This window comes from Patella vulgata, chromosome 8 (assembly GCF_932274485.2).
Source record: "Patella vulgata chromosome 8, xgPatVulg1.2, whole genome shotgun sequence".
In the NCBI taxonomy this organism is placed as follows: Eukaryota; Metazoa; Mollusca; class Gastropoda; family Patellidae; genus Patella; species Patella vulgata.
In genome coordinates this window covers 6,647,255-6,719,343 of record NC_065886.2, presented here as the reverse complement: position 1 = coordinate 6,719,343, position 72,089 = coordinate 6,647,255, and the positions used below count along the sequence as shown (strand labels likewise).

The following is a 72,089-nucleotide window of genomic DNA, read 5'->3' as shown; positions in this document are numbered from 1 at the left end:
AAAAGACTTGGGCAAATAAACAGTTTTGTTACTCTTCCCAAACGTTGTTCAGATGATGATTATCCGGCTTTGTGGATAAATGAGTCCAGGGGAAGAACGATCTAAGTCACAGTTTTGTCTTTTCGCATAAAAGGCAAAACAGACTTTTGGACGGGAATGCTTGACAGAACAGAACAACGAGTGGGTTTAATTACAACTTCAAAATGATGTTTAATACGAATCATAATTACCAGTACAACAACTAACTTCCACTTTTCAGCCAAATTAAGGTCAAATAAAGGATACGATGGATGTATTTGTCCGGGAGGCCATTTCAGAAGGGCCTTGGTTCGATGTGACTCAGAACGTTTTTACCTGGAAATTGGTTGTTCCACAGAAAGCTTATACAATTTGCTACCAGATGACGCCATTAACTGGGGTTCGTTGAAAAAATGACTTTGATCGTTCTTCCCCGGGACTCTTCACCTGTTTTCCAGGCACCTGTAACTTAGCGCAGTAGATGCAGAACTGTAAGGCGTTACACCCTCTTTCATTTCATTTCTTATGCACATACTTGATAGACCCTAAAATCAGGCAAAATTACCACAGTAAACACTAATCAATCGTTTTAACAAGACGTGTCTATTTTATTGCCGTGACAAAGGATCTTTACTCTATGGCCAGGCTGTATGGCGGTATATTAGATTCAAAATTCTAACATGCTATCGTCTAATTTCTTACTTCTACTCATGTAATTTCTAACTTCCATTCATGTAATTTCTAATTTATAACTTCCATTCATGTAATTTCTAACTTCCATTCATGTAATTTCTAAATTAAGACAATGTATAATCCAACTTCTTTATTTGTTCAGTGTAAATTTTAATTCTGTTTCATCTTATTTCTATTATTAAGGCGAAAAATGTCCCTCATAGCGCACTGTATGGTGTATGCCCGTCGTCAATAGTCCAGTTCGGAGCAGAACAGTAGGACGTTAAACCTCATTTCATTTCATTTTCTATTTCAAATACAAGCTAAACAGCATTTTGTTCATTTTTTTTAAGACAAGTGCAGGATTTGGATAATTTTATTTGATTTTTGTTTACAGTTGAGCCAATTAATATTTATATACTGTTAGATTATATTAACACAGGGAACAATTTTATGGATACACAGTAACTGGGTTTAATACTAAGCGAGGTTTCGACGAGGATACTCTCGTCTTTATCAAGCCTCTCTCTCTCTCTCTCTCTCTCTCTCCAAATTTCAACACTCCTTCCAACATTCCCCCAGACGAAGAATGAGTCTTTTATATCAACATAATGGTCCCGACCAGGTGCGCAATCACCAAATGAGAACGCAGTGGCGACACCAAACGACTTCATAATGATGGTTGCTAGGCAGAAGTGTAAAAATTAAGAAGACATTTTCGTCAAAATAATAGAAATAAGATGGAATAGAATTAAAATTTACACTGAACAAATAAAGATGTTGGATTATACAATGTCTTAATTTAAAAATTACATGAATAGAAATAAGAAATTACATGAATAGAAGTTAAAAATTACATGAACAGAAGTTAGAAGTTAGACGAAAGCACGTTAGAATTTCGAATCTAATATACCGCCATAAGGCTGTAGTGTCACACAGTAGACTATTGTTTAGTCATACACGAAATTGATTTTTTTTGTACAACAGATCATGTCGATTGAACCTTAATTGAAAAAAATTAATAAAAATATATGCATGACGTTTGTCAAACTTTCAATGAAATAAAAAAATCCACCACACACACCTGTATAATAAAGGTCATTTTGACACTTTATTCAGGGTTTCAATAGATGACTATTGATTGTTGGATTTGATTACATGTATAGGTAACACGAGTATCTCGCTGTAAAAAAAACTAAATCAGTATATAAATGTAAATCAAAATGTGTTTTTTCACGGAATTTCTTTCCGTGAAAATCTGCCGCCGAAACGTTTTACTTTTTGTCAGAGGATTTTGTAAACGAACAAATTGTTTCTTCGTGTCCTTTTCTTCACAGGATTTCTGTAAATGAGACATGCTTTTTTTAGCAGTCTCGCCACATTTCCTGTTATTTACAACATGAAATTCAGTTAATTACTGGCAGTAAACCCTCTTTTCACCGACTTCAACAGCACTTTACAAACAACAATCTCAATTAATAACATTTATGTTTAAAAATACAATCAACTTAGCAAAATGAATATATTGCTACCTTGGATTTGGATAAACATCCATTGTGCAATACTATTTTAACTCAAAATTCTTTCTTCGTGTGCATTGAACCCCACTTTTCCCATTGCGCATGCCTGGAACGTATTGGGTTAATTAAATGAATTCTCAGGAATCGTTTCATATTTTTTACAGATTTCGACCTTTATTGTCTATCAATACACAGTCAGTCGATCAAAATTCTATTCCATCAATAAAATTCTCCCTGTGCGCATAAATATCACAGATAACGCGTAGAAATTTTCCCTTCAAATTACGAGAGTAATTTTGTCCTGACAACGCTCTGCGGCCTACTCTTATCCGTGTGACACAGTACTCTATAACTTTCATCAAATTGAACGATCATTTAGGTGCATAGAACTTATTGACCTTAGCTGCTTTTTATAATATATTATATTAACTTTTCAACTCTGTATATACTCCTGTTAAGGCACGAACTGGATATATGATCTAATTAAACATGTCATTAATCCCATGTCATTTACAAACTACATATGATCTGTGTACGAATGAATGAAAAAATTAGTCCTTGATGTCAGTGAGAAGGAACAAGTAAACAATAGATCTGAAATGTGAAAATGACCTAGTATTGATCTCTAAGGAACCCGGATTCAACTGGGTTGTAAATAGTTTACATAGTGTCGTGTATGAGCCAGAGTATTTTTATATGCATATAAAGACTGAAATGTTACTTAGCAGCAATAATTGTCGCACCAGACAACATCATAAATAATACAGTGTTCATTCTTCTGGCTTAAAGAAATATACTTTAATATGCAATATAAACAGCAGACTTGAACAAGGAAAGCAGGCTAACCGTGCAATCCCGGTGTTGGACAAGAAAATTCATGTAGATTTTCCTTCGTGGTTCCTCCTTGCAAGTGATGCAGAACAGAGGAAGAAATGTGTAGCACTTTTTTGGATAGGGTGAACACAGAGGTCACGTGTACACACTGGGGGACACGTAAAAGAACCTTGGCAGTTTAAATTCGATATAAAAAAAAGGACAACGCCACTGTCCCGTATAGCATACTGTATGACACAAAGGGGGGGGGGGGTGATGGTCGAATGGTTAGAGCGCGCGCTGTATCATAAGGTCTGTCATTGAGTCAGCTGGCGTGGTTTCGATTCCCCGGCTGTACGTGACAACGAGTAGGGTCGTATGTCCAACCTCGTGGGGTTTCTCCGGGTCCTCCCACTGCTAAATACCCTTACACGCAAGCAGATTATTTATTGAAATAGAATTGAATCATATGTTAGTCCCGAAATGACCTATTTTGTGTCGAGTGGACTTTAAACCCCATCCTCATTAGAGTAGAACAGTAAGACGTGAAACCCCATTTACACTCTTTTGAGGGGGGTTGGATGGCTAAATGGTTAGCACGCACGCGCTGTATCATAAAGTCTGTCATTGAGTCAACTGGCGTGGTTTCGAATCCCCGGTTGTACGTGACAAGGAGTAGGGTCGCCTGTCCAACCTCGTGGGTTTTCTCCGGGTCCTCCGGTTTCCTCCCACTGTTTAACCATTAGAAAATCCATTTGTTTTTTTGTGTCTGCGATATCACTTATGTGGAAGCAGACGTTAATTAAAACTTACCCTAGCGATTTGACAGGAAGCGTCTGGAATTAAAGGAGCTAAGTCGCTACTCTTTGGCACCTAGGAATGAACACAAAAGGTTCGCAAATTACTGTTATTTCTAATCAGTTGTGTTCACCGAAATACGCCAAGAGTCAAAATTGAATGGCAGTCTTTATTATCTGTTTATTCCAGTCTACATCGATAGTATTCTCACGTGGGGTATGTTTAGCCTCGTTCATCGGGTCGCTACACTGATAATGACGCTCATGTGCCAATTTTGAAATTTTCATTTTGTCTTAAATATTGGATGCCAGAAGCACATCTTTTCACGGTAAGATAACATCAATGTTGACTTAAATTGACCAATCAGTCGTGTTAGCAATGTCGAAGAGAGAGAGAGGGGGCGAGAGAGAGACTAGATCATGTCGGGACTAACATATGGTTCAATTTTATTTCAATAATTCACTTGTGCGTAAGTACCCGGAGATACCCTCGGGATTGGACAGGTGACCCTACTCCTTGTCACGTACAATCTGGGAATCGAAACCACGCCAGCTGACCCAATGACATACCTCATGATACAGCGCGTATACCAATAATGTCGAAGGCTGTAGGTGATATTGAGCGACTTGCTTCGTTTAACAAAGTTTATCGAGAAGCCCTCAGGAAATATGCTTAGTCACATATCCACGAGGTATTCTAAGTTGTTTTTCAGACAAGTGTGTTAGTCATCAATTTATTTACGACCGCTGGCCGTTATTGAAGTTTCTAAAGTCGATATCTTAGATAAGGTAGTTTAGGGCGGCAAATCACAGTTACGGAAACTGTGGTCGACCCTTACATCAGCCAAAACGCGGTTTATGTAACAACACTTCCAGATCCTAGTGTAGTAAAACGAAATTTTGAACTATAAAAAACGAAACGAAATAGGATCTGTGATTTTATCATTGAAACGTTTCAGTTAATAAACCTAGTGAATGTTATCCATAAAGCTGTCTGTTTATTATAACGAATATTTTCAAGTGAAACAAACGAAATTGAAACATGGTTTGCAAAATTACAATGCAGTACAAAAACAAATACAATTGCTGTCTAATTTTAATTATATTAGAACATCTCAAGAGCAAATCGAACATGGGGTGCAATTTATCGTCAAATAAATCCTCACAAAACCTGGGTCTTGATAGTTTTGCAGGTTCTACTTCTGTTAAATTGCCAGGTATTAAGGTTAAAAAGAGTGTATTGAGTTTTTAATCCCTTGAGGATAATTGTCCAGGCATTTTAACTCAATTTCGCACCATTTCGGGCAGTTGCTGCAATAGAAATGCCGACCATGTTTTATGGTCGGTCTAGACGTATATTATTACCAAAAAAAAGTCCCAGTCCGAAATCTGTGCCCAAATGGGTCAAATTGGCAAAAATCCAAAATGGCCGCCGGTTTTGACTGGAAAATGCCAGTTTTTATCCACTTACCATAATATGATTGAGTCTGGTATCAAAATATATCCTTTCGAGGTAGCTGGATCCATTCCCATATACATTTTGGTGATTAGTCATACCGCGGAGTCAATATTGGGAAATAATTCCAGATGGCGGCCAGTTTTGGCGGGAAAATTCGAATTTGACAAAATTACCACATTTGGTGCCAAAATATATGTTTTGGAGGCAGCTGGTCTCATTTTCGACACATTTTTTCCATCTTGGTAATTAACTGGTTCACCTGTGTCAAAATAATGGGAAATCCCATTGGAGATCTGGGGATTACGAGTGGTCGAGTCCGCCTCAGATCTAATACGATGGCATTCATCAAACATCAACTAAATTTCATTTAGACGCTCTGGTCGACCACTGTTCACTACGGAAGCAGCGTAGCAGGCATGACGAAAGGGGTCACTCTCAGCCCACTGTGGACGCAGTGTCGTGGGCGTGTCCGATTTCGATCACCTACCTCGAAAATTGAGCCAAGATACACGTGGCGAATGTATTTCAGAAAATGATTCAAATGTTGAGACACAGATGGATACAATATCGCCTGTTTGTCAGATATGCAGTGAACTGCCCATCGTCATTCCCAAAATGACGGAAAGATAACGGGTATTGGAAGCCGACAATAATGAGCCGATTAAGATTCTTGGCTTACGTTCAAAAATGAGCGGAGATACCAATTTCAATGGCAGAGAATTTAGGACAGAATAAAAATTGGTGTAAAGTCATGACTAAGTTCAACAATAAGCCAAGGGCGTGCTAGGGCCTCCGAGGCTAGGCAGACCAAAGTTAGGGCAATTTAGGGGGGGGGGGGTAGGATCGGGGAAAATTTGAGTTCTGTGGCACATGGTAGGAGCGATTTGACGTATATGCCATGACATACCATACATTGACACTTGGTTAAAGGAACAATAACACTCTTGCTGGCTTGATAGCTCCAGAAAATAAAAAATAGCCTGTACTAGATGTTTTATAAATAAGTTAGATGTGCAAGTAATTAAGAAGTGTCATCTATTTCGGGACACCAGCCTCAATGCCGATTTATTAAATACAACTAGATTAATGTCAAGTCGTCATTTGAACTGTCTTGGCTTGTCCAAAAAATACAACTAGATTAATGTCAAGTCGTCATTTGAACTGTCTTGGCTTGTCCAAAAAATAGGCATTGCTAGTTCTACTGTTTACTGTTGTAACAGCGGTCACCGATTATATATGTTGTAATGGACCGTCTGCTAGTCTTTCCTACAGACCACGTAAAAGACAACGGTCCGCAAAAATTAATTTTGGCACCGCGGACCCTCTAGGCCTTGATACAGACTCCTCCACTTCATTAACCTTAAAACATTGACCAATAACTATGGGTTGTTCATTATTAAATGGTTCACTCCATATCTGACAAACCGGCGATACAGTATCCATCTGTGTCTCAATATCTGAATCATTTTGTGCCACGTGCTTCAAAAGGCACGACCAGCTTCCGCAGTGACCCGAGAGTGGCCCCAGTCGACATACCCCTATACCGCTACCGCAGTGAACTGGGAGACAATCCAAATGAAATTTAGTTGATACGGGATGAAAGTCATTGTATTAGGTCTAAGGTAGGAATATCAGAAATCTAAATCCCTAATTGGAATTTCTCCTATAATGACACAGGGAATCACTTAATCACTAAAATATGTACAAAAATAGATTCAGCTACCTCGAAAACATATATTTTGACACCAAACTTGATCCTTATGTAAAATTTGAATTTTCCCGCCAAACCTGACCACCATCTTGAATAACCCCTAATATTGACTCGGTGGTAACACTTATCCCAAAAATATGTATGGAAATGGATTCAGTTACCCCAAAAACGTATATTTTGATACCAAACTCGATCATATTGTGATAATTGGGTGGAAATTGGAATTTACAAGCCAAAAGTGGTGGCCATTTTGGATTTTGGCCAATTTGACCCATTTGGGCAGGGATTTCGGACTGGGACCTTTTTTGGTCATAATAAACGTCTAAACCAACCATAAAACGTGATCGGCATTTCTATTGCAGCAACTGCCCGCACTTTTGCTATTTTGCCTGGACTATAAGCAAATCTGTCACGACATCGATAACTTAGTTAATATTAAACCCGCCGGTAGTTATAAATTATTGTATACAATCTAATATAATTTTCTATATATTTATTTCATGCTGCAATCTTTGTCGTTAATCTTTTTATTGAGTACCCAGGGCTTTCTATTCATATAATTACGGTTCGATATCATTAAGGAGTGTTGTTTGTTTAACACTACATATAACAGATCAGCATATAATAATAAGAACTTTATTAAGAACATGAAATAGACAGTCGGTAAACATCTGGTAATATAACGCCCAAAAATAGGGAAATGGGAACAAACTTCTAATAAGGAATGAGTGTCACAACACGAATTCATCATCATATATTATATAGTTGTTTATTTACCAGGTCATGGTATGGGGGAGGGGGCGGTGAAGGTTAACACATGTGTGCTGTAACATAAGGTCTGTGATTGAGTCAAATGGCATACGATTATACGTGACAAGGAGTAGGATCGCCTGTCCAACCTCAGGGGTTTACTCCGGGTCCTCCCAATGCTGAAGACTCCTACACGCAAGCGAATTAAGCCTGTTTTCCACTAGGCGAATTTTTTCGAGTACAGGCATGCGCAGTATAATTTCAGGCGGCGCCACACTTTTCGCTGGCTCTTTTCTCTGCGAAAAAGTGAGTTCGACCAGTTTCTACTTTCCAGCCGCGAAAAAAGGAGCAAGCCAATCAGAATTCCGTAAACTCACGAGGCCAAGGCCACCCCATTCTCGTTTCTCCCCGCAAACAAAATGGCTGAACTGAACATTTTTCTCTTAAACCAAATGATGAAGAATGGAAATTTGAATCTTTCTGATCTGGCTAGCATAGCAACCTTTAATGATGAACAGGAAATGAGAATGGTTGATGATTCTACTGCAATCACTGCTGGCTCAAACAGTACCGATAAAAACCTAAAAATAGAAATGTCTGAAAGCCCCCAACATATTGAGAGTCTTATCAAATACCGACTGGGGAGAAGACCGTAAGGTTTTGCTCCAATTATATCGAGCATTAATAAGATCAAAACTCGATTATGGGTTTATTGTGTATGGGTCTGCTCTTATCTTAAAGAGCTCGGCACCATACACAAACAGGGACTTAGAATCAGTTTAGGAACATTTCGCACATCTCCAGTGGAGAGTTTATACGTCGAGGCGTACAAGTCCTCACTGAACTGGCCCTGCAGTATGCTACGAAAATCGCATCTCTTCCAAATCATATTTCATTTAATACCATATTTAGACCATATCATAAGCATTTATATCTGCTCAAGACTAAAGTTATTCCACCATTCGGTATTCGCCTACAACCCCTTTTGTCTGAGGCTGGTATCAGCCTCGACAGTATTGCGAATCCCCCAAATATTCATTTCGATCTAACACAACATAAAAATAGAGATACTAGCTCCACGGTTTTTCAGTATCTCTTTCGAGGGCTAAGCTCTAAATATGGTGATTATGCCCCAATATATACAGATGGTTCGAAAGATGATGATCGGGTAGCTTCGGCTACCGTGACACCATCTGAGACCATTTCTGTCTGCCTTCCACCTGCTGCTTCCATCGGTACAGCTTAACTCCAGGCTTTGGAGTTCATTCAATCATCATCTGATTTAATTATATAATTTTTACAGATTCTTTGTCCTCACTGCAAGCAATAAATAATAAACAGCTTGAACACCCATTAGTAGCAGACATTTATCGCCTGCTACTATCATACGTGTTCATCAGTCTCCTTGGAGACTGGCCAAGCTCCTACAGGTCTAACAGGAGCGATGAAGTTGTTTTGTGTCGCTCTCGCATTGGTCATTCTTTTTTAACGCACATTTCCATCTTAAAGAGAGAGCCTCAACAAGAATGTGAACACTGTCATGTTTTTTTGACAGTTAAGCATATTTTGATTGCGTGCAAGCATATCAAGGATATTAGATCGCATTTTTACCGTTGTCAGTCATTACATCACATGTTTGCCCAACCGGGTTTATATGATAAAGTGTTAGACTTTTTAAAAGAGGCAGGTTTTTATCATAAATTTTAATTTGTATTTATATATTATTTCATTTTTGTATTTATATATTATTTCATTTTTGTATTTTAGACATTTATATGCATAAAAGATGTATTTTATTTTTAATGTTACTTACTGTGATATTGTTTTTATTTATGCATGTAATGTGTTCTGTGATATAATTTATCCTGTCATTTCTAATAGTTCCAATGCTAGTGTTCTAGCCTCTGTCTTGAATCCGCTCGACATCGCTTTATATAGAATCTGGCGTAATGATCAGCTCGGGAAATAGTCCCCGTCCTCAGGTCGGGCATCAGACCAGTCATTACCCACAACAATCCTCTCGGTTTTCTTTCGGAAGGCTAGCCGCTCCTCCCTGGGCTACAGAAAAACTGAAAACAATTTTAAATTACTCACACACACCATATATACGGGTAACGGTATCTTATATACACCGTATCACCCCCCCCCCCCAAACACGCCCTTGCATACAAGCTAAATATATACATTTATATACAAAATATCCCCTCCCAACTTAGGACAAAGTTATTTCTTCAATCCCCCCCCCCCATCCCTAATCGAAAACAAATCACTTCGACCTACAGGCGCGGCCCTTAAAAATCCCACAAAATCTCCCTGCTGGGAAGGTGTCAAGAAATTAAGCATCGTACACAAACATCTCCAATACGTTAAGCAAGCTGGGGCGAATTAATAAGGAGAAGGGTAAACCTATTTTTCTCGGGGATTCTCCATCCAGTTCGCTCACACAAGAGCCCTCAGTGTCGGTTTGTTAAATACCCACATGGGGTTTCTGACAAAATTAGACATAAAGCCGACAGCGCCTCGATCCTTTTATCTAAAACTTCCGGTGCGCAGTCCCACTCCCCAATGAAATACAGAGTTAAATGCCACCTTAACACATGAAATTTTATTTTCCGGTCTCGGACCGGACATCCATTTATCGGGCATTTTTGTTCCCGTTCCTGTCGAGTCCTCGTCCACGGGGATTCATGGTATAACCGGGTAGACAGGCACCCATGAAAGCGGAAGATGAGGATGATTTAATATTATGATACGACGCGTTATCTAAAATAATCAAAGCCGGTTCTGGAAGTGAAGGCAATAATGCGTTACCAAACCAGTCAATGAAATATCTGAAATTCAAATGAAATCAACATAATACAAATTCATAAAAAAAAGGTGCAGTTTTACGAAACATTTGTGTTTAAGAAATGTAATGTTATGATTGAAAATACAAAATTATAGGACTACTTTTCGAATGTCTGATTAAATGCACATAACAATTGAAAATCTGCTTACTTCCAATTCATCTCTTCATGATAGTCGGGCGATTTTGCCTTCGACCAAAACACCCCACCTACTTCTGGGATAAATCCCCAGGTCGCAGATCCTGTGTCCAAAATTATTAGGCGACTGTCCTTTCCTGCAGGAATGCACCGTCCACACTCAGAACAATCTGGACGTAATACGCCAATGGGACCAGGAAAAATACGATTAAAAAAACCCACACATATCAAATAATGTTCGAATAATAAACTCAGAATATATTTTGCATTTAAAATAAAACTTTGTCTTACCTTTACGACTTTCCGTCCAAACACCATGTTTACAATGATTTGCATTAATCCAGGTCTCGTCTAAATATACAATTCAATATCCTTCATCTCTACAATAATAAAAAAACAAATTAAATAAATGAAACACGACAAATAAAATCTAATTTTAGATTCTTATCATAATACTTTCTTTTTAACATATTTTATTTTACTTATGCATATAAAATCTTGTGATACGATTTAGCCTGTCTCGAAAGAACCACCATATGTTTGGCGCCATATAGCCCGGTTGGAGCTGACGTGCCATAAAACCATATGTCATTCATTTTAACACATTTGCATTTTCAAACATGACCTAGATATGTAATGATTAATGTTAAAATATGTGCATTTTCAGAATCCTGTGCTTATAAATAAAACTATTTCTACACAAAACGACTTTCAGGTTGGATCGTTTATCTGTTTAAGCAACTATACTGAGCGTCATGGAAAACGCATCACTTTTTTTCCCAAATATTTTATTAATAGGTGGTTTTGTATGTATAATATTATGCAATACTATGAACTATTGTTTCACACAATGCTCCCAAGCGCAAAAAATATCGGCCCGTGTGCACAAAAGAAAAATTGCACGAGATGCACAATCATGAAAAATCCAATATTCACGTGCAGCATTGTGTGTGAGCCCTTTAAACGCATGTTTTCAACTTAATGTGCAGTACATGAACTGTGAAACGTCAATCTGTCGTAATTTGTTGTTGGACGTGTGAAGGAATCGACCTAGAGATGCCGAGACTTACTGAAAATCAACGGAATGAAGCGATGTGAATGTCCCGGGCTGGCATGTCTAGACTTCAATTGTCATCAGTCCACTATTGTAAGGTTGGTGGAACGTGTTCGAGTTACTGGATCAACACGTGACCGTCAACGTCCTGGTCCACAACGCGTTACAACCCCGGCTCAAGACCGCTACATCCGGGTCACTCATCTGCGTGACAGATTCCGCCCAGCGACTCGAACAGGTGCAGCAGTCGTCGGAAGACAAGGACCAGTAAGTGCCAACACCGTAAGACGTCGTCTAAGAGAAGTAGGACTCCGTGCACGACGACCTTATGTTGGAGCTATCCTCAGGGATCATCACCGTCAGCGGCGTTTGATATGGGCTCAAGGACACCAGACATGGAGAAGAGTAGACTGGCAAAGTGTGCTCTTCAGTGATGAGAGTCACTTTCATCTTTATCACACTGATGGCCGTCAACGTGTGTGGAGACGTCTTGGGAACGTTTTGCAGACTGATACGTCTTCGAAACGAATCGATGGGGTGGGGGAAGTGTAATGGTGTGGGGAGGCTACACATTTCATCACCGGACCGCCCTACACATTTGCAGGGTCGCGTTAATGCTGTAGCCTACCGTGATGATATCTTGCAACCAATTGTTGTTCCGATGTTTCGAGCGCACCCACAACTTCAGCACTTCCAACAGGATAATGCAAAATAAATAAGATATGTTTACAGGATCATTTTGTTACACGAAAAACTAAGTGATGCGTTTTCCATGGCGCTCAGTATCTGGAATTGTACTTAAATATTGACCCTTTCTATACAGACTGCAGATAGTTTCCCTGATTACTCTACGATCAAAACTGTCTAATTTTGAAGTAAAGGTACGCTTCTTATGAGGTCTCTTAGGTTTTTGGCATTATAAACCCACCTAATGGGCACTTTTAGGGTTGCCACATCACGCTTGTGTATGTTGCGAAAACGGTTATCATTGCATTAAAGAATGATATCAAATTAACGATACACTCGGAAACTTCGGACGTGAACTTAATGTCGCTTGTTACAATAGCAGGGGTTCAAAGTGAGTTAGCTATGTTAATTCCTTGAATAAGAAATGGTGTCGGGAGGTATCGAACAAGTTAGCATACATAATTGCCTCGCGTGCGACACCCACCAGTACTTATAGATGACTGAAGCGATAGTTTGAGAAGGGATTTCAGAAGATTTCACATTTGTTTTATTACAGGGTGGGAAAGGGATTGTAGAAAGAATCAAATCGGGCCACATTCTTTAAAATCACCGCATCATAGTTGCAGGAGAGTTATTTTATGATTAGCAGAAAACGATTCGCAGCTGATTGACCTTATCGCATATTCATCTGTTTGGCATCACTAGTGGGATCGAGGCCTAGATGACTAAAAATAGGTCCAGTATTGCCTTCAACTATGAACACACTCTCAAAGTCCACCCCCTCCCCCACGTCTCTTATTTTGTTTTACAAATCATTTCAAAATCAATAAAATATGGTATCAATGATGTTTGATACGACTGGAAAATAACATGTCTAAATTTGATTAAACAACATAGGGTAGTAATGAGAAATATTACATTTTGAATCCGTATCAATGATAACGTACATTTACTCAATATGTTACTTCCAACGGGTCATCATTTAACTTGAAAACAAAGGAAGAAAAAGATTTTAAAAAAATACATTTCAATATAACAGTGGTGGTTCGGTCATGCATTTACATCTGAGAGTTTCATTCTTTCTTTGAAAGTAATGATTGTGCCAAATTTGAACAACGTCCATCTAGATTCGCGGTCTGTAGGTAGAGTGTTGACAGATAAAACGTAAAAAAAACCACAATAAAAAACCCACACCTATAAAAATATATTTTCTAAAACTCTCAATTGTATTGTTTTCACGTGTGTTAAGTGGTTTAGCGAATAGTTATAGAAAGGGTCTTGTAGATTAAGACTATAGCGCATGTTCAGTTTTAAACTTCCTAGACGACAAGAGAGAGAGAGAGAGAGAAGAGAGAGAGAGAGAGAGAAATGGGGTTTAACGTCCACTCGACACAAACTAGATCATTTCGGGACTAACATATGGTTTAATTTTATTTCAATAATTCGCTTGCGCGTAGTGGTCTTTAGCAGTGGGAGGAAACCGGAGGACCCGGAGAAAACCCACGAGGTTTGACAGGCGACCCTACTCCTTGTCACGTACAACCGGGGATTCGAAACCACGCCAGTCGACTCAATGACAGACTTTATGATACAGCGCGCGCACGCTAACCATTCAGCCACCCCCCCCCCCCCCTAGACGACAAGCTTGAATTACTGTTATCGTGCGGTGAATATCCTTATAGTGTGCCAGGTTTCCGTATATGTTAATAAGTTACGTAATATCCTACATTTGCATATGAAAGTTGATCCTGTGTGAAGGACAAGTGGGGTGTGGCAGAGCGCAAATGTAAAATTTAACGAGAAATGTAAAATGTAGACTTGTCAAAAAAAGCATTTTCTCACAAAAAATTTGTCATTTGACACTTAACATTTTACATTTAACTCTTGCCGTAGAGGTATTTTGACTTTATCGTTACCGGTATTAGGACTTTTTGTACATTGTACTTTTTACATATAATCATTGTAGCAGAGCATTTAATATATACAGTCATTCAAGTCAGTGGTGAGAATAATTCAACCTTTTATTTGCATGATTTAAACAAGGGTCTACAAGCGATATAATCCTATTTATATTTAAAATATAGATCGAGTAGAAAAACTACCTCCTTGTAGACCAAGTAGAAATACTACTTCTATAGCATTTTACATCTTATAGTTATTAAAACGTTACTGGGGGTCGCCGTGGCTCAGACACTGTCTCGCTTACCGTGAGGTTTCTCTCCTCGGGATTGTCCGGTGTGGTTTCCCCGTGTTAGTGGTGCAGAATAGTGAGTCTGACAAGGAAATGTTTCCAGGTGTTCGGTTGGGACGATCAACCGAGGTCTCGTGTACACGTTGGCGTGCACGTAAAAGCACCTTTGACAGTTTGAATTCGAAATAAGAGTAGACCGTGGGGCTTCTGTCCAGGAAAAATTACCCGCATGGCGCATGCCAATCTTTATTATCCTAGTCAGTGTAGAAAAGTAGGATGTTAAACCCCATTTCATAGAAACGCTATTGTGTAGAGGAAACGTTTCTGTTTTGACGTTTCCAATTGTAAAATATCTTACAAACAATGTATATACAATATAAGATAAGCGACTTACTCCATTTTGTATGGAGTGTAGCCTACTGGTAAAGTATAAATCAATGAAGCGACAGTTTGTATTAAGGTTTTAGGTAGATGAAAACGTCTGAGTGAAATAGCTCGTTCATACGAACGGGTTGAACTGCATGAAAATCCCATTCGATCTTTCAAACTTGATCGTCTGAACGCAAAAGTGGGGCAAATCAACCAGTTTAAAAAGTCCAGCTCGCGACATGTCTTCGAGAAGGCCTTTTATTCTAAAGTGGGTTAACACCTTCCGTCTAAACAGGTCGGCTTAAAATCCGTGGCGATGGCTGGCTTTGGACATGCTCGGTAACTAATACTCCTGCAGTGTCAGTGTTATCGAAGCGACAATTAAAATGGGAAAGTGACTTAGGGAGATGGGGATACGCTTTTCCATATATCTGTATGGGAAAAGGACGTCATCCGAAAGTACTCTTGAAAGGTATACTTAAAACAATTTTCGCGAAATATTTGTCCGGATATTTACACTTAAAACATTCCGGTGTAAAACATTGGTCATTATTGATAGCCAATGGTAAAACATTCTCATGCAAATCATTGGTCATTACTGATAGCCAAAGGTGTAACAGTTTAAACCTGACTGTCTTGTTATTCGTTGGACTTTTTATGCCATAAACGTGAGAAGAGGGTTGGTTACTGGCGAGGTATCCTGTTCGTAAATCAAATAGGAGCCACAGTGGCTCAGTGAGTGAGACGGTGATTGCTAACCAGGATGTCACGGGTTCGATCATAACCCCTTGTCTGTGGTGTAGCTGTGGGGTCTGACAAGGGGACAAGGTATAGTCGTTCGGAAGGGACTAAAAACCAAGGTCCCGTGTACACATTGACTTTCGCGTAAGAGCACCTTGACAGTTGGAATTCGAAATAAACCGTAGCGCCACTGCCCGGGTAAAATGCTCTCAGAGCACACTGTATGGAGTATGTCCGTCTTTAATAGCCCAGTCGGTGCAAAATTGTAGTGCGTTACAGTCCATTTCATTTGCTTGCATTAAACTAAGAAGACGGTTAAGATGATATGAAATTTATAAGAAAAAGCAATAATTTTGTTTCAATCGCGAATAACAAAACACGTTCTGTCTCATTATTATGAAAATCGCCAGGAAACCGGATAGGAGTTTTCTTTGCATAAAATCCAATTATATACATTGGCATAGCACCGCCAATATATTAAAACAATCGTACATTGTTATCGTGGGGATATACAGAGGTACAGAAAAACGGTTCTGGCAAGAAAAAGCATCTAGTTGTTCAGTTGGGACGACAAAATGTGACGTGCACCTAAAATAGCCCGTGACAGTTGAGAGAGAAATGATAGTACTATTTTATTTCAATAATCTATTTGGAAGATAACCAGAGGACCCGAAGATTGTTTAGTTTAACTTGATCGCCCGAACGCAAAGGTGGTATCTGGGCCAGGAACTGACCAAAAATTGTGCCGCCATATAAAAATCGATGCGCAATGGGGTCCGCCGTCATATTTTTGCTCGCTAGGCGGCGCGCGTGTATTAGGGGGGATAAGTCACAGAGTAAGTGTTACGGCGACTGTTACTGTGTTAGTGTTAAATAAGGTACCGGTAGCAATATAAAAGGTTGAATTTTCAAGCACCTAAGGAATGTAAAATTTATTCAATTTCAGCACTGTTTGAAAAGTAGGCTAAGTAGTAAAGTAGGCCTAAAATTTAACCTAAGCCAAAAAATTTGAAAAAATGTTGAGATTAGTCAATATTAATATGAAGCTTAGTTATATATTTCTATGACAATTTCGATTATAAATAAAAAGCTTTTAATGTATAAATAGGTAATTTGGTTAACTTTTTCATTATTATGAGATACGCTTACCGGTGCTGTAATATTATTTTATTTCCTCAATTAAATTTATCAACAATTGTTCAATTTTACTTTGTTTTATAAATTGTGGTATATTTCTTTCTGTTCTTGTTGCTTTGTGGTTTCTTTTAATTTCTGTTCAAGGTATCAACACATAAAGGATGCGATGACAGTAAAGTTATATTCAAGAAGAGTGTCACTGCTGTAAAGTTTAATTTATATAATCCACAGCAAACATGGGTTTAAATACTGCAACTTAAAGTGATTTTGATACAATGCTTTTATGAGCAAGCATTGTGTTCACTTGAATAACCTAATAATAACATTTCTCCTGATTATTTGGTAAAAATTTACAATTCAGTTATTTTGAAATCCCCCCCCCCCCTTTAAATTGTGCACATTTTCCTATGTGACATTTATGGATGTGCGCTTACCACTGTTTTTTAAAATTAATTTCCATATAAATAAATTGAAATTTGGTCATTTATACTAGTACTACTAAAACTTTAATGAATTGTATGCTATAATTCTTAAAACACTAACTCTGCTCTGTAACTAAAAAAATATAATTTTATATTTCAGGTGAACGGGGAAGATTAAAAGAAGATGTAGTTCCTTCTATCTTCGACTTCAACAGGCCTACTAGACCTGCACGTCCCACCAGTCGCCCACATATTGATAGAGAGTCATCTATTCTTGGCTGTTACATGCTTGATGTGCAGCAAGAAGTCACTGTATCATCAAGTACCGGTATGGAAAATGATCTTCAGGATGATGAACCAACAGCAACAGTTAACAATTCAATGATTCAATCAACTCAATGTACTATTTTAGGAAAATATTCGATTGAGAACTATATAAATAATGATAAAGCTGTTTTGTATTATACTGGTTTTTCTAATTATATACATTTTATGTTCTTTTTTAATTGTTTAGGCCCTGCTGCTTATGAACTTAACAATCAATGTATTCTTCTTTCACCACCTGATCAACTTTTTTTGACATTAATGAAATTACGGCAGTGTAAAGAAGATTATGAACTTAGTCTCATGTTTGAAATTAGTGAGACAAGTGTTTCCAAAATAATTATAATGTGGATTAACTTTTTATATTTTCAGTTAAAAGAACTTCAAATTTGGCCTTCTAGGGAAACTATTGACATGCATATGCCACATGATTTTAAGTCAAAGTTTGGGAAAACTAGAGTTATATTAGATGCTACTGAAATACCTGTACAAAAACCATCTGATGTTAATGCTCAAAGTATGACTTGGTCCAGTTATAAACACAAAAACACATTAAAAACTATGATTGGTTGTTCACCAAGAGGCGCAGTTTCCTTTATAAGCAATTCTTTTGGGGGTTCTGCCAGTGATCGTCAGATCATCGAGTCTTCTTCCCTTCTTAAACCCAATATGAATATGTTTGACTCGCATGATAGCATCATGGCCGACAAAGGTATAATGGTTCAAGATTTGTTCGCATCACAAAATGTCTTTGTGAATACCCCAACAATGTTAAAAGGGAAATCCCAACTTGAACCACAGGATGTTATCAAAGACCGCCGAATTGCTTCTAAAAGAATCCACGTAGAACGCATTATTGGATTGAGCAAAACATATAAGATTTTGAACACCCCACTACCTCCAAGTAAACTTAAACTTGGATCAAGGATTGTATTTATATGTTTTTCTATTTCTAATTTCAGACCATCAATTGTGGATAAATTTGCATGAAACAAAAACTAAAACAATCTTGTGTTGTATATATTATTATATAACATTAACAGACATTTCATACATCAAATTTGTTGATTTCAATAGGCCTATATAGGTTAAAAACACATTATGTAAGAATCAGATCAAATGCTGACCATTATTGCTATAATAGTTCAAAAATAGATAATTCAAAATTAATTATTGAAAATTTCATTCAGATTACTTTATTCTGAGCCAAGTTATCACTGTTTTGACAACATGTGGCAAATATTGTTTATTACAGTAGCAACATTACTTGTTAATAGAGAGTCCATTTTTAAATTAAATCATTAAATTGCAAATGCATTTCAAGCGGTTTAAATCTCTGCCATCCGGCGATTTACATAGTTCATTATAGGCTTGTCAGGTCGATAAATGTCTAAATAATTATTTATAACATTTTAAGCCAAAAAAAAAAGACTTGTAATAGGTAGATTTAGTTCTTACATAATGCATGTTTCAATCCAATGCCGAATGAATATTAGAAGTTAACGATGCCTTCCCCGTAAAAACTGTGTGATTCGATGATGTATTTGGAGTAAAATCATATTCAAACTAATTTATCTATTAAATGTTTGCTTCAGATCTCCCTCTGAACATTTTAATTTGAAGAAAACTTCACAATCTTGTGAGAATCTATTTTTATCATCCTTGTTATCATGTGACTTGATTGAGTGAGCATCCATTTTTAGCTTGTATTTGTCGTTAATATTGAAACCATAGTAAATTCAAATTCATGGATTACCCTCTGCCAACATTTTTTTCTGCTGTTTAATCGCAAAGTCTACTGGATGTTTAATTCTATCAGTCTACTCATAACCATTAGCCATTAGATTAACATATAAGCGCTCGTAACATTAAACGATATGTTCACATTTTTGTCTTGTGTGCGTCCATCAAGGCTTTTTTTTAGCAATCCAATATTTTCCATACACTGGTCAACCGAAATTCCATCCTTTGATTGGAAATAACAACACGATACATAGTTTCTTGGGAATTTATCTTAAGTGTACTAAATCAGTTAATAAGCTGCATTGAAAAATGTACATGTATTTTTATACACAAGTTATAACCTATCATTATTTTAAATTACTTAAATATGTGAGGTGTTTAAACTTGCTGTCGTGTTAGGTCTTAAAAGAGTCCTCATTGAAAAATCACATTCAAGCAGTTTTATCTTCATTACGTGATTTGAACAAAAACACTGGCATACACTGCGATGGTGTACAGCTATTATAACATCCTATATAATTTAGTTTTTGTATTATGTATCTTTTAATGTATAGATTAAATTTCAGAGGCAAATGGATTAACATTTACCATAAAACAACCAATTATGTCTCTTTGCAGTTGAAAGTCAAATTTCAAATGCTACCATAAACTAACAAAATCTGAATATTGTCAATATCCTGGAAAACCTTATAACTCACATGTTTTACCATTAATAAGCGAGGAGTAAAATAGAAGGCTTTTGTTTATCGTAATTGTCATTAGAATTTGTTTTCTATTATCTGACCCAAGTAAAGAGTTGAGTTTAATTTCACAGTATACAAGTACATTATTCAATTTTAAGTTTTAATACATGACTTTAAGCTTGTATTTAGTTTCAATTTTTTCCAGAGCAGTGAACCATCAGCATATCTAAATTTGAGATGCAACAAATGGCCTATAGTTTTTTGTAAAAAATAGTTGCAACTTGGGTAACATTGAAAAATCACAATAATTATTATCAATGTGAATTTTTTGGATAAAAGTATCACAATGTGTATAAACCATAAAATAACACAGTTTTCTTTTTGTTATTAATAACTGGCCCTGAACCTGATCATAATATTTGCTGTTGCAATTTAACACAATTTCATTCATAGAATTATAACATAAAAATGGGAAAGATGTTCCAGGTTTGATCTGATCATTTCTACCTTTGAAGGGGCATTTAACCTCAAGAATTGTATTTTCATCTATGATTCCATCCGGGGATGCACCTAAAAATGGGTAATCAAAAGAAAGAAATAATCCTGCTGGCGTGACTTTTAGCCCAGTCAAAGACTCAAAATGTTTGACAGCATCTTTTTCATGTTGTCTGCCATGAATTATTGGCATGGTATTAATTTTATTGAAAGAGAACATGCTTGAACATAGTTTTTTAATATTCCTGCGACAAGTCATTTTAGTTACATCCCCGAAACGCGAGGGCTGTTACTCTCCACCTTTTTTCGTTATACCACAGTTTACACTTTGCCTGTTTTCTTGTATATTGTTCTATTTCTTCTATTGTTTGGTCCGTAACCTGGAAAAGATTTAAAATACCACATGTAAGGTAGGTTGTGAAATGTTTTCCATTTTTGTACACAAAATGAAATGGGGTTTAACGATGTACTAAATCATGGGTCATCAAACATGGCTCATCGCATCCTTGTAATAATATACTATTCAAAAAAAGTAGGGGATATTTGATTTTTAAGTGTTATTAAAGTCACCTAATGAAACTGACGAAGAAACAAATGACAAAATGAAATGAAGTTCACATTCATCGATTTATTCCAAATGATCGTTAGACTAAGTAAGGGACAGACTGACCATTATAAGGGTAAAATGATACCCGGGGTCAAACAGCAAAGTTACCACAGCATCACAACCAAGTCAGTAACGGGTAAATCCTCCTCTGTTTGCCAAACAAGCATTGATCCGACGTGGCATACTCATAATGAGACGTCTAAGGTCATTTTGGTCCAGATTGTCCCATTCCTGTTGCAACGCAGCAGCAAGTTCTTGGACATTGGCAGGACGTTGTTGACGTTGACGTAACCTCTGTCCAAGCATGTCCCAGACATGCTCGATGGGGGAGAGGTCGGGACTCAGTGCTGGCCAAGGTAATGTGGTGATGTTCTGTTGTTGGAGGTAACCTGTAACGATCCTGGCCCTGTGACATCTTGCGTTGTCATCCTGGAAGATGAAACGGCGGCCATGACGTCGTGCGAACGGCACAACATGGACTGCCAAGATGTTGTCCCGGTAGTACTGGCCTGTAACACGCCCTGCAACAACATGTAAAGCCGTTCTTCCAGCAACAGTGATGCCTCCCCACACCATAACAGAACCACCCCCAAATCGATCATGTCTGATGACGTTAACGTCTTGGAAGCGCTCGTTTCGACGACGCCACACCCTCCTACGTCTGTCCAAAAAATCAACAGTGAACCTTGACTCATCTGAAAACGTCACATTGCTCCAGCGTCGATTATCCCAGTGTTGACGATCCCTACACCAACGACGTCTTGCCTGAATGTGATGATCTCTCAAACAAGGGATCACGCGAGGACGTCGGGCGCGAAGGTGACCCCTATGCAGTCGATTCCGAATCGTCTGGCCACTCACTCTCACACCAGTGTCTGTTTGAAGACGAGCGCTGATCTGATTTGCTGTGATGACACGATTTCTCAAGGCCTTCATTTTTAGAGATTTTATTATTATGTGCACATCTTTTTAGGAATGCTATCTCCTTTCACATTACTCTGTTCTCAGTTTAAAATATGTTAAATAAATGAAACTGGGAAAAATGTATAAATTGGTGCATGTTATGTAAAAGGCTGGCCACCCCTGCATATTTGATGTTTGTCCCACACTAAACAAGCCAACAGTGAGGCTGATGTCCCCCGCCGAAATAGGAAAATAAATTTATCACAAATTATCTTTTACAAAGTATTGAACAATCAAACAGTATATCTTTACTTATAGTCTAAGCATACAATGTTTTTGATGGAATAATTATAGCATATTAAGGGGAAAACATGCTCTATGCCTACAGATCTAGAGTTTGGTTGTATCAACGGGTCTATTTTCCATCTTGCTGCAAGTTGTGCAAAGTTCACTGTTTTCTTTCTGTCATTAAATGTCAATTCATTATTGCATACTACATATTTAATTAATTTATAATAGTTCTCACTTAATTAGAACTAAAGTTATCGTGTCCCAAAGCATCAACCAATCAAATTGCTTATCTCTGCTTACCCTAAGCGGAAAATGCTCATCTTCGAACTCCATCAAGGCATTGACCTAATCAACACATACACCAAGTTTGAACATCCTAGCTCAATTAGGAAGAGTGTTATCGTGCCCCAAAGTATCAACCAATCAAATTGCTTATCTCTGCTTACCCTAAGCGGAAAATGCTCATCTTCGAACTCCATCAAGGCATTGACCTAATAAACACATACACCAAGTTTGAACATTCTAGCTCAATTAAAAGTTATCGTGTCCCAAAGCATCAACCAATCAAATTGCTTATCTCTGCTTACCCTAAGCGGAAAATGCTCATCTTCGAACTCCGTCAAGGCATTGACCTAATAAACACATACACCAAGTTTGAACATTCTAGCCCAATTAGGAAGAGAGTTATCGTGTCCCAAAGCATCAACCAATCAAATTGCTTATCTCTGCTTACCCTAAGCGGAAAATGCTCATCTTCGAACTCCATCAAGGCATTGACCTAATAAACACATACACCAAGTTTGAACATTCTAGCTCAATTAGGAAGAGAGTTATTGTGTCCCAAAAAGTGTGACGGACAGACAGACGGACGGACAGACAGACGGACGAACCCATTTTAATAGTCCCCTGCTTTCTTCGAAAGGCGGGGGACAAAAAACATTATAGTTGTAATTTCAACCTGAAACATTAACTATCATAGCATTTACCTGTATAGCTCTGTCAACCAAATATTCTGTTAATGGCAAAGGCAGGTACTTATGGTCTTCACTTGCAATCTGTAAAATTAAAAGTGATTTGGAATTATTTTTGGTGTCTCATGGACAATATCTATGGGCTCTTCTGCACCACCCTATATAGTCATGGGCGTCACAATTGTTTTTCTGGGGGGTGGGGGGTCTGAATATACTTGGACCCCCCCAAAAATTTACATAGTAGATCCTAACTCCTATTTATTTACAACAATTACTAGGATTAGTTAAGATTCTATCTGTACATATCCCAATATGGTTTACATTGCTAAAATAAAACACAGAGAGAATCATCCTTGAAACATGTGTGAAGTGAAAAGTAACTGTGTTCCATAAAATTATGTCTAGTTAATTTTTTTCTGCCACTTATCAGAGTGAATCGCATGTAGGTACCCAAAAACATTATCGCCTAAACCAAATATTTATCGCCCGCTCAGCCAGCCACATAACCATAATACTTTGCACGCGGTGGGCCAATCAGCAAACGAGTTGTGTGGACAGCATGGCCACATGGTGTTTGTTTATATTTTTTAGGGGTTTTAAAATAGGGTTAGGGGTTAGGGTTGCGGCCCCCCCCCCCAATATATATTTCACGGCTACGCCTCTGTATATAGTCATTACCTGAATGTTAGCTACAGGAAACAAATATCGCATTGCCAGATCTTGAGAGGAATGGTGAACATAATTGATCATACGGTTTCTGACATAATCGGTATAACCAGCATTATTTCGACGTTTTATAGGTCGTGGATCGTCCAACATTTCATCCATACACTTTCTTTTTGTCGGAATTTCCTCTGAGAAGACCGGCTTACCTGTAATAAAATTTTTGTAATAAATACTAATCCTAAAATTTAAGAAACCATATTTGGGTCACTTTTAAGTAGCACACATATTTTATTAGTTTATTACATTTAATTTTAATATTTTAAACAAAATTCACAAGCATTTTCATTTGAGCTATTCCGATGCATATTAAATTCAAATCTTGGGTATTTCAATTTAAATTCAAAATAACAAATCTCTGCTAGATTTTAATTTGAATTAGTGTGTAAATAACAATATTTACCTTCGTACATGGTTTTAGGTTTATGAAATTTTTGAATGTTTTCAGTGCATGACTTCTTTACTTTAATTTCGCCCGTCTCTGTGAACCATTGCAGAAGTAATAGAACTGCTGCAATATGCTTACATGTACCATGTGGCCCCTTGCCTGCTGGACATTCACAATGGGAAGTAATGGGGTCACCAGTTGAGTGGATTTTAAGCTTGTAGTTGTACGTCACCTTTAATATGACAAGAATTTTCAAATGAATAATATGGATCATTGTTGGAGATGGTGTATGTTACATTTGTACCAGATAGAGAGAGAGAGAAATGGGGTTTAACATCCACGTGACACAAACTAGGTCATTTCGGGACTAACATATGGTTTAATTTTATTTCAATAATTCGCTTGCGCGTAGGGGTCTTTAGAAGTGGTCAACATATTTTTTTTTTCTTATCCCACAATTTGGATTGCCTCTAAATTAAGAGGTCAAGGTTGTTGTCACATCAGTCTCTAGTTAAAAGCATAACTAAGTGTGATGAGTAATGTACCACCTAGCCTTAAACTGTGCTGTAAAATAACATGATTTACCTTATTTTTCATGGCAGCACCAACTATGCCACTGAAATATGTATCGCTTGCAGTTAGTATAACTGAGCAAGCAAGCACTCTCCCACCATCCGCCATATCTTTTCCCTTTTGAAGGGCCTTCAAATCTCCAGATATTTGTTTATCCTCTATTAAATGAAAAACAATATTTGTTTATGATATGACCATATTCATAATTAGTGATTTAAGTACCGTATGCATTAATTAAGATGGGGTTGGGGTGGTAAACAGCTATAGACCCCCTATGCGCAAGGGATTTATTGAAATAAAATTGAACCATATTTTAGTCCCAAAGTGATCTAGTTTGTGTTGAGTGGACGTAACAAGCCTATAGTATAATTGCTACAACAATGAACAACCTACACAATATCTTCAAACAGTCGTGTTACATTGCTCAGACTTCAGAGTCAGAATAAAGTAATTGTAATGAATTTTCAATATATTCAGTTTCCATTACTATTTTTGAACTATTCAAATTCAGAATACACACACACATTACTAAAAATGAAAGATATAGAGGTCTTTATCTACCTGCCATTCTGTATAAGAGATAGCCTTCAATTTGATGGAAATTAATTACAGGCAAATGCTCTTTGTGTTCATTAGTTAACTGTTGATAACCAGTGATAGGCCATTCGGTGTTTACCATATCAGGAAGAATAATGACAGGCCCCCTGAAGTTGTCATTGCGGTCATACGATTCTAATCTGAAAGAAAAAAAACAACATTTAAAGGAGCTAAAACGCTATTCTATGGCATCTATAAATGGAAACAAATGGGTCGCAACACATATGATAATGTAATATGAATGTATGTAAACTGATTTACATTCAATCATTTCTGTTTTTATTGTAATTTCTAATCAGTTATTTTTGGCGAAATATGCAAAGAGTCTGAATTGAATGGCAGTCTTTGGAATCTGGTTATTCCAGTCTACACCGGTAGTATTTTCCTACATGAGATATGTTTAGCCTCGTTCATCGAGTTGCTTCATCCAAATGGCGCCCAAAAGCACCCTAGGGTACGCGATTCGTGTGCTAATTTTAAAATTTTCATTTTGTCTAAAATATTGGATAAGAAGTCCAACTTTTCACGGTAAGATAACAACCTCAATGTTAATTTAAATTGAACAAAAAGTCATGTTTGCAATGTAGAAGACTTGGCTCCTTTAATGGACTTAAAAAGTTGACCAGGCCTACATGCCAAATGTCAATATTTTTTTCACACAGCTTTTAGTGAATTTAAAATTACGGCTATTTTAGGGTCTTCATATCGAAATGTGTTAGTTTTAAAATAGCAACAAGGCTTACATTAACAACATAGCCTATTGTTATTTCCACACATTATATCACATACCAAACTATAAAATTCAAAGTTATCGGCAAAATCTTACATAGGCCACGATAACGAAAGTGGTTAACATAATAATAATAATAGACATATGAATAAGCTTATAAAATTATTACAACCAGCAAGGCCTAGACTATAGTAGATTAAATACGCCTACCGGTACCCTATTATTGTTTCGCCCATTGATTCCACGCATGATTAATATTCATAAATAATTCATTTAAACTTCCTAGAATTACTTATTCTGATAACATAAAGCAGGTATTGTTCGCAAGCTCGTTTGGCAGGTCAAAGGTTTAGCAGGTCATATCCGGGAATTCCCATGCCGGTTTGTTTTGATTTGGCATAGCGAGGCCTAGGCTATACCCAGCTAAACCTCCAGCAGTCCAGCCAGGTTGAAAATATGACCACGTTTGTGTTCAGAACATTTCAAAAGCCGAGTCGGTAGTCGTCTGCCATGTTGATAGGTATCCCCCCTAATACACGCGCGCCACATAGCGTGGAATGTCGACGGAGGACCCCATTGTCAAGTTGGTATTATAATTGTGAATTGAGAAGGTAAATAAGGGCTGGACTAACTCTATATACTTTTTGCCGTGAAATTTTATTGTTTCATTCTGTTTCCTGGTAGCTTAATCAACCATATGTATAAAATTTGATTATGATATGCAACATGGCAGCCATGCGAATAAATCAATAAATTAAACATGTTCAGAACTTGAATAAATTTTATTTTCTTATTCTGTTTCCCGATGTGTTAATCCACCATATGAATAAAATTTGATTATGATATGCAACAAATAATCAATAAATAAAACATATCTATTGCTTTAATAAATTCCTAGAAGTAGAAGTAAATAAGATTAAAATATATTTTCATACCCGGTTACAGGCGCAAGTCCACACATATTTATGTCATGCTATTTATCCGCATGTGGGAAATAAAAACAGCATTTTTTGCGTATTATTTTCATCGTACTGGAAATTCGCGTGTATGAAAACTAGGCAGGTAACGGAAAATTGTATGATTCGTCCGATCTTATATTTTTGTCTCAACCGAAGGGTTAGATATTATTTATTGTCCCCCGACTTTCGAAGAAAGCAGGGGACTATTAAAATGGGCTCGCCCGTCTGTCTGTCCGTCACTTTTTTGGGGACACAATAATTCTCCTTCTAATTGAGCTAGAATGTTCAAACTTGGTGTAGGGGTTTACTAGGCCATGGCCTCGATGGAGTTCGAAGATGAGCATTTTCTGCTTGGGACACGATAACTTAGTTCTAATTAAGTGAGAGTGATGGAACTTGGTGTATAGTTCAATTACATCAATACCGTGACTAAGTTCGATAATGAGCATTTTTTGCTTAGGTTAAGCAGAGCGATAAGCAATTTGATTGGCCGAGACTTTGGCACACAATAACTATCTTCTAATTGAGGTAGAATGTTCAAACTAGGTGTAGGTGTTTATTGGATCAATGCCTTGATGGTGTTCGAAGATGAGCTTTTTCTGCAAAGGGTAAGCAGTTTGATTGGTTGATGTTTTAGGACACGATAACTTTAGTTCTAATTAAGTGAGAGTGATGAAATTTTGTGTATAGTTTTATTACATACATACCTTGACTAAGTTCGATAATGAGCATTTTCTGCTGGGGTAAGCAGAGCAATAAGCAATTTGATTGGCCGAGACTTTGGAACACAGTAACTCGCCTTCTAATTGAGGTAGGCGTTCATTAGGTGAATGCCTTGATCTAGTTCGATGATAAACATTGTCTCCTTACTGTAAACAAAGATAAGCAATCTGATTGGTTGATGATATAAGTGAGAGTGATGAAACTCTGAGTATAGATTCATTATAGAATGTTCACACTTAGCGTAGGTGTTTATTAGGTGAATGCGTTGATGGAGTATGAAGATGAGAATTTTCTGCTTAGGGTAAGCAGAGATAAGCAATTTGATTGATTGGTGTTTGGGACACGATTACTTTAGTTCTAATTTAGTGAGAGTGAGGACACTTGGTGTATAGTTTTATCACATAAATACCTTGACTAAGTTCGATAATGAGCACTTTCTACTCAGGGTAAGCAGAGCAATAAGCAATTTGATTGGCCGAGACTTTGGAACACAGTAACTCGCCTTCTAATTGAGGTAGGCGTTCATTAGGTGAATGCCTTGATCTAGTTCGATGATAAACATTGTCTCCTTACTGTAAACAAAGATAAGCAATCTGATTGGTTGATGATATAAGTGAGAGTGATGAAACTCTGAGTATAGATTCATTATATCATTACCTTGTCTAAGTTCGATGATGAGAATGTTCTGCTTAGGCTAAGGTGAGACAAGCAATTTGATTGGTCAAGACTTTGAAACAGAACAACTCTGCTTTTAATTGAGGTAGAATGTTTTAACATGATGTAGATGCTTATTAGGTGAATGTCTTGATTAAGTTCAATGATTAACATTTCGAGCTTAAAGCACAATATTGGTGCCAGTCATTATCACATATGTGATAGAACTGGTTAAACGCGTGCCAAATGTTATTTTATCACAGAGATCATTGCTACGATAGATGCGTAATCAATGTTTCAACAATCGGAAGTGACGAACGCAAAAGGAAAACACGGGTTATCCCTTTATATAACTGACTGAAGTGACGGGTGGTAACAGATACATGGGCGAATTTCTGCTCACTAATAATTCCTTCAAAGTCCAAAAGTTGGTGTGTAAAACATAGAGATGGCAGTAACCCTAGCAGAGATTGGTGAACCATTTTTACAAGGGACTATAGCTGTTTGTAGAGTGATAATAATGTTTCCCTGTAATAATCGGTAAAGATACGTAATAAATCTATATTTCCTGGTAATTGAATATGCTAACCAATCATTAACTAGTCTATAGACTGTTGAGGATATAAATATTTAAACACGTGTTTACTATCGATTTTAGCCGATATCTAAATGTATAAATGTGGGTAGGCAGGGTAGCCAACATTGCCCTCAACAATGCAAAAGCAGAAAATATTGGAGATGGTTGATAACGCTCTAATTCGATGAGATTTCCTACCAGTGTGGCCATGTTCCGTGCCTTCCCAAAGGGTGTCCTCATTTCGTTTAGTTCTGGGTTGTTCAGTATGGTATGCCATCGCTCAAATACGTCAAATCTATTCTAGCATGTACCACTGAACATAATTATGTCAATTTCAGCGATTTCCGGTGCTACTGTCAAGCGGGATGGGGGAGGGAGTGTTGTTTTATTATTGAATTCCTCATAAGTCTGCGTCCTCAGTTCTTGTATAACGGACTATACGGTCATAATGTTACTGTATTACCAATCACGTAATTCTTGGTGATGGCAGGTTGAAGAGAATATTTAAATCTCACATGACGGTGGATGTACATTCATGACTAGTCGTGCTTTTTTGTTGTTTGAATTGCATAATTTATAGCATTAAACTGAATTCTCTTCCTGTTAGTGTATAGTACAGTCATTAGCCTGGATATACCCATACTCCCCGCAGTGTTTCGTTTGATTAGAGCTAATCCCACTAAACACTGCTTTAATGGAAGCAAATGTCTGTTCCAAATTATGACTGATCAATAGTCCAATTAACAACCAATAGCTAACTGCGTAACAATGTCATTACGCTTTAAACAAAGCTCCAAATTGAACCAAATATGTTTACATAACGTTACGTCATGACTCGCGATTTTATTATGCCCAATTAACCAGTGCATAGAAGAATATTGCAGGAGAAATGATTGCGTGACAAACGGGGCTATCAACACGGATACAATGTATACAATACTGTTTGGAGACGAACAAGACTTTCACCGTTTTTTTTTCAAATTCCTTAAACCACTGTCCAAAAGGTTATTGAAGACCCAGATTAAACGAAGGGCTATCATGTTGCTGTACGTGGGATATATTTGATTGAACGGGAAGAATAGACACTCCCTCAAAAGCTCAAGTATCAGAAGTCAATCCAGCAAGTGGCAGAGAGGGATTTCTTGGGCCACTGCTTCAGGAATATGGGGTATACCATGCATCATGGACAATAACGATCCTTAAGCTACGTTAATCTTGAATAACCAATCACGGATATGAAGAGGAAAACACTAACAACCCAAATTATAGCATTCAACTGAATTTGTTTCCTATTATTGTAGTGTGGCCTGGGTATACCGTGCCTCATGCATTGACAATAACGATCGTTCAGCCACGTTTATCTTCAATAACCAATCACGATGAAGGAGGAAAACACTAACAGCACAAATATAAAATATTACTTCCGGGAATAAAATGAAAATAACATGTCGACAAGAAGTTGATTGCTAAAACCTTTAGATCTAAAATTAACGACCAAATAAAATTTACTGATTTTATTTCCAAACACAGCTGATGCATATTATTTGTTTGGAGAACCCCCTAAAACATAATGTACAAAAGAACACCTGTGAACAGGTATTTGTGTATAAAACAAACGATAAACTCTTGTGTTCAGCAATCTAATTGTTTCACGTACTCTTGTGCTATAGTATAGTATAGTATTATACAATATTATCATCATGCGTGTTATTTTGTGCATTGCAATGGTCTTGACCACTGTTGTGACTATCTCGGGACAAAGGAGTGGGTGGCCTTGGTCACGATATGGAGGGATGCGAAATCCAAGATGCATCAGTTGTTCAGAGGTAAAAGAGGCTCATCTGTGTGAATCCTGCTGCAAAAGTGAGCTTTGTTTATTTTAAATATTTATTTTCTATTTTTAAAGATTTGTTATGTTCTACTACACTGTACAGGTGGACTGGGCCAAAGGTATTTGAAGAGATTAAAATTTCATCCATTATCTTGTCTAGTATACCACGTATATCACACACCATTTTGTTTCGACTCAGTGAAGACCTTTCTTCTCCGATTATTTCACAATTCTCACTACATGTAACACGCTCCATCCGTTTTTGTTGGAGACTAGACTGTATTTAATTTATATAGAACCCCCAATGTCACTAAATGGATCGTTTCCTAGCGGTATTATTTAAGCAATATCAATTTCTGAATACTGACTTCGTTGGACCGAAAGAAGTTGGACGAATGGTTAGCGCGTGTGAGTTGTATCATAAGGTTTGACATTGAATCAACTTACGTGGTTTCGATTCCCCTGTTCTACGTGACAGAGAGAGAGAGAGAAATGGGGTTTAACGTCCACTCGACACAAACTAGGTCATTTCGGGACTAACATGGTTTAATTTTATTTACATAATTCGCTTGCGCGTAGGGTTCTTTAGCAGTGGGAGGAAACCGGAGAAAACCCACGAGGTTGGACAGGCGACCCTACTCCTTGCCACGTACAACCGGGGATTCGAAACCACGCCAGTCGACTCAATGACAGACTTTATGATACAGCGCGCGCACGCTAACCATTCAGCCATCCAACCCCCCTTCTACGTGACAAGGAGTAGGGTCGCCTGTCCAACCTCGTGGGTTTTCTGCGGGTCCAAAAGTTTCCTCCCACTGCTAAAGACACATACGCGGAAGCGCATTATTGAAATAAAATTGAACCATATGTTATTCCCGAAATGACACGGTTTGTGTCGAGTGGACGTTAAACCCCATTTGTCTCTCTTCGGAAGACGTGGCGGTTGGGGAAGCGCTTATTTCTGATTGGTTAATTCAAATTTAGTTTCTATTACTGATGCAGCACTATGCAATGATATGTGTCTCTGGTTTGATGTGGAAAGCCAAACCCAACGTGTGACGCATACTCTCTCTGCCACATATTTTAAGAGCCTTGTGATCGTCTAGTATTGTCACTGGTTGTATTTGTAATTCTTTACTTATGATTAAGACATATTTTTAATGGCACTCTAATATCCCACGTTGTGTCTGTCCGTCACACTTTTTGGGACACAATAACTCTCTTCCTAATTGAGCTAGAATGTTCAAACTTGGTGTATGTGTTTATTAGGTCAATGCCTTGATGGAGTTCGAAGATGAGCATTTTCCGCTTAGGGTAAGCAGAGATAAGCAATTTGATTGGTTGATGCTTTGGGACACGATAACTCTCTTCCTAATTGGGCTAGAATGTTCAAACTTGGTGTATGTGTTTATTAGGTCAATGCCTTGATGGAGTTCGAAGATGAGCATTTTCCGCTTAGGGTAAGCAGAGATAAGCAATTTGATTGGTTGATGCTTTGGGACACGATAACTTTTAATTGAGCTAGAATGTTCAAACTTGGTGTATGTGTTTATTAGGTCAATGCCTTGATGGAGTTCGAAGATGAGCATTTTCCGCTTAGGGTAAGCAGAGATAAGCAATTTGATTGGTTGATACTTTGGGGCACGATAACTCTCTTCCTAATTGAGCTAGAATGTTCAAACTTGGTGTATGTGTTGATTAGGTCAATGCCTTGATGGAGTTCGAAGATGAGCATTTTCCGCTTAGGGTAAGCAGAGGTAAGCAATTTGATTGGTTGATGCTTTGGGACACGATAACTTTAGTTCTAATTAAGTGAGATTGATGAAACTTGGTGTATAGTTTCATTACAGTAATACCTTGACTAAGTTTGATAATGAGCATTTTCTGCTCAGGGTAAGCAGAGCGATACGCAATTTGATTTTTATATGTGTCCTCTAATTATTTTCCTATTTCGGTTGGGGACATCAGCCTCACTGTTGGCTTGTTTTGTTTAGTTTATGGTTACACACAGAATTAACAATCCAACAGTTCATTTCTAATCCTTTAGGATGCATTTAGTTACTGGGTAGAGCAAAATACTGGAACACATGCTTATGGAAGAACAGTTACTAATGTGTACATGCCTTGACTTTCCAACATGCTTAAATTTATTTAATTCGTGAATCAAGTGTATTAATTTGTGCAAATATTGTAATCGACTTGCAAAACTAATTTCAATATACATGGCATGTGTATAAAACTAGTTTTCTGTTACTAATACGGTTTCCCCACACTAAACTTGTGGAACGTGTGTATCTATTGGGAGGACGTGTGTGGGACTGTAATCATTTAGGAGCCAGTGGTTAAGACTGTGGTGTATGCTTTCCGATATTCATAATCCATCAATAATATTCCACTTAATTATAGTCTAATTGTTTAAGTATCATTTAGTAAACCAGTTAGCCGTTTCTTTTATTTAACCTGTGTAAAATGTGTGTCTCAATCGGTTGAAAGGGTGTATCCCGTGGATTGGGCTGTTTAGTGTGCAATTTAATATTATATTTTATTTTCGTTAAACATACATTATGCAAGAGCTAATCTGCCAATTGCAGGTCTTTCTTTAGGCCTGAAATGTTATCTAAATTATTAATTAGACATTGTTATTTAGAAATAACTTATCCAGACCATAATCAACTCTCGGTTGCATCTCTAGCCTGAGATGTGTATTGGATTAAGTTTCGATTTCCTGTTCGACTTCCATTCATAATTTAATCATTAAATGGATAATCGAGACTGTGTTTTTTATCGTACAGATTTTAGTAATGATGATCGAGGCTAGGCCGAAAATTCAATCGCTAAAATCTCAGTTCATTTGTTACTACCTATTATCAGTCTTTTACTTTCATTTGATATACCCTCGCCTCATGTATGGCTTCTGATTTGTCATTATTGGTTGTCTGTCTAAATTATTGACCCCTATGATTAATTATTAATGTTAAACATACATTATGCAAGAGCTAAATCAGCCTATTGCAAGTCTTTATCTAGGCTTCAGATATTATAGAAATTATTAATTAGACCTTTACATGACAAGCTCAAAATCAACTCTGCAGACCCTCGGATGGCTTTGGTATAGCTTTGATTTAAACAGCCGTCCATGTAAAATTAAATCAAGAAATGGCCGACCAAACTAACGTGTAATGTTAGTTACTGAATATCGGAAACTGGTGATGAAAGGCCTACCAAGCGAGGGTTCTATAGCCATTGAGAATGTTACTTGATAATCGAGAATATGTAAGTGGAGTTATCGTCTGTCAATCAAACGATCGGCAATTCTCGTAGACGGTGCAGATACAGTTGATGCCTATCTCTAGTGCAAACTTCCAACAGTGACAACTCCTTTTATAATAAAGTAATTTGACTGAAATTTTCAATATTTTCTTTTTTTTATCATCTATTTTTGAATTATTATACCAAGAATGGCCAACTCTTTATTAAACTCTTAACTAATGTATCTTTAATTAATGCCAATCATCAGTTGCTTCACTAATCCGTTAGTTACACCTTGCCTTTGATTGATCTTGTTGTTGTCATGCCTTTGACCTTGTGGTTGCCATACATGGTTTCTGGTTTGTTGTTATTACTTGTCTATATATAATTGCCCTACACATTTGACACTGCAATTATGATTTCGGCTATCTATTATTTAATTGCACAAATATTACGTAATTAATTATTATCATTGGTTACTAAGCTTGATGGCGTGAATATTATCCTTAAATGAACAGTAGGAATATTCCTCTCATGAGTGTTCTAGACAATAGAATTTATCCTTCGCCTTAAACCCCATGTTCTGTTATTCTCGCAATATTCATAATCAATTTAATTTGCGTTTCAAATAAACTCATACCATACCTTATATTTTGACAATAGGGAATTATTAGTCAAGGCCATGATATTATTATACATATGTGTTCTTTTGCTGTTGTTTTGTTGTTTATTACAAATTTAACGTCCAATACATAAATGGACTGGTTAAATTTCCGGAAAAAGGATTTCCTTAGAACATGACTTTTCTTATTTACATCTGAATTAGTAATATATAGAAGATAGGTAAAAAAAAACCAAATAATAAAAAGTTCCTGTATATCTAAAAGTCACTTTAAAACACAGTTTTAAAATAATAAAAGGTTCTTGTATATCTAAAAATCACTTTAATATCGCTGTCGTGAGAAGAGAGGGTGGGTTGTTGTTCTTAGTGTTTAACGTCCGCTTCCACCGAAGGTGATATCGCGCACAAGTCTTATTTTTCATTTTTATTTATCTCAGCGGACGCGAAGGGCCTTTTCCTGTGAGAGGAAACTGGATAGACTGGTAAAATTTCCGGAAAAAGGATTTACTTAGAACATGACTTTTCTTAATGATTTTGGTGTGCTGAATACGAATATCCATGTTCCCAAGCCGAAATTTGAGTTTTTGACCTTCTAATTAGCATAAATACAAAATGGCCGCCAAATGCGGCTAGATTGTTAGATATCTCGTTAACTATCGACTTTTTGGCCTATAAATGTATTACAGACATATAGGAAGTCGACCCCAATAAATCCAAAAATGATGTTATTATCACTATAAACCTCAGAATGCCTCGTTCGGCATTTCTGTCCAAACGAGGCAAAAACGTGTCAAAATTTTTGCCCCGATTTTGCCTCGTTGTAACGAGGTAAAAAAAATACCTCGTTTCTCTGGAGTTCCAAAACGTGGTTTTTTAAATTGCCCTGATTTTGGAACGAGGTATTTTGTTCAGAACGAGGCTGGGTAAAATTGCCTCGTTTACTAAACGAGGTATTTTATCCAAGATAATTATTAGCGGTATTTGCTGTCAACAAATAGAGCCATACAAATAATGTTCGGACCATCATGTGACCAATTGCAGATCTACATATTAGATTATTTATTTGGGACATGATATTGTTCATAGTTATGGCTTACTACAATGGAGTTCTATTATGTATAATAAACGCTTCCCGAGCGAAACAAAACATAACAATGTCACGTGACAATATTACATATGGCGGATACAAGCGTTCTTTGATTACATGCTGTTTGGTTTGATTATTAAATAATACGGCAATCTGTATTTATGGGAAAAGGAGAATGAATTTCCCCAAATCCAAAACTAGATGACTGGAATATTTATTGAATGGAAAGTAAATATTTTATAAACAAAAATATTCGGATTTGCAGTTTTCTAGCTTGGATGGATTTGTGATTTGAATCTCGAACTCAGTGTTTTATACATTTTATTATAAAATTGTAATAAATGTTTTACATGAATGAATAAAAGCTACAATTTAAAACAGTACAATAACATTGTGATTTGACGCTCTACAAATCACTAAGAGTATAACAATTGCTTGTTGAAAAAGCGTTACTAATATGTTTTTTTCCAATGCAGCAAAACCTACTGGACTGTTGTACTTAACTTATTATTTTTTAAAAATATATTCAAAAAGAATGCGTCTTTTACAGATTTCAATATAATCACAAATGGTTGATTGTTTTAATGCTAAGATAAGTATTAATGGTTTGTATTTGAAAATCAAATTATATAAGCGAAAAATAGTAAGATACATTATGTATATCTTTAAACACGCCCTTCTCAGTTACTACGTCGGCGAATATCATTTGATATTTTAGATGATCAGAATTAAACACCGTTTTGCTATGTTATTATTTTTTTATGATTTGGTGGGGGTATACTAAATTAGGGGATTGGATTGAAAGATTATAACTACCATCTTATGGAGACATAATGTGTGGTGCATTTACGGTCTTATAAAGCTCTATTCTTACATAAAGAATGCTTGATTCGCACGGAATTGTTTTAGCCGTGATCATTTTAAGTCATGCTTATGCCAAGATCTGGGTAAGTGTTAATTTAAGTAGATATCAGAAAAGTACCACGTGTTCATAAATGTACTCTTTAGATAAATTGTACAATATTTATCAGTTCACTAGTTACAATAAAATCATGCATTATAGCTATTTTTATTTATTTATCCCTGGTGCTTCAAATTCAATTTAGGGTGCCTCAACATATTTAAAAATATGTTTTAAAGCTTTAGGTCATTTTATTATATCTTTCTACCATAAATAATAGCCCGAATTTAGGTATACCAAAAGTTAAAGAAATATAAACATTTTTTGAGTCATTCAGATATGACTGCCAAAATTGTCACCAACACACGTGTCGTGTTTAGGCTGAAATCTAACCAGAAAAGTATTGTCAATACATAATAAAATTTATATTCCATTAATCAATTCCATTCCGCCATTGGTTTGTCTTAAACTCGTCATTTGTGTTCATGGGCATCAGGGTCGAGATGGCAACGTTATATGTTTTATTCCTCTAATTTACTATAAAACACAATATTCGGTTAGCGACACGGGTTAACGGCATATTAATAGCTTTATTCACTGAGATGGTTCCTTTACTTGTGGTTTATTTTTCGAATTGCTTTTTGTATTTTGTATTTATTTACAGAGGTTAAAAGTTTAAATGGACATATTTAGCACCTTCTTGTAAACCGTTGAAAGATTTAAAGTTTGGATTAAGGTTAAGTGAATGTAGGTCAAACATGCCGTTTGACAGAGTGTGTTTAGGGTGTTAAAGATTAAAAGTTATTCCCTACAAGGTGGTTCTACGGTTCTTACCATGCAATTCAGCTGTGAAATAACACGATTTCTTTCATTGTGTGTACAACAATAAAACTATTTCAATTTCAAGTTGTCTAATTCAGGGTGTTGTGAGGTATGCATCTAAGTGTTTTGACGACTTGAAAAATATACTTAATTTTATAAAAACTTATTAGAATCTTAGGATGATTTAAACAAAGGCACAAGACCGGTTCCAGATTCAATAATACATATAGCAAGTATAACAAACCTTTAAACATTGATACGTTCACTATTTCGGGCATTAAACTAATGGCTGATATTGTAAATAACACTAAGCATAGGTTAACATCTTCAAAACATATTATCAATTTAATTCAAGACTACTGGCCTAAACGCAGATATAGCACAATTATTAGATAATACGAATTAATTAAGTTAAGCAATCCCCAATCATGGGTGAGAGAAAATCAAACCAACTTGAATATAACAACAATGTCGTCCACCAACACGAGCCACGTGATAGAGGATGAATGAATTTGTGACACCGAATCAATTAAAATCTAAGTGTTGTTATGAAAAATGTCTCGGCTCTAAATTTGTAAAACTTATTTGTTTAAATTATTGGGAAAAGAATGGTTTCTTGTGTAATTTTCCTATCATATGGAAAACCATTTTTTGTATTTTTAAAAACCCTAAATGTATTGACTTAGATTATAAAATTTTACATAATATATTATGGTCAACGGAAAAGCTATTTAAGATAGGTAAAGTAAGTGACGAATATTGCCCGGTTTGTAAATCAATGCACGAAGATATTCAACATTTACCAGATGTCATTATTAAACAGTTTTTAAACTTCTTATTAAAAATATAATGAAAAGAAATATAAGTAGTAATGAATTAGGCACTGTAATTTTACTTGGTCTCCAGCGGTCAAGTAAAACTCCACTAATAGAATTATGTAATATTATTATGTGTACAATACGATTAGCTATACATAATAGATAATATATACTGCGTACACATCTACGAAAAGAATGAGAGTGCTAAAGATTTTATTTTAACAAGCAGATTTGGCTGCCAAGTCTGCTTTAGATCTTCCCATATCTCAATTTTTAATACCTTTCAATGATTTTAAATTTTCTATAAATTCTTTTATATATGACCGCTGGCAACGGTCTTGGGATCTTGCAGACACAAATAAACTTCATCACATTAAACCTCTCATAGGAGACTGGCCAAACTCCTATAGAACCAACAGGAGGGATGAAGTTGTTTTGTGTCGCTCTCGTATTGGTCATACTTTTTTAACTCACATTTTCATTTTGAAGCGAGAGCCGCAACCAGCATGTGTTCACTGTCATGTTCCTTTGACAGTTAAGCACATTTTGATTGAGTGCAATCATCTCAAGAATGTAAGATCAAACTATTACCGTTGCCAGTCACTACATCAATTATTTGCTCAACCGGAGCTGTATGGAAAATGGTTAAACTTTTTAAAAGAGACAACCTTTTATTACAAATTTTAATTGTATATATATATCCGTATTTTTGTTTTTAATTATTTATATACATAAAGGACTTATATTTATTTTTAACAACATTGTCTGTGATACTTGTTTTTATTTATGTATATAAATATATTTATGTGATATTGATTTAATTTGTCTCGTCAAAGTCACCATGTGTTTGGCACCATATAGCCCGGTTGGAGCTGACGTGCCATAAAACTCCATTTCATTTCATTTCATTTATTTTAAAATTTATTAAGCCTCCCGGGTTAAGTGATGAGATAAGCATCGATTTTTAACTTTAAATAAAAGAAACAAAAAGTCTAATTTACTATAAAACACCATTCGGTTTGCGTCACGGGTTAACGGCATATTAATAACTTTATTCACTGCGATGGTTTCTTTACTTATGGTATATTTTTCGAATTGCTTTTTGTATTAATTTACAATGCTTTGGAAGAGTCGATGAATCAGCAATATAGCCGCTTTTTTCTGTGACAAAGTCTTAAGTATTAAATTATGTAAAGTGAAAGTTGCATCCCTAGTACCCAAACCCTCTCTAAATCCGAACATCGCATCTGACAATATAGTATGTTCAGAGTTAAAGTTCTGCAGTCAATTATTAAAAATAGACGTGAACATTTTACCTAAATGACTATTCGGGGTTATACCACGATAATTGTTAGCATCATTTTTATATAACGGTATAATAACTCCTGTTGACCAACTATTTGGATATATACCACAATCAAAAAGATAATTAAACATTACATGTAAAGTTGGGATGAATATCGTCTTGTATTCTAAGAAGTATTCATTTATAAGATTATCTATACCCGCACGGGTGAAAAATCAAGGAAAAATTACAATGCGACAGTAAATATACCACATTTTCACGACTATATAACAACATCATGTTGGATTGTAAATTTTCCTTGATTTTTCGCCCGGAACGATATGGTACACGTTCATTGTGTCTTAAATATTGGATATTAGGATCCCACATTTTCACGACTACATGTATATAACAACATCATGTTGGATTGAAATGAACCAATATTGAATTTTAATTTGTGTTTTTAATTTCGGTTATTATGGAAAATATCGAGTGAGAGACTTAGCTCCTTTAACACCCTAATACACACTTCGCCAGGGGCATATTTGACCTACACTCAATTAGCCTTAATCCACACTTTAAATCTTTCAACGGTTTAACAAGAAGGTGCTAAATAAATGATTACAACCACAAATTGCATTGTTGTGTAGGCCGCAAGTCAGTTATAAAGAAAAATATTTAGAATATTTTCAATTAAACTTTTAACCGTTTTTTTTTTTTGTTTTTTTTTCTTGAAAAATGTTTATTCACAAATTTTAAATACAATATCATATACAATACATATATGCTTTAGAATGTATTCATATATACATTAATATACAACATTATGAAATTGTTAAAAAAGATTGAAAAGTGCGTATGTACATTTGAAATAAAAACTTTTTTTTTTTTTAAAGTCAATGCTTATCTCACCATTTATTCCTTGTTTAATAAGAAAGGATGGCTTAATGAACTTGGAAATAAAATCTTTAACAGTTTTATGTTTTTTGTAGTAGATATTTACACAGTATATATGATCTTTTAACAATCTTTTAAACAATGGCTTAACATCTATAATATGTCCATCTTTTAAGGCTAACATTCTTCTTTTGTATATAGCTATTCTTACTGTACATAAAATAATATTACATAACTCTATTGGAAGGGTTTTACATGACTGTTGAAGACCAAATAAAATAACAGTGCCTAGTTCATTAATACTTATATTTATTTTCAATATATCCACTAGTATATCTTTAATCAAAAGTTTAAAATCTGTCAAATGTTGGCATCTAATGAATAAATGTTCAATATCTTCGAGCATTAATTTACAAACAGGACAATATTCGTCGCTTACTTTACCTATCTTAAATAGCTTTTCTTTTGACCATAATATATTATGTACAACTTTAAAATCTAAGTCAACACATCTAGGATTTTTGTAAGTACAAAACACGTTTTTCCATATGATAGGAAAATTACACACGAAACCCTTTTTCTCCCAATAATTTAAACAAGTTGGTTGAACAAATTTATAGCTGAGTAGCTTCTGATAGCAGAATTTAGAAGTTAATTTATTTGGTGTTATCAATTCATCGTCTATCATATGACTCGTGTTGAAAGACGACATTGTTGTTACATACGTGTTAGATCGAATTACTCTCAACCATGATTGGGGGATACTTGTCTTAATTAATTCGTAATTTCTAACAATTGTGTTATATCTACGTTTAGGGTTATAAGCGTGAATTAAACTAATAATACGTTTTGTAGATATAAACCCAGGTTTAGTATTATCTAAAATATCAGCTATTTGTCTAATGCCCGAAATAATGAAAGTATCATTATTTAGGGGTTTATTATTATTCTTAATATATTTATTGTTAAACAATGGTTGTATAGCTATATCCACAATTGTATCTGGGAAGGGTCTTGTGCCTTGGTTTAAATCATCCCAGGATTCTAGTAAGTTTTTATAAAAATCTGGTAAATTCTTCAATAATCTTTTGGTATATAAAACTTTTAAGATATCTTTACCAAGATTAAAATCACCGTACGTGTTAATAAAATACATCATTGTGTTTTTCCATATATGAGCATACTGTTCGTCACTAAATTTAATTAACCATTTTAGACTTAAGGCTTTACTCTTGAGGTTAAGATCAGGAGAGCTCAATCCACCGTCGCGTTTATTCCCAATAAACGTTGTAAATTAATACAAAAAGCAATTCGAAAAATATACCACAAGTAAAGAAACCATCGCAGTGAATAAAGTTATTAATATGCCGTTAACCCGTGACGCGAACCGAATGGTGTTTTATAGTAAATTAGACTTTTTGTTTCTTTCATTTAAAGTTAAAAATCGATGCTTATCTCATCATTTAACCCGGGAGGCTAAATAAATTTTAAAATAAAATCTTTAGCACTCTCATTCTTTTCGTAGATGTGTACGCAGGATATATTATCTATTACATATAGCTAATCGTATTGTACACATAATAATATTACATAACTATTAGTGGAGTTTTACTTGACCGCTGGAGACCAAATAAAATTACAGTGCCTAATTCATTACTACTTATATTTATTTTCATTATATTCTTAATTAGAAGTTTAAAAAAACTGTTTAATAATGACATCTAGTAAATATTGAATATCTTCGTGCATTGGTTTACAAACCGGGCAATATTCGTCACTTACTTTACCTATCTTAAATAGCTTTTCCGTTGACCATAATATATTATGTAAAATTTTATAATCTAAGTCAATACATTTAGGGTTTTTAAAAATACAAAAAATGGTTTTCCATATGATAGGAAAATTACACAAGAAACCATTCTTTTCCCAATAATTTAAACAAATAAGTTTTACAAATTTAGAGCCGAGACATTTTTCATAACAACACTTAGATTTTAATTGATTCGGTGTCACAAATTCATTCATCATCTAACACGTGGCTCGTGTTGGTCGAAGACATTGTTGTTATATTCAAGTTGGTTTGATTTTCTCTCACCCATGATTGGGGAATGCTTAACTTAATTAATTCGTATTATCTAATAATTGTGCTATATCTGCGTTTAGGACAGTAGGCTTGAATTAAATTGATAATATGTTTTGAAGATGTTAACTTAGGCTTAGTATTATCTACAAACAATATCAGCCATTAGTTTAATGCCCGAAATAGTGAACGTATCAAGGTTTAAAGGTTTGTTATACTTGCTATATGTATTATTGAATCTGGAACCGGTCTTGTGCCTTTGTTTAAATCATCCTAAGATTCTAATAAGTTTAAATAAAATTAAGTATATTTTTCAGGTCGTCAAAACACTTAGATGCACACCTCACAACACCCTGGTTTAGACAACTTGAAATTGAAATAGTTTTATTGTTGTACACATAATGAAAGAAATTGTGTTATTTCACAGCTGAATTGTATGATAAGAACCGTAGAACCACCTTGTAGGGAATAACTTTTAATCTTGAACACCCTAATACACATCTGTCAAACGGCATGTTTGACCTACATTCACTTAACCTTAATCCAAACATTAAATCTTTCAACGGTTTAACAAGAAGGTGCTTAAATATTTCCATTTAAATTTTTAACCTTTGTAAATAAATACAAAAAGCAATTCGAAAAATAAACCACAAGTAAAGGAACCATCTCAGTGAATAAAGCTATTAATATGCCGTTAACCCGTGACGCGAACCGAATGGTGTTTTATAGTAAATTAGAGGAATAAAACATATAACGTTGCCATCTCGACCCTGATGCCCATGAACACAAATGACGAGTTTAAGACAAACCAATGGCGGAATGGAATTGATTAATGGAATATAAAATTTAATAATGTATTGACACTAAGTTTTCTGGTTAGACTTTAGCCTAAAAACATGCGTGCTTATGACAATTTTGGCAGTCATATCTGAATGACTCAAAAACTGGTTATATTTCTTCTTTAACTTTTGGTATACTTAAATCCGGCTATTATTTATGGTAGAAAGATATAATAAAATGACCTAAAGCTTTAAAACATATTTTTAAATATGTTGAGGCACCCTGAATTGAATTTGAAGCACCAGGGATAAATAAATAAAAATAGCTATAATGCATGATTTTATTGTAACTAGTGAACTGATAAATATTGTACAATTTATCTAAACAGTACGTTAGTCGTCAGAAAATTCATGAAAACATGGTACTTTTCTGATATCTAGTTAAATTAACACTTACCACACATTATGTCTCCATAAGATGGTAGCTATAATCTTTCAATCCAATCCCCTAATTTAGTATACCCCCACCAAATCATAAAAAAATAATAACATAGCAAAACGGTGTTTAATTCTGATCATCTAAATTATCAAATGATATTCGCCGAAGTAGTAAGTGAGAAGGGCGTGTTTTAAGATGTACATAATGTATCTTACTATTTTTCGCTTATATAATTTGATGTTCAAATACAAACCATTAATACTTATCTAAGCATTAAAACAATCAACCATTTGTGGTTATATTGAAATCTGTAAAGGACGCATTCTTTTTGAATATATTTCAAAGTAGGTTTTGCTGCATTGTACTCAGATACACCTAGCACTTTTAATTGGGTCAATAGTAACGTCCGTTACAAAAGGTCACGTCCGTTACATAGTAGGGAGTCACTTCCGTTACAAATATTTTGTATAATATTGACAAAACAGTACAGAGCAGTAAAATTTAATAAAAAAATAATCATTGATCAAATATTGTAACATATCGGCTAAGAATAACAATGAAATCATGCCCAAGAAAGAGTGTAAAAGAGTTATCAGTTGGGAAATTTCACACTGTTTTGAAACCAGATGTCCAGGAAAGATCCTTGCCAATATCTTGGGGTAACAGGGCACAAAGACATATCTTTACATTCAAAAATGTAGATTTTGATATTATCACACTGCAAATCAACTGGGCCGGTATTTATTAGCAAATTTGGGGCAAATATTAATTGGACATGTGACGTCGATTACAAGGTCGCATGGTCCGCAAAATATGTATTTGCATAAAAACAGAACGATAAGTTCTCTTTTTCATTACAAAATTTGAAAGATGAATTATTAATACAAGTTTTTGACCCCCAAAGAATTGGAAAAAAATAATTTAAATTTAACTGCCTTTTCATCTAAAGTTCTACATCTTATTGTGGTTTGTGTCATATAATGATTGATGCTTCAAGATCCGTCAATCGCCTAAAACAGTTTAAGTCCGGACTAAGGGCTGACCAGTGCATAACGTTGACGTCGTTCTGCTGTAAAAAGTGTGGGCACAGGCGTTGTCATGCTGGAAAACGTTGTCTCGCGATGACGTGCCAAATGTGGTATGACGTGGGGTCTGAGAGCTTGATCGATGTAGCACACTGCTGTGATGCCGCCTCCTCTCCCTGGACCAAGATTTTGGAACATCCTAGGATACACTTTCTAGTACAGGCCGATTCCACCCCAATCCATTATGCTTGGACCACCCCATGAGTCACGTTCCATGACACATTGGTCAGAGCAACGCTGGCCACTTCGACGCCATATTCTGGTCCTGTCATCTGACAGTTCTCCATTGCGTGGCTCACCAGTTCTGGTGTTGTTGGGCAAACTCTAGACGTTCACGTCGATGGCGAGGGGTGAAGATGTGTCCACGGTGAGGTCTACGGCAGTGGATGTTCTCTCTGGTGAGACGTCGGCGCACTGTATCGGTACTGATGGGTCTTCCGTGTGTTCCTACTGTCTGACGTGCTGTCTCAGATGCCTGTGTGAAGGGATGCTGCACGTGCTGTCGCACAACATGGCGGTCTTATCGCCATTTGGTAACTCTTGGTCTACCTGGTCGGGGGGCGATCATCCGTGGTGTTGGGGGCCCCGAAAGCGTTGCTGAAGCCTGTAGATGGTTCGAACACTGACCTGGAAGTGATTGGCAACGGCTTGGGCAGTGTGGCCAGCGTCGACTCTTCAATGCGCCTGGTTTCTCTGGGCTGTCGTGAGTTGTGGCATGCTGATGACGTTGTAGTGTGAATGTTTCAACCAGGTATGGGGGCTGAATTTTATAGGGCTGGTCCCGGTGAAAAGCACGTGCAGCATGAGTTACATGAAAATCATGGAGAACACATTGCCATCTCAGAAGTCAGGTTGTCTTTTTGAGAACATTTCCCGGGTTTAATTCTGTGTTTGGGAAGGAGCCTTATTGCTCAGGTAAAGCTGGAGATGTGGTCACAATTATACAATAAAAACATTTGGCAAATTTTATGCAGTCAAGTACTATATCCGGTGAACACGCGATAAGAAAGACAACTACTACGAGACAATGACGCCATACGACTGTGACGTCATCTATATAAATGCCCTTTATCAACACCCGTTGTCAGATAGAAACGAATACTACATTGGTAGACATCCACAAATAACCAAAAGGAAAAGGACATCAAGACACAATTTTGATCAATATGGCGGCCATCTTGGGTATGACGTCACAGGGGCATAATGACATCATTTTTGGATTTATTGGGGTCGACTTCCTATATGTCTGTAATACATTTATAGGCCCAAAAGTCGATAGTTAACGAGATAGCTGACAATCTAACAGCATTTGGCGGCCATTTTGTATTTATGTTAATTAGAAGGTCAAAAACTAAAATTTCGGCTTGGGAACATGGATAGACGTATTCAGCACATCAAAATCATTAAGAAAAGTGATGTTCCCCACTTTTACTAAGAAATGCTTCTAACATTCTGATTTAACGAAAATTTGACTAGTCTAGGAGTAAACACACGAGGTTGAGAAGGCGTCCCTATTTCCAAGGCACATACGCTCACACCAGGGATCGAAACCACAACCGCAAGCTAGAGGTAACCGGCCAGCTAGAGGTCGAAGCGCGGCACTCTAGCGCGTGATATACTTTGTATATATCGAGGGTATAGAACATAATTGTGATAAGTCAATATATCAGGCATTGTGACTTATCACAATTATGTTCTAAACCCTCGATATTGTAGTATGCTAGACAAGATAATGTAAGAAATGTTAATCTCTTCAAGTACCTGTTAGGTGGACTGTCGACCTATATAATATAACGTCTACCAGGCTTTATCAAATTAAAGACAACAAATCCTAAGAGACGTCCATTGTTTGTAGGGGCGGACTGGGTAGCTCTGAGCCCTCGGACAAACTGGTGCCCTTGGGACACGACGAGAAAAACGTAACATGTTTGATTAACCAATCTCGCACTCCGGCAATGATATTCTTTAGTGGGTGCAAAGATTAAAGAACACTTTTCTATTTATTAACCTATTTCAAAATGAACTGCATTGTGGTAGACAAATATGTTTACTACGGTGCCAGTTGAAAAGTTTATTCCAATCCTTTATAACATTTACCAAGTAATTAATGTGTAACGGTGTACCCCAAATCCATGTAAAAATAATGGTACGTGCTCAACGGTTGATAACGGTTACAGCTGTAGTTGTACTCCTGGGTATTTAGGAGAAAACTGTGATGGAAAGATATATTGTATATCGTATCAATAATTTCCCCGAGAGAGGGGGAGAAAATGGGTTTAAATTGATTGCATTTACAGATATACATGGAACCATTTCGGTAAAGGATCCTGGATTGCAAACTCGCCTGTCATCGTTGTAATTTGCTTTCGAATATGCACGAGTAGCTAAACCACGTGATTTTGTTTATCATTATGGTTGCTTAGACCGATTCGGTATTTACAAGCAAAATCAAAATATTATTACTCCAAAAATTAAGTATAGGGAAATAGTGAGCATATTTAATTGCAGTGAATGTGTGTCTACCTAACCCATGTAAGAATAATGGAACGTGTTCACCAGTTGATAACAGTTACAGCTGTAATTGTGCTATAGGATATTTAGGAAAAAACTGTGACGGTAAGTTACGTACATTCTTTATTGTCATAATAATTTAGTCAGCCTTAATTGACCAGCCAACAAGCTCATTATGAACAAATCAAGCCCGAAAGGACTCGGGGTGCAGCCTTATTTGACGCCAGATTAACGTAAGAATTCGCCCATTACATCTGAATTAAATCTTTAAATTAAGATGCAGCCTTGTTCGACACCAGATTAACATAAGAATTTATCTATTACATCTGAATAAAACATTGTTTTCATGTGGCCATGTGATAATGCTCTAACAATGTATCGATTAATTCCCACAGAGGCGCACATGAAATCGATAAAACTCATATATAATTACAGTTACTAGTACATATTTACACAAGACGAGGCGGTCCGGTTCACATTCACTGTTACTTTACTGGACTCAGCTTGAGCTGCCCCTTCTTTAACGCAAAAAGATCAGGATTCAGGAAATTGAATTAGATATCATGCCGCGAATTTATAAATCTCAATGGGTATCATATCATCACCAGTACTTGTTGCATTCATTATTTTACTTAAATCTCTGATAATTTCTAACCCGTTAAGAAATATCCATATTACATTATGCCATACTTAACATTTGGAATTATGATAACTCACTGTCTCACATACATGATTACTAACGTGTGTGAGGTCAGTGTATTACCACTACGGCGCCGTTACAGAGCGTGACCAAAATTAATCCTTCCCACGAAGGCGCAGATATGGACTTCCCACGAAGGCACGGATATGGACTTATCGGCTTTCGTTTGAAGAAAGGCATGTTGTTATTAGGACCCAATTAACGGTGTTAGAGATTTAATGAATTTATGTTCACTCTGAATTTTATTCACCATTTGGCAACTAATGATGAATATCATAACATCATCCAAGTAGTGTTCACTCTGAATTTTACTCACCAATTGGCAACTAATGATGAAAATCATCAGATCATTCAAGTATTGTTCACATATTCGCCCACTCTCAATCAGATCCAAAAATAACTGAATTGGCCGACTACGTAAACAACCAAAGGGGGAGGATGAACATGCTCCTCATCAGTGGAACCACTACCACACAGGGGAACACAAAATCAACAACACCCTGGAAGAATGGCATTCAAGGATCAAGAAGCTAGTTGTTAAAGTTCATCCGAAATGTTTTTGATATGATCTCATTTTACAAGAGCAAAATATTAATTAAATTAGAATCGTACAGTATGTCGGGGAACAGAAACCACCAAGGAAGAGATATAAATATGCCCAAATCTAAAGCCAACTCCAGGAATTAAAAAGTAGACACGAAGAAGAGGAATTAAGACAGGGTGTCTTATTTGGGGAAATTAAATTTGTTTATATTTATTAACGTCATATGCCAAACATGTTAAAATGTTAGTTAATTAGTCACATTGGGGATTATGAAATTGTAAATTCTTATCATAACAATCTATAACTCCATTATTACATTTTTAATTCATTTTAATCCATGAAAGCTGGATTCCCACGAACACGTCGAATATGACCTCTTTTAATCCGTTACGGTCAATAACTGCGCCTTCGTGGGAATGAACCGTGAGGTCTACATTTCTTTAATTTAATTTTAGTAAATCCTTGTGATATATGCAACCATTGTTTAAATAATGGCACGTGTAACGGACGTTTTTTATTGCATTGAAAGAGTGGCTCACCACCTGTATCTATATATGTATGTTTATGTTACAAATGAAGAGGCATACTTGAGTGATATGATGTAAGTATTTATGTTGATCTAGAGACGTTTGAGAAGAAACTATTCCGTCAAAGAATCACGCCCGTTATTTGCGTTTATGATGATCGATATTTCCCGTCCCGTTTTAAATCCATGGCTCCTCCGCAGTTATTAGCTCCCTTGTTCTACACACTGTTCGTATACCTCACGATTTTGCGGGTAATTAAGAATGGGGGACACGATACGGAAATTCCGTCCTCAAACTTTTGTTGTCGTCATGTCCGTAATGTCACAATCACGTCCGTTATGCCCAAATCACGTCCGTTATATTATTACAAGAATTTGACAAAAACTGAGGAGATGCCAAAGCCGTCTGTTTTGCGCTCAAAATCAAGAGCCGTTCCTCACATTCTGGTAATCGAAATAAATAAAAGAATCACGCAAATTTGATTGATAACAGTTTGACCTTCGGTTTGACGTGTAACGGATGTGATGGTGGACGAAATTCATAATGTCAAACATCACTAACGTTACACAAAGAAGCTAAGATAACCTAAAGAAAATTACGAGTCTTTATTAAATTACATAAATTGCCTTCTTTTTAAATGTCCTTAAACTAAGAATGGAAAAGAGCGTTAAACACCGACATTGTACTCAGATACACCTAGCACTTTTAATTGGGTCAACAGTAACGTCCGTTACAAAAGGTCACGTCCGTTACATAGTAGGGAGTCACTTCCGTTACAAATATTTTGTATAATATTGACAAAACAGTACAGAGCAGTAAAATTTAATAAAAAAATAATCATTGATCAAATATTGTAACATATCGGCTAAGAATAACAATGAAATCATGCCCAAGAAAGAGTGTAGAAGAGTTATCAGTTGGGAAATTTCACACTGTTTTGAAACCAGATGTCCAGGAAAGATCCTTGCCAATATCTTGGGGTAACAGGGCACAAAGACATATCTTTACATTCAAAAATGTAGATTTTGATATTATCACACTGCAAATCAACTGGGCCGGTATTTATTAGCAAATTTGGGGCAAATATTAATTGGACATGTGACGTCGATTACAAGGTCGCATGGTCCGCAAAATATGTATTTGCATAAAAACAGAACGATAAGTTCTCTTTTTCATTACAAAATTTGAAAGATGAATTATTAATACAAGTTTTTGACCCCCAAAGAATTGGAAAAAAATAATTTAAATTTAACTGCCTTTTCATCTAAAGTTCTACATCTTATCGTGGCTTGTGTCATATAATGATTGATGCTTCAAGATCCGTCAATCGCCTAAAACAGGATGGCGTCAGAAAAATATCATTCATTGTAGTACCTGGGGCCCTGCTTCTTTACTTCAAACTAACAATACACTTTTCTTTCAAAAATATTCCAAGAAATTAGCGGGAAAGTCCAAAAGATTGGCATAAGACGTGACAAGATTGAACGTCGTTCAGCCATCGCCATGCTTGTAAATGTCAAAGGCGCGTCAATGTTTTCTAAGGTGACGTCATTATAAAAAGTGGGAGGAGCTACAGGTTTCTGACGGAAAGGTCAATTGATAGCATAACGGCACAGAGGTGTTTAATGCTGATCATCTAAATTATCAAATGATATTCCCCGAAGCAGTAATTGAGAAGGGCGTTGTTTAAAGATATATTTTAATATTTTTCTATTGTATAATATGATTTTCAAATATAAACCATTAATACCCATCTTAGCATCGTGTATGACAGTGTGCATCAGTATAATCACTTATTTGTGGTTATATTGAAATTTGTAAAGACGCGTTCTTTTGAATTTATTTTTAAAAAATAATAACTTAAATACAACAGAAGAACATAGTCCAGGAGGTTTTCCCCATTGGAAAAAAAAACGTATTAGTAACGCTTATTCAACAAACAATTGTTATACTTTTAGTGATTTGTAGGGCGTCAAATCCTAATGTTATTGTACTGTTTTAATTTGTAGATTTTATTTTTTATTTTATTCATTGATGTAAAACATTTATTACAATTTTATAGTAAAATGTATAAAACACCGAGTTTTGCCTAGCAAATGCCAAATGAAGTTATGGAAAACGCGATGGCTGATATATGTATAGTTCACAAGCAGTATCATAATACAGATATGTGACGAGAAGTTAATATAAATAGGGCCTATACCCTATAAAAGTTTACCGTCATCGAATTGTTTACTGTCCTCGTTACATGGATTCAAATCACAAATACACCAAAGCTAGAAAACTACAAATCCGAAGAATTTTGTTTATAAAATATTCACTTTCCATTCAATAAATATTCCAGTCATCTATTTTTGGAATTGGGGACATTCATTCTCTTTTCCCCATAAATACAGATTGCCGTGTTATTTAATATTCAAACCAAACAGCATGTAATCAAAGAACGCTTTTATTCGTAATATGTAATATTGTCACGTGACATTGTTATGGTTTTTTTTCGCTTGGGAAGCTTTTATTATTCACTATAGAACTCCAGTATAGTAAACCATAACTATGAACAATATCATGTTCCAAATAAATAATCTAATTTGTAGATCTGCAATTTGTCACGTGATGGTCCGAACATTATTTGTATGGCTCAATTTGTTGATAGAAAATACCGCTAATAATTATTTGTACTAATCCGTGCACGAGATGACTGGACTATAGTACCCTACTTCCAGCAATGGATACTGACATAACTGTCGGTAAGTTGGTCTAAGATAGTAGTAAAATAATGCAAGCTACTTCACTACCCTAGCTTTCGTCACACATCATTTAGGTGAAGAATTTCTATATTAAACAGAACACCGTTTTTAATACTAAAATAAACCCTATAGTATTATACCCATATAGAGCTGAGAGTGGCCCCTTTCGTCATGCCTGCTACGCTGCTTCCACTGTGAGGTGAGAGTGAGGCCAGAGAATCTAAATGAAATTTAGTTGATGCTTGATGAATGCAATCGTATAAGATCTGAGGCAGACTCGAGAATCCTTAGTCCCCTAATTTCTATTGGGATTGACCCTTTATCAAAACTGGTATCGGCTACCTCAAAAACGTATATTTTGACACCAAAATGTGATCATTTTGTAAAATTCGAATTTCCCGCCATCTGGAATCATTCCCCAATATTTACTCCGCTGTATAACTAATCACCAAAATGTGCATGGAAATGGATTCAGCTGTCTCGAAAGGATATATTTTAATACAAAACTTGGTCACATTATAATAATTAGATAAAAAAAATTGCATTTTCTGGCAAAAACTGGCGGCGATTTTGGATATTGGCCAATTCGACCCATTTAGACACAGATTTAAGAATGCGCTTTTGGAAATGAAATGAAATGAAATGGAGTTTAACGTCCTACTGTTCTGCTCCTAACCTGGGCTAATGAAGACGGGCATACGCCATACAGTGTGCTATGAGGGAAATTTTGCCCGGACAGCGGCACTACGGCCTACTCTTATATCGAATTCCAACTGCCAAGGGATCTTTTACGTGCACGCCAATGTGTACACGGGACCTCGGTTTTTCGTCCCATCCGAACGACTAGACAGCTTTCCTGCATCACTGACAAGGGAGAACCACGCCGGAAAATCTGGATGAACTTTCTCGGCCAATGCAGGGATCGAACACCCGATCGCCAGGCTAGCGAGCTAGGGTCTTACCCACTTTGCCACGTGAAGGGGTGGGGGTGGTAACATAAACATAAACCTTGGTCGACATTTCTATTGTAGCAACTGCCCAGGATGATGTGGAATTGAGTTGTACTGAAATGAATTGAAATGAAATTGGGGTTACTGGTGCACTGTTGTAATTAAGGCAAATATTGTATTTTTAATTAATACATTATTATGATTACTGTTCATATTGTAATTGTAATCCATACATTATTAGGTTTAATGTAAAAGTTTTATTTAATGTTAATTTTTTAATCGTAAGCCATACGCTGTAGTAGTTAATGGAAATATTTTAATTGTAAGACATACGCTTTAGTAATTAATAGAAATATTGTAATTATAAGCCATATGCTGTTGTAATTGATAGAAATATTGTAATTGTAAGCCATATGCTGTTGTAATTAATAGAAATATTGTAATTGTAAGCCATATGCTGTTGTAATTACTAGAAATTGTAAGCAATATGATGGTGTAATTAATTGTAATTGTAAGAATTGTAAGACACTGTTGTGATTAAGGGGAATATTGTAATTATAACACATGCACTATTTGGATTAAAGATACATTTTGGGTATTAGGTAAATAGCTGGCAGTTCTTACTATAATAGTTTAAAGCTAGATAATGTAAAGGAAATTTACTGAAAATTTCAGTGAAATTGATCCACTCTGAACCGAAACTTTAGCTATTGAATTGTCGGCCTAGCCTCGATCATCATTACTAAAGACGGCACGATAAAATAAACATAGTCTCGATTATCCATGAATGGAAGTCGAACAGAAAATCGGAAACTAACCCAATAAACACTACAGGTAAACGCACGGGACTAGATTGTGAACTGCGCATGTTATCTAAAGCCAATTATTAAGACCACCTGCCGATTTGACCAAGGCCGCCGAGTGTTAAATAGGTTCAGTTGTTGACGATCAGGGCATGTGCTTGTTGATGACCAGGTTTAAGAATTTGGTTGAAAAGTATTGATAAGCAATAAGAATATTATTACTCAAAAAATTAACTTGAGAAATTTAGAGAATTAATCTTTATAGAGAAACCGGCCAACATGTTTATATTACTTGTGCCTTTTTATACGCCCACATTGAAATGTGGTCGTATATTGTCGTCGCCCCCGTCCGTCGGTCCCGCGTCCACGATTGCCTGTGGACGCTCTAGAGGCTAAAGTTAATATCTGATTGACTTTAAATTTATACACAGTGTTTAAGGTCTTGAGACGAAGAAGCCTATGGATTTTCCGCGATTTCCAATATTTGCTGCCAGAGTTATGGCCCTTGATCACTATGAAAAATCTTTTTGCCGCTCTAGAGGCCAGAGTTAACATCCGATTGACTTTCAATTTATACACAGTGTTTACGGTCATGAGAGGAAGAATCCTATTGATTTTCAGCGATTTCCGATAATTACTGTATATGGCTCTTGATCACTTCAAAAAAATTTGTGGATGCTCTAGAGGCTAAAGTTAATATCCGATTGAGTATAAATTTATACACAGTGTTTGAGGTCATGAGACGAAGATTCCTATTGATTTTTAACGATTTCCGATAATTACTGCCAAAGTTATGGCCCTTGATCACTTTGCAAAATCTTGTGACGCTCTAAAGGCTAAAGTTATCATCCGATTGACTTCAGATTAATATACAGAGTTTAAGATCTTGAGACGAACAAGTATATTGATTTTCAATGAATTTTTATGACTTGAACAGTTAAATCCATGATATTAAAAGCTTTGCATACAAAACGTTAGCATGGGGCAGAACTTTATAAAAACCAAACAAATTCTAATAGTTTTCTGATAAGTACGTCGTGAATTGTTGCTCTTAATCAGATTTTAGTGTATTATAAATGTTTCATTACCGAAAAAAGTAAAAATATGCGACAACCCTTGTTGACTGCCTGGACGATTTAGTTGCTGTGGGCGTATGTTTCCTTGCCTGGCAACCTATCTTTAATTCTAGTGAATCTGTGTCTACCCGACCCATGTAAAAATGGTGGTACTTGTTCACCAGTTGATAACGGTTACAGCTGTAATTGTCCTACAGGATATTTAGGAGAAAACTGTGATGGTAAGGTACTTACATTCATTATTGTCATAATAATTTAGCATGCTTTGATTAACAAGCAGACAAGTTCATTTGTGGATGCTCTAGAGGCTAAAGTTAATATCCGATTGAGTATAAATTTATACACAGTGTTTGAGGTCATGAGACGAAGATTCCTATTGATTTTTAACGATTTCCGATAATTACTGCCAAAGTTATGGCCCTTGATCACTTTGCAAAATCTTGTGACGCTCTAAAGGCTAAAGTTATCATCCGATTGACTTCAGATTGATATACAGAGTTTAAGATCTTGAGACGAACAAGTATATTGATTTTCAATGAATTTTTATGACTTGAACAGTTAAATCCATGATATTAAAAGCTTTGCATACAAAACGTTAGCATGGGGCAGAACTTTATAAAACCCAAACAAATTCTAATAGTTTTCTGATAAGTACGTCGTGAATTGTTGCTCTTAATCAGATTTTAGTGTATTATAAATGTTTCATTACCGAAAAAAGTAAAAATATGCGACAACCCTTGTTGACTGCCTGGACGATTTAGTTGCTGTGGGCGTATGTTTCCTTGCCTGGCAACCTATCTTTAATTCTAGTGAATCTGTGTCTACCCGACCCATGTAAAAATGGTGGTACTTGTTCACCAGTTGATAACGGTTACAGCTGTAATTGTCCTACAGGATATTTAGGAGAAAACTGTGATGGTAAGGTACTTACATTCATTATTGTCATAATAATTTAGCATGCTTTGATTAACAAGCAGACAAGTTCATTTGTGGATGCTCTAGAGGCTAAAGTTAATATCCGATTGAGTATAAATTTATACACAGTGTTTGAGGTCATGAGACGAAGATTCCTATTGATTTTTAACGATTTCCGATAATTACTGCCAAAGTTATGGCCCTTGATCACTTTGCAAAATCTTGTGACGCTCTAAAGGCTAAAGTTATCATCCGATTGACTTCAGATTGATATACAGAGTTTAAGATCTTGAGACGAACAAGTATATTGATTTTCAATGAATTTTTATGACTTGAACAGTTAAATCCATGATATTAAAAGCTTTGCATACAAAACGTTAGCATGGGGCAGAACTTTATAAAAACCAAACAAATTCTAATAGTTTTCTGATTGTACGTCGTGAATTGTTGCTCTTAATCAGATTTTAGTGTATTATAAATGTTTCATTACCGAAAAAAGTAAAAATATGCGACAACCCTTGTTGACTGCCTGGACGATTTAGTTGCTGTGGGCGTATGTTTTCTTGCCTGGCTACCTATCTTTAATTCTAGTGAATCTGTGTCTACCCGACCCATGTAAAAATGGTGGTACTTGTTCACCAGTTGATAACGGTTACAGCTGTAATTGTCCTACAGGATATTTAGGAGAAAACTGTGATGGTAAGGTACTTACATTCATTATTGTCATAATAATTTAGCATGCTTTGATTAACAAGCAGACAAGTTCATTTGTGGATGCTCTAGAGGCTAAAGTTAATATCCGATTGAGTATAAATTTATACACAGTGTTTGAGGTCATGAGACGAAGATTCCTATTGATTTTTAACGATTTCCGATAATTACTGCCAAAGTTATGGCCCTTGATCACTTTGCAAAATCTTGTGACGCTCTAAAGGCTAAAGTTATCATCCGATTGACTTCAGATTGATATACAGAGTTTAAGATCTTGAGACGAACAAGTATATTGATTTTCAATGAATTTTTATGACTTGAACAGTTAAATCCATGATATTAAAAGCTTTGCATACAAAACGTTAGCATGGGGCAGAACTTTATAAAAACCAAACAAATTCTAATAGTTTTCTGATTGTACGTCGTGAATTGTTGCTCTTAATCAGATTTTAGTGTATTATAAATGTTTCATTACCGAAAAAAGTAAAAATATGCGACAACCCTTGTTGACTGCCTGGACGATTTAGTTGCTGTGGGCGTATGTTTTCTTGCCTGGCTACCTATCTTTAATTCTAGTGAATCTGTGTCTACCCGACCCATGTAAAAATGGTGGTACTTGTTCACCAGTTGATAACGGTTACAGCTGTAATTGTCCTACAGGATATTTAGGAGAAAACTGTGATGGTAAGGTACTTACATTCATTATTGTCATAATAATTTAGCATGCTTTGATTAACAAGCAGACAAGTTCATTTTAGGAAAAGAAAAGGACTCAGGGTGCAGTCTTGGTTGACACTAGACTAGATTGACATGAGAATCCACTCATTACATCTGAGTTAACTCGTTATATCTGAATAAACTCATTACATCTGAGTTAACTCATTACACCTGAATTAACTAGTTACATTATAATTGTTATAATAGGTCCATGTTATCTTGCTCAAACAATGTATCACATAACTTTGTTTGATTAAGGGGGGTTGGATGGCCGAATGGTTAGCACGCGCGTGCTGTATCATACGGTCTGTCATTGAGTCAACCTTCGGGGTTCCGATTCCCCGGTGGTACGTGACAAGGAATAGAGTCGCCTGTCCAACCTCGTGGGTTTTCTCCGGGCCCTCCGGTTTCCTCCCACTGCTAAAGACCCCTACGCGCAAGCGAATGATTGAAATAAAATTAAACCATATGTTAGTCCTGAAATGACCTAGTTTGTGTCGAGTGGACGTTAAACCCCATCTCTCTCTCTCTCTCTCTCTCTCTCTCTCTCTCTCTCTTGTTTGTTTGATAAGTTCACTAACATGCTATACAGAATTGATATGAATAATTTTAAGGCATGGATCAGAATGTAGGATGTCACTATACTTACTTGGTAATGTCATATCCTCACCAGTAGCCTACTTTTTACAGTCACCACTGATAATTTCTAGGTCACGAAGAAATATGGGTCATTCCATTTTACCTGGACATGTGCTTGTAAGTGACCCCCTCAGAAAATTATGAAAACAAATATGTTATAGTACATAGAGTCTTATGTAAAACTGTAAAGTTATATGACTCTAGTATTAATATTGATATGACTCGATTTTTGTGATCCGATTTTATTCCTTCTAGCCAGTTTATGTTCTTGAAATTATGGGGTTTGTAAGAAAATGTTATGTAGATTAAGAATTTACAATCACAGTTTACAGGAAAAGTACCATCAACTGCGTATGGGGTACCTTAAGTGCCAAAATGTGATACTTGTGCAAAAAACAATCGATATAACATTCTCTTACAAACCCCTTAATTTCAAGAATATTGTCTATCTAGGGTATATAAAATCAGAACACTAAAATCGAGCCATATACCAGTCGTTTCAAAACTTGCGAAAGGGTATCCGATTCAAATGGCCATATTAATACTAGAGTCATATAGTTTTACATAAGACTGTGTGTACTATAACATATATGTTTTTTTTTATAAATTTTCAGAGGAGGTCACTTTACAGCTTTCTCAGAATTTGGTCCCCTTGACATGGAATGACCCATATCCATATTACATTATGCTATAATTAACAATTGGAATTAGGTCACTCAGTATCTAATATACATTATTACTAATATATGTGAGGTCTACATTTTTTAAATTTAATTTTAGTTAACCTATGTGATTTCAACAACCCCTGTTTAAATGATGGTACGTGTTATCCATCAGAAGGTGGCGTGAGTTGCAGCTGTCCTCCTGGATTTGAAGGGTCCTTTTGTCAAGGTAAGCTGGTACTATGTCTGTACACTATATAATCTTCTTCGGTATAAAAACCTATATATAAATATTTGCATAATATAATAAATAAAGGTTAAAATGCCTAAAGAAATTACTATTATTTAATTGTCTACATGTTTCGCCTGATTTCGGTAGCCATAATTACAGAAATAACGTGAAGTCCAAGACTACTGAGTCCCAACAGACAGTATCCACGCCAGCTATTCCTAGACGATCAAGGTTGTCACAAATCGGATAGATGAGTTATGCGCCCTTGGGTATGAAGGCTTGATAAATCTGGCTCGTGCAAATGTTGAGGAAAATGAGTTTTAGACATAAATAACAGTGTCAATTTATACCAGTTATAAATAGATTCTGTATAGGTAATTGGGTGGTTGTCTGTTTGATGTAAACAAATTGAAGAACACCAAGGAAAATAGTTATCCAACTTATTCTATCGAATTTGAACAAAGGCTCTAATGAACCAAGATGGCGGACCAGGTACTAACCGCCAACCAACAGAACAAGAAAACCAGGAAGATCCTAGAAGCTATAAATATCAGAAGACATTCACCTGAACTCAATAGGGACTTAGGGCTCTACATCCCCAGGGCATATGATGATGTAATTAAGATGAACAACATAATTTAACTATTAAGCCATCTTTGGTTGTACTAAAATCCCCGCCCCACCCCATCAATAAATTTTCGATATTATAGACTCTCCCAACCTGTTAATAACCCTCTAATCATGCAGTATCAGTGCTTATTAGTAGCTAATTACCTTGTTATGTTTGTTGTTATTGTTAAATATCCTTTACACCTTGATTATTTCTATTACTGTTATTCTTAATCCATACAGATGGTTTCTTATTAATTTCATATATATTGTCCACAAGTTTACTAAATTGTCATTTGTGCTTGATAACGATAAGAGGATACTTGTCGAAACGTCGTGCTTTTAGAATAAACTAGTGATTGTATCCCATAAAAACTGTGTTCTGTTAATTTGTTCCCTGATCGCTAAATGCCACTTAAAGAATAGGTTTGTAACCCACAGATCTTGGTTCCATTCGATATTCGCGCATATCGGACCGTAACTTCCTGAATTATACCCCCTGATTGTAAGAAAAATCGCGTTTTTATCTTGTGGACCCTATAGTATAGAGGTCAAAATTTGTATCCAATTTAAAAAACTGGTTTAGTATATCACCGTTACACACTAAGGATGGCTGAGTTCGAATTCCGTAAAAATGGCCCAAAACTGACAGACAAAATGGCCGTCCTCGTTCTCAAATAGCGTAAAAAATATGGTATATCAAGGTTGTGGACCCTCTAGAGGTCACAATTTTCTTCTGATTTCTGATGAAACTTGGAAATTAAGTTTATAACCCAAAGATCTCGGTTCCTTTCGATATTCGTGCATATCGGACCGTCAGTTCCTGAATTATGGCCCTTGATTGAACAAAAAATCACGTTTTTAGCTTGTGGTCCCTGTAGAGGTCACAATTTTCATCTAATTAAAAACAATGTGTGAATATATCACCATTACACACTAAGATCTTGGATCCTTTTGATAATCGCGGAAACCTTCCTGGGTTATGGCCCCTGATTGTTCGAAAAATGTCAATTTTAGCTCGCGGATTCTCTAGAGGTCACCATTTTTTTTCCGATTTTAAAAACCGTTTAAATATTTCACCATTCCACCATAATGAAGGCTGAATTCGAATTTCGGGAAAATCGTAATGAAACTGCCCAACAAAATGGCCGCTATTTGTATGCAAATTGTGTAAAAGTATGCAATACGATGGTTGTCGACCCTCTAGAGGTCACAATTTTGATCCGATTCTGATGAAACTTAAAACATATCTTTATATCCCAAAGATCTCAGTGCCTTTTGATATTTGCGCATTTCAGACCATAACTTTATGGATTATTGCCCCTGATTGTACAAAAAATCCCGTTTGTTTTTAGCTTGTTCTCTATCCATCTCTTGCAAAATGTGGGCGTATCCTGCCTGGCAGCCGCTGGTTCTTATATTTATCAATGACATTACCGACGGTACAGTAGGATTAGGTAGACGTTTTGCAGACGATACTAATTACAGCACTTTAAAAAATATAATTAATTTAGATTTAATATATTTAAATGAGTGGTCAAAAAAGTGGCTGGTTAAAATCAATCTGACACTAAAACCTGTCAATAAACATTTAGGAATTATCTTCAGTAGCGACTGTAAATTAACTAATCATATTGATAAATTGATTGGCAATGCCCCGAAACAGTTAAGCATTTTAAGAAAACTAAAATATAAATTAAAGAGGGAATACTTGGAAAAAATGTACTTAACATTTATCAGGCCAATATTAGAATATTCATCTGAAGTGTGGGACAATTATGGAAAAGTCAACTCCGAGCGTTTAGAAAAGCTCCAAATCGAAGCAGGTCGAATTGTTACGGGCTTAACAAGTTATGCTCGTTTAGAATCCATTTATAAAGAGTCGGGGTGGGAAACTCGGAGGCTTGTTAGGAAATTGTCATTATTCTATAAAATTGTAAATGAGCAGACACCTCAATATTTTACAGACCTTGTACCAGATATGGTATCACAAAATAACAATTATTATCTTCGTAACTCCCAATATCAGATTCAGAGTCTTATCAGATGGTTGCATATCCCAAAAAAAAAAAAAAAAAAAATCCGCTCACTATTAAATTGTGGAACTCTTTGGATTTACAATTGAGACAATTACCAACATTTTCTCTTTTTAAAAATAAGCTATGTGCGGTATATTTTCAAAACGCAAATGTTCCAACTTATTTTTCATGTGGTGATCTATATTTAAACATTTTACGCTGCAGGATGCGTAATAAATGCAGTGCCTTAAATGGCGATTTATTTCATGCAAATGTAGTTGATAATTCTGCTTGTTCATGTGGATATATTGAAAACGCAAACCATTTCTTATTATCTTGTTCAAAATATAAAATTCACAGAGACGTCATGATAGCTGATACAATTTGATGATATATACATGTACTATTATATGTTGATATATATTTTGTTGTTTGGTAATGATTTACTGAACTGCGAAGCTAACGTGCATATTTTTTTTTAATGTTCAGAGGTATATAAAAAATACTGGTCGCTTTTCTCAATGACATTTTTCAAGATCAAATAATGCTCATTTGTGTGAATTTTTTGCGATATATATTTACCTATAGTTATTTGTTTAAAGATAGTTACTAGGCTCGTTGGACGATCACACATCTTTGTTATCTGAGTCACGAATCAGACAAAACACTATATAAAACTTCTGTAAATTAAATGATATAATTAATCTCCACATATCTGGAACTTCTATCTGAGAATATGAGTTCACTTATAAGAATAATCCACTAAGTACACGTGGAATGTAAGGGTCTGTCTTGATTCGCAACACAATTAAAGAGAAATAGTTTTGATAGTGTAATTTGAAATTATTATAAAATTAAATATTTCACATACATGTAGTTTCTACACTTACATTGCTATTATTATTTTTCTTTCTTTTCTTTTCTTCGTACTCAGATATGTAAAAAAGATTTGATTACAAATATAATGTGTTCTATTATGATTATTTGTTTATGTAAATATATATATTGGAGATGGCGTTCTAAGTTGTCAAACTTGTGTCTTATCCACTTGTTAGTTACTTTTTACTTAGCTGTGTATTTATTATTTTGTAGAAGATTTATGTGACCCGAGTCCTTGTACCGAGATCGGGGATACATGTTTTCGTGTTGATGGTGGATTTGAATGTCGATGTATTTATATTGTAAATGATGAAAGTAAGTATATTTAATGTCAACCCATTGGGCTGTTTTAGAAGCACGTAAATTTTGTTTAGAAGTAGTGACACTATGTGGCGTGTATGATACAGTGACCATGTTGTTATAAATGTAATTAAAACTATAACCATCACTTTTTGTTTATAATTTCAGTTATAACATCACCGAATTATCCACTTGGATATCCAAACAACTTCGCCATTTGCTATCTTGTAATTGGCCGACCTGAACAGAATATCACCTTAACTCTTGGCGGACAATATAACATTGAGTTATTTAGGGTGATGGTGATTAGTACATGCCGGGGCGAACTATCTACAACATGTATTAAAGATTATCTAACGCTTCAGGGAGTAAGGTAATCCCATCTATCTTATCAATAAGAACCCCACATTTTCTAGTTACATCCACCGGGTAAATAAGTAAACCCCAAAACAAATAGCAAAGCAAAAGCGCCTGACTGCAATACCAGCCAGTGAGTAAAGCAACAAGAAATTAGTGATAGCGTTATTTGTCTAGCTTTAGAACCGAAATCCAACGACGACCATCCGAATTCCGTGTTTGTTGGGAGATGGGTAGAAATAAAGTGGCCGACACCTTTCCGCTCAAGTTCCTGGGAGCTGGTAATTAGCCCGGGGATATGTGTGTTGGTTGGGGGGGGGGCATCTCCCCCACGGAATTTATGAATTTTAGCAAGTGAGTACGACATCCTGAAAGTGGTCCAATATAATCCATCTGGAAATGGCATCAAAAAATTCTCTAATGAAATAAATGATGATGCCCGAAACATGTCGCGCTTTGAGCTGAGCGACTACACTGTTTATTACACTAATTCTCACTGATCCTTATAAGACATATAGAAATAGATTTCACTAAAAATAAAACACACTTATATGGATATACTACTTCTGAATTTATTAACATGCTACGTTTCGATACACATACAGATATCGTTTTCAAGCAAATAATGATAATCAACAATAAATGTGGTACAATATATAGGTAACAAGTGGAAACCATTTAACAGAATAATCAATACTATCAACAACGCATTATCAAGATCAAAGAAGTTATATGAATTAACATGATGAAAGAATAACACTAATAATACAAAAGGAAGAGATTAGAGGATAATTGACTACTAATAATACAAAAGGAAGAGATTAGAGGATAATTGACTACATGAAACCGTAACATCAAGACGCTAATTAACTATATGAAACCATAACTATAAGATGAGATGAAAGTCAGAGATAGAAACAATCATCACAAGTGAAACCTTAACTACAAGATGAAATAAAGGGGGGGGGGGGTCATACACTTATGACCACAGACACTTCTCATCACTAACACACACTGATTAAGAATTAAATAAATCAACCCAAAGATTTGGGAGGAAATGTCCTGAGTCTCTGTTTAATTTTGGCTTATGTTTTTGAATTTCCAAAGCCTCGCGAAGAACTCTGCTTTTCCATGTTGATAGGTTTCTAGCTAGTATTTCTGTACTTTCCCATTTGATTTGGTGCTGTGGGTTTTGGTGGATATGTTCTGCTAGCGCTGATTTGTTTTGTTCTTGTTTTTTAACTGCTGTCTGATGCTCTTTAGTTCTGATTGAAATTGTAAAATAAATTACATCAGACACCAAATCAAAAAGATTCTAGAGAAACCAGCTATAACCAAACCTAACCTAACCAAAGAGGAAACCCGGGCAATCAAAGAATTAAAGGAAAATAAAGACATATCGATAGTAGCAGCTGACAAAGGTAAAGCCACAGTACTAATAGACACCAGTAACCTGAATGAATTAGTTAACAACACCTTGTCAGACAGCTCAACCTACAAACAACTAAAAAAGGACCCTACGGCCAAACTAGACAGACAACTTAAATCTACATTAAAAACCCTTCGCGACAACAATGAAATAGATAAACAACTTTATGAGAAATTAAATATATCCCATCCAACGCCACCTTATGCTAGAGTACAAGTTAAAATCCACAAAGACCCTATCAAAATTAGACTGTTAACATGTTCTCGTGGATCAGTGTACTATAATACAGCACAGTATATTTCTAAACTGTTATCACCAATTGCTACTAGTGCTAGTTCCTACATCAAAGATTCATCAGAATTCTGTCATAGACTTAAACAAAATAATGTGAATGGTCAGTTAGTTAGTTATGATGTCGTTGATTTGTTTACGAATATACCACGGGATGAAGCAATACAAGTGCTAAGGCAGAAAATAGAATCTATTTACCAAGAACTATCCACAAACCTCAAAATAGACAGTATCATTCAACTTACAGAGCAATGTATCAATTCCTCATATTTCTCATGGCAATCAGAAATTTATGAACAGGTTCATGGACTACCCATGGGATCTCCCATAAGCCCTCTCATAACAGAAGTATATATGACCCATTTCGAAGAAGCTGCCTTAAAGACTTCACCCATCCTACCTAAAACATGGATTAGAAAAGTTGATGATGTATTTGCCATTTTGGAACTAGGTCAGAATCCACAACACCTTCTTGAACACCTCAACAGTATCCACCCTCGAATGAAATTTACAGTAGAATTAGAAAAAGACAACCAATTACCATTCCTTGATGTATTAGTAAACAACTCCGCAGATTACCTAAAAACCACTGTTTACCGCAAGCCAACCCACACTGACCAATACATACATAATAGTTCAAATCACCCAACCAAAGTAAAAACAGGAATCATTAGTACCTTAACGAGACGCGCAAAATTAATATGTGATGAAGACCTCCTCGATAATGAATTACAGCATATCAACCATGTCCTTACAGAATTCAATAACTACCCTGCTAATACAGTTAATGCCACCATGAAGAAAACACTGACTCATACCTGCAAACCACCCCTTGCCATCAGAAGAACTAGCCCGCTTTTTATCTCCATCCCATTTATAGGACCAGCTAGCCACCAAATAAAAAGAATTTTAACAGAGCAAATCGGTGCAGAGGTAGTGTTCAGTAGCGGAACCACACTTAAAACTATGTTAAAAGCTGATGGTAGAATACTAAAACCAAAAGAGGACCCAAAGGGAGTCATATACAAAATAAATTGTGAGTGTAATATGGCCTATGTGGGCGAAACATCCCGTCCAATTTCAATCAGAACTAAAGAGCATCAGACAGCAGTTAAAAAACAAGAACAAAACAAATCAGCGCTAGCAGAACATATCCACCAAAACCCACAGCACCAAATCAAATGGGAAAGTACAGAAATACTAGCTAGAAACCTATCAACATGGAAAAGCAGAGTTCTTCGCGAGGCTTTGGAAATTCAAAAACATAAGCCAAAATTAAACAGAGACTCAGGACATTTCCTCCCAAATCTTTGGGTTGATTTATTTAATTCTTAATCAGTGTGTGTTAGTGATGAGAAGTGTCTGTGGTCATAAGTGTATGACCCCCCCCCCCTTTATTTCATCTTGTAGTTAAGGTTTCACTTGTGATGATTGTTTCTATCTCTGACTTTCATCTCATCTTATAGTTATGGTTTCATATAGTTAATTAGCGTCTTGATGTTACGGTTTCATGTAGTCAATTATCCTCTAATCTCTTCCTTTTGTATTATTAGTAGTCAATTATCCTCTAATCTCTTCCTTTTGTATTATTAGTGTTATTCTTTCATCATGTTAATTCATATAACTTCTTTGATCTTGATAATGCGTTGTTGATAGTATTGATTATTCTGTTAAATGGTTTCCACTTGTTACCTATATATTGTACCACATTTATTGTTGATTATCATTATTTGCTTGAAAACGATATCTGTATGTGTATCGAAACGTAGCATGTTAATAAATTCAGAAGTAGTATATCCATATAAGTGTGTTTTATTTTTAATTCTCACTGGTTTAGTTAATTTCTAAACATTTTATTCCCAAAAACCCTATGACACAAATAATGATCGATGCCCTAAAATTGTGACATAATACAGATTGCTTCCAGATCAAATAGTCATGAGATTTCAAACTCTTAAATTTGATGACTAGAAGACAAAAAGAAAAATAATGAAAAATTCCCGTCTTCCCGAACAGAATCTGATCTTAAATGAAAATAATGCTCGATGCCGGAAAACAATCGCATAATGCACAATTGATTCAAACCAAAACGTAGTGTGATTTCGGGCACTTTATTTGCCGACAACAAAAGTTTTTTTCAACGTCAATGATACAAATAACTGAAGTGGTTTATTTTTTATATTATAGTTATTGTGGTGGGACACCGCCAGACCCTATCATAGTACCAACTGGTGAAAACACCACCGTGAGATTCGAAACAGATTCCATCTTTACATGCCTTGGTTTTAACCTGAGCATTACCTACACAGGTATGAACTGTTGTATTATATGTTTATACAGGTAACCACTGATATAGATTAGTAAATAAATAATAGACTACTTGTATATATTTGTATGTAGATAATAACTACTGGAATAGATTCTATTTGTCATTTAAAACACGCATTTGCAAGAACACATTGCTGTATCTAAATATTTCTATATATTTACCTACTTGTCTTTATTTGTCTATTTTCAGATGTATAAAGCCAAGACATCAAGAGATGTATACATTTTGAGACATCAAGAATAAGTCGTGTTATAGCCATCAATGTAATAACTATATCCAAATTAATCTAAATTCATTTAAATAACAAAATTAAATCCATTCTAGAAACTGACCAATAACCTAAATAAACAATTCTTACTGTAATTTTCATTTATTCACTTAAAGTCTCGATGCGTCATTTTAGCGCTATTGGAATTACTTCTGTTCAGTACTGAATACGCCCACACAGTATCTGTGTCTCAACTGCAGCTGATCTGAAAGGAAAACTTGGATGTTGAACAAATTTGAAAAGGATCGAAAATTGAAAAAATAAACAAGCCTCTCTGATGTCCCCCGCCGAAATCCAAACATAAATAGATGACACATATTAATTAATCGCACATTTATTTTTTTCAAAAGTATCAAGCAATCAAACTGCACACTAAGTTTCATCCCTCTTTACCAGATAGAATCAGTTTATCTTGTCCCAAAGCATTGACCTATGAAATTGATTAGTTCTGCTTAGCTTCACGTCAAGACATTCACCTAATGAACATCTACATCAAGTTTAACCAATCTACCTCAATTGAAAGCAGACTTGTTACGTTCCAAAGTCTTGACCAATAAAATTGCTTATCGCTCCTTAGCGCAAGCAGAAAATTCCCACCATTGAACTTAGTCAAGGTAATGATATAATGAATCTATATTCTGAGTTTCATCGCTCTCACTTCATTATAACCAAAGTTATCGTGTCCCAAAGCATCAAACAATCAGATTGCTTATCTCTGCTTACCGTTAACAGACAATGTTAATCATCGAACCCCAAGGCATTCACCTAATGAACGCCAACAACAATTTTGAACATTCTACCTCCATAAGGAGAGTTAATGTGTCCCAAAGTCTCGCCCAATCAAATTGTTTATCGCTCTGCTTACCCCCAGCAGAATATTTTCATTATCGAACTTAGTCAAGGTATTGATGTAATAAAGCTATACACTAAGTGTCCTCACTCTCACTTTATTAGATTTAAAGTTATCGTGTCCCAAAGCATCATCCAATCAAATTGCTTATCTCTGCTTACGGTAAGCAGAAAATTCTCATCTTCCAACTCCATCAAAGCATTCACCTAATAGACAGCTACGTCAAGTGTGAATATTCCAACTCAATTAGTATGAGAGTTGTTGTGTTCCAAAATCTCGACCAATCAAATTGCTTATCGTTCTGCTTACCCTGAGCAGAAAATACTCATTATCGAACTTAGTCAAGGTATTGATGTTATGAAAGTATACCCAAAGTTTCATCACTCTCACTTAATTAGAACTTTATCGTGTCCCAAAGAATTAACAAATCAAATTGCCTATCTCTGCTTACCCTAAGCAGAAAATTCTCATCTTCGAACAACATCAAGGCATTCACCTAATAAACACCTAAACCAAGTTTGAACATTCTAGCTTAATTATAAAGAGGGTTAATGTGTCCCAAAAAGTATAACGGACAGACAGACCGACGGACGAACCCATTTTAATAGTCCTCTTTCTTCGAAAGGCGGGGGACAAAAAAATCTGTTAAAACCTATAGCCTTTATCGCTTTCATACGGTTTTCGGCAAAGAGGGGATAACTCAGGAACAACAGAAGGCTGTGGATTAGGAATATTGACAGGGTTCGATGACCAATACTTCAAGCCAAATATGAAAAAGATCCATTAACAACAATGAAATCAAATGGGGTTTAACCACATACAGCTCTGCCCATAAATCCTTTTCTTATGATCGGAATCAAAAAGGACTGCAGGCATTATGTACTTTAAGATGCTAGTATACGTATTCACTCCGATTTTCAAGCTTCTACGACCAACGGTAACGGTGGCGAGACCATAAGACGTTCGCAGAATAATGGTATATTACCATGTAGTTATTTTGATTTAGGTCGATTTTCAAAGATGACCGCCGTCATAGCGCAACCCGTAAAGAAGGCCGGGTTTGTTTGGTTTTTTTTACCGACAACGGTGTTTTTAGACTATAGAGGCATCATTCCTGTGGTCGTAGTACATTGAAATGCTGATAGAATGTGCATTGGGATCCTAGCTATAACCTATTAAAAAATAGTGGGTGCGTTTTCGGGAACAGTGATTTTGTTTGCTCGAAAACCACCCCAACCAACAACAGCCGTTTTCTATTAAAATCGCCCATATTTTATCGAATTATTATTGTTCTCGAGATCGCAGCTTTTAAAAGGTGATAGATATGAGTAGTATGCACCCTCTAAGAAAATTTTGAGATCTTGGAAATACCGGAACGATGCCTCAGCTGTCGATTTTCGGCATTTCCGTTCTTATTGTCACCGACATGGTTCCAGTGGTTTTGACGTCGAGGCGCACGAGCCCTCACTGCACAACAGACGTGATAAAATGGCCCTGCAGTATGCTACGAAAATTGCATCACTACCGAATCACATTTCATTTAACACCATATTTAGACCTCTTCATGAGCATTTGTATCTTGTGAAGACTAATTATTTTCCATCATTCGGTATTCGCATACAACCCCTTTTGTCTGAGGCTGGTATCAGCCTTGACAGTATTGCGGATACCCCTTTCTTTAATACTCCACCGTGGGCTATGTCTCCCCCAAAGATTGATTTCGATCTTTCTCAGCATAAAAAGAGGGATACTAGCTCGACGGTGTTCGACTCTCTCTTTAGAGAGTTAAGGTCTAAGTATGGTGATTATGCTCCTATTTACACAGATGGATCTAAAGATGGCGACCGGGTAGGTTCGGCTACCGTGACACCATCTGAGACCATTTCTGTCTGTCTTCCACCTGCTGCTTCAATATTTACAGCTGAGCTCCAGGCCATTCTTCAGGCCTTGGAGTTCATACAATCCTCTTCATCTTTAAAGCATATCATCTTTACTGATTCTCTGTCCTCGCTTCAAGCAATTAATAATAAACAGCTTGAACACCCATTGGTAGCAGATGTTTATCGTCTGCTACTATCTTATGAGTTTAACAGCAAAGACGTCGTCTTTTACTGGCTCCCCAGTCACGTTGATATAAGGGGGAATGATCAAGCAGATTTTGCTGCCAAAGCTGCTTTAGATCTTCCCCAATCACCCTTTTTAATACCTTATAAAGATTTTAATTCGTGTATAAATCATTTTATTTATGACCGCTGGCAACGGTCTTGGGATCTTGCAGGCACAAATAAACTTCATCACATTAAGCCTCTCCTAGGAGATTGGTCCAACTCCTATAGAACCAACAGGAGGGATGAAGTTGTTTTGTGTCGCTCTCGCATTGGTCATACCTTTTTAACTCATATTTTCATTTTGAAGCGAGAGCCTCAACCGGAATGTGTTCACTGTCATGTTCCTTTGACAGTGAAACACATCTTGATTGAGTGCAAACATCTCAAGTACATTAGATCTAAATACTACCGTTGCAAGTACGTCAGCTATTTGCTCAACCGGAGCTATATGACAAAGTGCTAACATTTTTAAAAGAGACAAACTTTTATTATCAATTTTAATTGTATATATTTAATCATGTATATCTTTTTAAATATTTATATATGTAAAAGATTTGTTATATTTATTCTTAATTAATATATTTTCTGTGATATTTGTTTTTATTTACATATATAAATTCATTTAGGTGATATAGGTGATATCGATTTAATTTGTCTCGTTAGATTCACCATATTCTTGGCGCAATATAGCCGGTTGGAGCTGACGTGCCATAAAACCATATTTCATTCATTCCAGTGGTTTTGAAAATTTAACTTTTTGTGATATTGCGTATAATACTAATACCTATCACGTACAGAAGAGACGATAAAGTGCAGTAAAAAACAACAACCCAAAAACCAACATTTTTATGCCTAGAATCCCATTTTTGGGTTAAAAATCATTTTCTTGGAGTCGTATAAAATGGGATTTAAGTTCTCTTCATATTCTATCAGAATGTCCTGTTCCTAGTTCTACGACCACCGGTCGCCTTGAAATTTTCAGGGCACCTAGGTACCTAGCTGAAAAGTAAGCCGGAATTTGTTAGACATGGCACCATTTTTTCCAGCGTAGCGCAAGCGCAAGCGTTCAAAATTGCTTACTACCGTGCTATAAAGGACCCCCCCCCCCCCTCCAATTCCGACACCGGGGCATTCAAAAATTGTCCCAAAATTAACGTCGAACCACTATTTCCAATTTGTGTTATTTTCAAGCCAATTACCCTCTGGAAAATGGCTGTCCCCCCCCCACCCTACCACACTCCCGGGTTGGCCCCTAAATTCCTTTTTGGGGAGTTATGCCGGTGTGACATGGTCCCTGGTGTGTGATGATTACCGTTTGGACACAGTGTGCATTGACTTCCCGTGATAGGATTTCCCCTAAGATTTTCTTATGGTTAAATCGGTTTCTACACTAGTATCTACCAATATTTACAGTATTACTAGGGTGACCCACCATAAATAAATATCTCCAAATATCTCGACAATTACGCCACAATATTTATATATATGCCAAGCCTCAAATCAGTTTCACACAATTATAGTCACTAAATAAACGATCATGTTGTACTTAATAAGCTATGACCATTAATCATCTATAAATAATAGACTAAAAACTGGTTCCAAGTTGCGTCCATAACATCCAGACACTTTTGAGTAAAAGATAGGTTACGTGCCCTTGTTTTGAAATTAGTCTCGCTTAACCAGTCTATCGACCATTCTACGTCTGATTGACAGGTCGGGATAATCAAGACTACTTTTTTACGAAACATAACAGAAA

General features: G+C 36.0%; 1 protein-coding gene and 1 long non-coding RNA gene across 5 annotated transcripts; one reads left to right on the top strand and one right to left on the bottom strand.

Annotated features, from left to right (window-relative positions):
• Positions 1-20,638: 20,638 nt before the first annotated feature.
• On the bottom strand, positions 20,639-25,167 carry LOC126829691 (uncharacterized). Of its 2 annotated transcripts, XR_007683495.2 has the most exons (5): positions 25,039-25,162; positions 24,469-24,685; positions 24,021-24,214; positions 23,358-23,426; positions 20,639-20,950 (listed from the first exon to the last, which is right to left on the bottom strand). It is a non-coding gene; the product is annotated as an uncharacterized LOC126829691 (long non-coding RNA). The 2 variants fall into 2 exon arrangements; XR_007683496.2 differs by lacking the exon at positions 24,469-24,685 and having other exon boundaries at positions 25,039-25,167.
• A 5,682-nt stretch (positions 25,168-30,849) lies between these two features.
• On the top strand, positions 30,850-70,806 carry LOC130010402 (uncharacterized). 3 transcript variants are annotated; one of them, XR_008788988.1, is made up of 11 exons: positions 30,877-31,129; positions 47,670-47,777; positions 55,133-55,240; positions 55,830-55,937; positions 56,526-56,633; positions 57,222-57,329; positions 58,782-58,892; positions 62,615-62,716; positions 62,870-63,074; positions 66,966-67,087; positions 67,297-67,470. XR_008788988.1 is itself a non-coding variant. In XM_056102747.1 (10 exons), exon 10 carries the CDS (start codon positions 69,714-69,716, stop codon positions 70,794-70,796), a length of 1,083 nt encoding a protein of 360 aa, XP_055958722.1. In that variant the 5' UTR covers positions 30,850-31,129; positions 47,670-47,777; positions 55,133-55,240; positions 55,830-56,633; positions 57,222-57,329; positions 58,782-58,892; positions 62,615-62,716; positions 62,870-63,074; positions 66,966-67,087; positions 67,297-69,713; the 3' UTR covers positions 70,797-70,806. The 3 variants fall into 3 exon arrangements, 1 of the variants encoding a protein (XP_055958722.1); XM_056102747.1 differs by having other exon boundaries at positions 30,850-31,129; positions 55,830-56,633; positions 67,297-70,806; XR_008788989.1 differs by lacking the exon at positions 47,670-47,777 and having other exon boundaries at positions 30,869-31,129; positions 55,830-56,633.
• The last annotated feature ends 1,283 nt before the right edge of the window (positions 70,807-72,089 follow it).

What these genes read in the sequence shown, in the direction of transcription:
- LOC130010402 (XM_056102747.1), top strand. Translation starts at nt 69,714, where the DNA reads ATGGCCCTGCAGTATGCTACGAAAATTGCATCACTACCGAATCACATT.